The sequence below is a fragment of the Solanum lycopersicum genome, chromosome 8, assembly GCF_036512215.1.
Source record: "Solanum lycopersicum chromosome 8, SLM_r2.1".
NCBI lineage: Eukaryota > Viridiplantae > Streptophyta > Magnoliopsida > Solanales > Solanaceae > Solanum > Solanum lycopersicum.
The window spans coordinates 30,291,246-30,363,334 of record NC_090807.1 but is presented as its reverse complement, the minus strand read 5'-3'; the positions used below and the strand labels follow the sequence as shown (position 1 = coordinate 30,363,334).

Sequence of the window (72,089 nt, the reverse complement as noted above, 5' to 3'; positions counted from 1 at the left end):
AACAAGATCAAAAACACAATAAAAACATTTTATTTGACAGTCCATAAAGAAATAATACCATCAACACCAATATATCCACTCATATATTTATTATCTTTAAAAAAATTTATCAAATGAGATCCAAGATTTAGAGAAGAGCGTGAATTCTACGGAATTTGGATCAAACAACAACAATTAACCATTATTATACTCATAAACTATCCTTATTAATCGTAATTCGTCATAATTGATCACCAATTTCATGTTTAGAAAGAAACCCAAGTGTAGAGAAAACCCTTGATATTTATGAGATTTAGAAATCAACTTTGAATGGACCTCTTGGGGAAAGGAATCCCAAGAGTGAAAAACTAACACCATAATGAAGTCTTTATCCACGAATTCGAACAAGAAAATTTTTTCTTCGAACTTCAAACGCTATTCGATGGAGGTTGAGTAGAGAGAGAATTTAGAGAGAACTGAGAGTGATTTTGGGGAATTGATTTTGGTTGGTAATAATGACTTAAAACAAAGTCTAAATCAATATATAGTCATACCCTAAATTACCCAAAAAAAAATACCTCGCTTAATAAAGTCTTTTTGTGAAGTCAAATTGATATAAAAATAAGGCGATCAAATCAAGGACATCGTTGCGTTACAGAGGCACTTTCAAATCTTTTTTTTTCTGAAATACGATTTGAGGCAGTGATCCTCGTGAAGGAATCAACACATGAGGCATTTTCTTCCTATGAATTGTGGTGGACACAACGCATGGGTACCATCATCCCAGACTACTTTGGATGCCTACTTACAAACATTTGGGTCTTTCTCAAGGACCATTCTTGTGGTCCTTGAGGATTTGTAACTGAACATTTTGACCCTATAAACATTATTTTACCTATTTAAAGTCTTTTTACAAGTTTTATACTTAATAAGATACTACCAAACCTTCACAAAACATAAGGACATCTACTAGTTCAATTTTGCTAGTTTTCGAACGTCAAGGTCTTCCTTTGACATTTAGCCTGTAATCCTTATAAATCATGTTTATTATATTACTCTAGTTCTCAAAAAATAATTTTAATCATTATTTAATAGGTGAGGCTCTATCCTAGTTTATAGAACTTTCGGGGTGTTACAGTTAAATAACATATTCACAAACCTACATTAACCCCTAATTACTAACTAACCCAACCCCTAACTTCCAACATAAAACAAAAATGCTGAAAACTGGGAGCATTCACGTTTGTCCATATATGGATAGTAGATTGATCTATTGTTCGTAGTTTGTTCTTGTGGTTTTGATCAGCAACTCATATTTTTCATGTATGTGCAGGCATGACCTACGGGGCGTAGGTTGACCTACTGAGCGTAATTGGCAACCCTAGGTCACCAAAGATGAAACCTTTGTGGTCTATTTTTCGAGTCCCCTTCAAGGACTCCTTGGGTGGTTGTATCCGGACGCTTAACCCCTAATTATGTCCATATAAGTATAGGAACCATTTATCATGATTTTAAACTGCATAACAACACTCCAAAAGTCCACTACAAAATCCTACAACACAATAGTTCAATTCACTTGTTGAACTTACTAGTTTCTGAATGTTATAGTTGTTTCTAAACTTTTGACCTCCAAACTCCTCACCAGACTTAAATAACAATTTACATCATTTAAAACTTACCATAACTCAAAACAACCTCTTTATCTAGTCCCATCTACTAGATTCCATCAACCAATAAATACATCTTACTAGGTTCTATGCAGTGTCTCACTATCATAATTTGAACAATCTATCCCCACATAACAGTGCAAAAACTTCCACACATCTCTGTTTGTCACCCAAACCAAACTCAATCTACATAAATGTCTGATATAAAATGCCTAGTAAGTATGCACAAAACCAGTTCACATCCATAGTCATATTTGAACTTATATGTGAAAATACATACAACCTTCAACTTCAAACCGAGGCTACCCCTAAACGTGGACACAGGACCTAGGATCATGAATGACCCCAAGATAACCATACTGGCATATCATAAGCAAACTAAATTAAATTGAAGAATTAAATATTGTGCGGAAGCTAAGCCTAAGATAATCTGAAATGATGGGGAATGCCCATATACTAAATCTTAATATATGAAAATTGAGAGTTTGAAATATGATTAGAAAATTCAAACTCTAATACTAAAGCTGAAACTAACTATGGTTGAAATAAATCCTCTACTAATTAGAAATGTTGTGACATGCCCCAACTAGATCTAGCATAATTGAAATTATAGCTAAGAGAAAGAAATATAATCATGTCACTCATCCAAAAAGAATAAGGACTCACCACTGATGTTGTTAAACTGAAGATCACGAACCTATCTAAGCGTGATCTGGAATCTGAGAACCTGAACCTACATCACGAGAAGATGTAGCATTAGGTATATGTCAGTACTTGAAAGGTACTCAGTATACATGATAAAATAAAGTTGAATAATAACATAACTGAATAAAGCAATAAAGCAATGATATAATTTGAACATGGTAGAAATGCTAAGTATACTAAACTTGAGCTAACTGATGCAATGACCAAGTTTATATCATGCGATACCGAATACCAAACTGATAACATGGTCAATGCAATGGAATTTGGTTAATTTGTGGAGCTACTAATGACCGACATCAAACCACCAAGTTAAATATAGAGTTTGATGTATATTTGATACGCTCAAATACTTCTTAAATAAGAAGTAAAGCAGTCGTGTCAAGTAAATAACCCAACTAGTGAGGTTGGGATCGTTCCCACGAGGAAAATAGTCTAGACTTAACTTGAAGCTGTTATTACTATTGTTTGGTCAATGACTTCCTTAGAAAGTAAAAACAATAAAGGGGGGTTTCTATTTCTAAATGAGTAAAATTAATTAACAAACTTGACAGAGACACTTAACAACTTTGAATGTTGGATTTTAATCAATTAATCAAAGTAACTAGGGTTTACATGTTCCCCCCAGGTTCATAACTTGATAACTCTAACTATAACAATTCTTTCCTAGTATCTTGCATGCAAAGTGCTAAGTTATGTATTTCTAAATACTTGGTCCGGCATCTAGAAAATCTCACTCCGCACCTTGGTCCGGCTACGTGTGTTGCTATCCTAACCCTTATCCTTACCTCATATTAACCATCGTATTCGATATTTGACTAAGTTATTACCTCGTACCAAGTAATATTGGCCTATTAGATAGTATACACTAAATCTATGTTTATAATTCTTTTCCTATTATCTACCTCCTTGGTCCGGCAAGTAGCATTAAGGCGAGTTCTAACGTTGGCCATCCGTTAGAAAGATTTCTAAGCAAAATAATTATTAATACATGCAAGACACTATTCTAGAATTGTTATTTTAGTTAGGGTTTATCTCATTATTTGCCTATGGTTCCCACAACCGTAGTTATGGAGTTTAGTTACTCATGGCCATAAACACAATATTAAAATATATTAAATAAGAGTTCATGTACTTACTTCAATGAGAAAGAGTAAAATCCAAAAGTTTTCTTGATTAATCACCAATATTCACTTGCAAGAATCTCAAAGTAATCAATAATCTCACAAAAAGTCTAATGATTATCAAGAATCTCACATTACAATGTTTACCAATAAGGAATTTTACAATCTAAGAGTCTAACCTTACCGAGTCCAACCTCTAAAACGATGTTTTTTGAACTATTTATAAAAAATAAAAAACCATATTAAACAAGGACTCTGTTTGCTGGAAATCTGCCAAAACGCGGCTGGGTCGATGGACCACGCGACGGATTGTCGTAGTCACGACGGACCGTCATGGACTCCGTCCCATACTAATGCAATTTCTTCTGCTTCTCTCTTCACCACCCTCGACGGCAAGTATGACGGACCGTCATAGGCACAACGGTCCGTCAAGGGCCTTCGTTTCAAAACACTTCAACTCTTGGAATATGGCTACTTGGATCACTTCTTTGAACGTCATGACGAACCTGCAGGACGGACTGTCACAAGCTTCGTAACCTCATACTTGGTCAGACTTCCCCATCTTCCTTCAGCAGCTGCACTACGCTGCCACCTACGGACCGTCACGAGCGCGATGGATCGTCATAAGCTGCATAGGTGGTATCTACTGCATTTCTTTGCTCAAAATCTTTGCATTCACCTTTGGACAGATTTCCTACAAAACAAAGATAAACTTGTATAAAAATTAGCACAAAAAGACTTTCGGACACACTAAACTTAAGGAAAAAGTATTAATTATATCGTGAAACCACGGTATATCAATACGCCCCATTGAGAGGACCAAATATACAATACAAAATGTATAAAGGTATGACATGAGTGATCCCAAGAATGTTGCCAACATAGGGGACTCATAACCTATGGGACACGTAGTTTTGGGACTTGCTGGTTACTGAACCTAGTTCACTCAGTATTAAGTCTACTCCAAACATAATATATAATTTAGCAATTGATAACCGAAATGTTGTAAATTTTGGATAGCTCAAATACAGACATGCTAACTGAAAATGCAACATTAATGTATTGATAATGAAATATTTACAACTGGAGCATGTACAACTGAATGATCTAACCTAGAATATGAAGTTATTGAACTAAAAGAACTACCTATCTAGGGTTCTTGAATAATGAAATAGTTTATAATAAAACATGCTAAAGATCATGATAAACTGATTAGCAATAATATAGTAACTAATTCATGATAATCTACTTAAATCCTAGAAACTCTAGGTCTAGTTGATAATAAGGGAGTCAAGAATCTGGGACCACATGAGTGAAAGGAACCCACTACAGAATTCCCACATCCTTGGTGAAGAATTCCACAGAGAAATATTTCAATTAGGGTCGAGAATTAATGGAACCTTGTCGCGTACTTAAACTGTGTATCTTTAATTCATTCTCCTTTTACGTTTAATTTTTTCTAATATTTTTTGAATGATCTGACTTAGGTAAGTTCTAGTTTGTTTACTAGGATAAAAATAACAAAAACTATGTCGTTTTGGGGTTAAACGACGTAGTTTAAGTGTCCAACACATAGGGGAAAAGACCAAACGATCCATGACTTAAAATTATGCTGAAGCAACCTACAGAGCAATCGGCGATCGTTTGACTGATCAACAATCCGTCTTGTCAGATGATGGATTCTTGGAGGTCTTGTGGGTCTCGACCTATGGAATGATTGATGATTCATCAACTTATCCATGATTTGTCCTGTCAGTTCATCGATTGATTTTAAATGATGGATTCTTGGGGTCTTGAAGGTCTCAACCTACGGACTGATCGACGATCCATCAACTGATCAAAGATCCCTCCTGTCAGTCTGTCGATCCTATTTAGATACTAGGTTCTGAGGGTCTTGACCTATGGACGAAGAAATTTGTCGTCGACTGATCCACGATCCTTCATATGGGTCATTCTTTAGAATGGTTTTCTTTTTAGTTTCTAGGGAGGGTTGCAGATATGAACCACGGACCACTAGCATGGGTCGTGGGACACCCTACGGTCCATGGTTGGCAATCATTGGTTTCACCTACAACTTTTGGAAATTTGCATTAAGGATGTTTTCGGATATGGGGTGTTACAATATGACAGATCTTACTCTTTCACCTTTCTTAAATTCTTTCAATGACGTAAATTCAAATTACCTTGAACTCTTCTATACACCAAACATTTTTCCATTTTACTGACTTCCTTATCGGTATTATCCTTTCACCAACAACCCATAACATTTTGTCTTATAATCTAACGCAACATTTTTAAGTAAACCTTCCCTTAGGTCCTTTAAAAATAAAAAATAATATGTTTTTACAATCCAAACCATACATAAGTCCTTCTAAATTATCAATACTCAATATGACTGATCATATATTTTCTTACCAATTTATACCTTGACAAAATGCACTACCATGAACGTAGACTTTCAATGAAAGATTGAAAATCAAATTTTAACTATACCAATTAGCAAACTTGAAACCACAAGAAACAATAATTACCACACTCGAACCAAATGTCTATAGACTTCTATCTCAAATTTTATCCAACAATTTTTAACCAATATGAATAACATGTAACACTATCACCATAAGTAGACTAAAAGAGATGGAACGACGTGTCTCTAAACTCAATTTTCCACTCTCTATTATACATCTTTGACACTTGAGTATATATCTTTGTTATTGTCTCCTTCTAAAGGTTATTCTAAAGGTTAAACTGTATCCCACCAATTATTTGAATTTATGACTCTAGCTCCTTTCACTTCTATTTGAGCGGCTTCTCAACAAATCCTACAACTTTTCATATGAACACACTACTCACAATAGTAACAAATTACAACTTTATATACCTACAAGTTTTTATTACCATATCGATTCCATTTAATTGAAAAATCATTATCGTATGCCCCCATCTTTGTCATAATCTATGATGAACTTTTATTACTTATATACCCTGTAGCCATTAACATCATCTCTCAGTCAACCTTTTCATTTGACATGACACCTTAAACCAAGTTGTACCAAGAAAATCCAAATGACTCATGTCAATTTTTACATGCACATTCTAAGAAAAGTTCTAAACTACATTCACACAAGTATACCCATTGAAAGTTTTCTTTACACATAGGCTTTTCATTCTAATATTGATCCTCTCCCTTTGATCCTAGGAAGAAATAACTAGTCCTTATTTAGAATCCTCGAGATAAATTTTACAACCTAACACATTAATAGTGTTTTAACCCAAACATCCATAGTGATAACTAGTTTGTTCCTCAAATATAAATGTAACATTAAATATCATTATACGAGCATGTGATACAATTGATAACTTCTTAAGTAGTTAGTATTCTTACTTGAAAATCATTTATCCATTTTTATATACCACTAGTACCATGTCATGAAATTAAGTTAGGTCCATCAGTAGAACATATCATACTTACCCAGAATATTGTACTCAAACAGCTCACACATTGTTACCCGTCGAATAGCTGCAAAACACTATCAAATCTATTTGGTCTCTAAAAGCAATATGCACTCTAACCAATTCAGATTCAATATCATTATAGTAGTTTAATCATTACCTCTTTGATATACACTTAATTTATCAAAACGTAGTAGATATTCCAACCTCAATTGGGGAAACATCATCTCATCATTCGCTAAGCATTCCATATATGTTATGAGTACCTTGCTAACTATATTTTTAAAGTTACTTTGTTCATTATCTAGTCATCCATGTAATCATTTCGCTTTAAATATTCGAGCCACAATATATATCACATATACCATACACGTGTTATTCTTTCTAATGGATAACTAACAAGTTCATGAAGTCTGTCAAGTCATTATTCAACCACATCATTTCAATATACTCAAATTATATCATCGATCCATAACCTAACTCAACCCCTTCGAGTCAATGAACATTATGAATATGACCACACATCATTTTCATAAGTCTATCACTTCAAAAAAAATCTAACCTCGAATCCATACACATAAACCAACTTCTAACTAAAGGAACCACGCATGACTCATCATTATAAGAGACAAAGAATGGAATGAAGCAATAAGAATCAGTAGAGAAAAATGAGGCGTTATTGAGATTCAAGAATTGAAAAGAATTCCTAAAAGTCACTATAGCATGTCAAAGATAAGTACAGACGCCTACGTACTTATCCTCGAGAATCTACTTATACTTGACTTGTATACACATGAGACATATGAAACTAATGTGCGAATACAAAAAATATGAAAAGGAACAAGAAATAAAAAAAAGATATTAAAAAGCATGATAAAAAAAACTAAATAAATAAACCTAAATTGATTATTTTCAAAAAAACATCATTTGGGAACAAAGAAATAAACAATTACAATTAGAGATAAGAAAATAAGGAACAACAAAGGAGAAAAAGGAAAATAAACAAAATTAAGTGGGAGGTAGATTATGCTATAAAATAAATAAAGAACAACTTCATTTTTTATAAGGAATAAATGAACAAAGAAAGATAAAAAAAATAAAGATGAAAAGAGAAAGGAGAAATGAAAAAAAATAAAAAAGGGTCAGACATGTAATTTGTATTGAGAGTTGTAAAGGCACAAGAGTGTATAACCAGTTTTCTCGTTGTGAGCATCTGTAAGGGTCTTGACCAAGTTAATAGACATAGGCACGATTGCGACAAACGGTTGGCATGAATGACTTTGTCAAAGGCCAAAGTGCAGGTTGAATCATTCGTGTGTTGTGTGAGAAAAGTGTTGGCATGAATTAGTGGTGTCAGATAATGATAGAAAGATAGTGTCATAACATGAAATGGATGTTGTCAAGGAAACAAGCCATGAGATGTCATGGGCGCTGATTGGCATTGGTTGTGGGTGAAGTTTGTGTGCGAAAAACACATGATCTAGTCAATCATGGGAAAATCCACCTGAGTTAAATTAAAGAATAGTCAAATATAAAAGAAATTCAACAAGAAAACAATGATTGGTACAAGAGGATTAAAAGTTAGAATGGCCAAGACAAACGCAGGTAAGGCAGTAGCAAGGTGTTGTAGTGCGCATGCATGGAAAATGGGCAAATGGATTAGAGTGATCTTTGATGAGATAATGATTATAAAATGTTTAGACATTGTATTGGATATAAATTTATGGAGGGAAAATGCAACAAAGGTCCTAAATCCAGTCAGTTATGTCATATGTCAAACATATGGGGCAGTTACCTTTTTGTAACCACTTGTGTCTAAATTCATTTGTATCTTGTAATAGCATTTTGAATTTGAAATTTGAAATTTGAAATTCCTTATAATTTGGGGATGTAAATTTAAGTTTAATATAGTGAGATAAGTGCTAGACAAGTATTATACATGTGTAACAACACTATGCAATGTAAGACACAAGGATTCCGCTTGTTCTATAAATGGACAGCCTTCTATGTTGGACGTTTTGGGAATGATAGACTTGTTATACTAAGGGTGAAAGAGGTAAGATTAAATATTGAATTTTACCAAGACACTTAGCAAAACGTGAGGGTTTTCAAAAGTTTCTAAGACAGCAATCGACTTGTGATTGTGACTTAAGTCGAAGTCGAAGTCGAAGTTGGACAGAATTGTTGTTTCAACGAGTGATTGCTTTGTATTAGTTTTAGATTCTAAATATAAAGGTTGGATTTTACCGTATGTTTATGTGTTAATTTCCTTGTTGAATGCCTTAAAAATAATCTAAGGTAACAATAAAAAAACATCTTAGAACGTTAGGCAGAATAGGCTGCGAAAAGGGCTGAGTTAAGTGGAACTTGGCTACCTCACATTGGGCTAACCTCTTGCACAAAATTTAGGTGAAGTAATATGGTCGTGTGATAATTTAGTATAAGACTGTTTCTTACATTATTTGATGGTTGGTGGAAATGCTTAACTACGGGAGAGGGTGACATGATTGGAAGCGCTAATTGGTGGGACAAATGATGAGGAGGACTTGGTTGATCTAGTCACTCAAATTCAAAGAGTGAATGAAAAATTAACATTGGCCAAAGAGGTCTTGAACAAAAAAAAATTGTTGTTGGAGGCAGAATATGCATCCAAACATGAAACTGTCCAACAAGAAATGCTACTTGTTCGTAGAGAGAAGGCAGATTTATGTGGTGAAGTTCTTCTTCTACGTCGAGAATTACAAGGGAAAATTTACCCTTTAAAGATGCGGATTCCAGAAACTAAGTCTTATAATGGTGTGAGAAGTGCCAAGGAATTGCAGAACATTCTTTGGAATGTCGAAAACTACTTCAAGGCAGCAAGAATTCTGGATGGTGAATAGGTATCAGTAAAAATAATGTATTTAAGTGATAAGGCCAAGATTTTTTGGAGAACAAGGTTTGATGAAGTTGTAAGTTTGAATCTACCACAAATCGAAACGTGGGAAATGTTAAAAAAAGAATTGAAAACACAATTCCTTCTGAGCAATTCTTCTTGGTTGGCAAGGGATGAGCTGCGGCGATCGAAACAAAGTAGCACAGTGAGAGATTATATCACGGATTTTTCATCCTTGATGTTGAACATAGGGAACATGGTTGAGGAAGACAAGTTGCACTACTTCATAAACGGGTTGAAGGGATGAGCACAAAGAGAATTAAGCAAGCAAAATGTCCAAACTCTTAATTTTGCCATAGTGGTAGTAGATAAATTGGCTGACTTCAATGAGGGTGACGACTCAAGGGATTCTTCGCACTTTAAACAGAAATACAAGGGGAAGGAGTTGCAAAAAAAGGGGAAGGGACAAGCTGCCAAAAAGGAAGAGAAAGGTAGTAAAACTAGACAAGGGGAGTCTTCTTTTAAGAAATAGAATGGAAAGTTTGGTGGATGCATTACTTGTGGTGGTCGATATTTGAAAAGGGAATGTCCATTACATGTGAAAGTGAATGACATACTTGCTTCCGAATTGAAAGGGGATAGAACAATGACGTAGGAACGTCAAATGTAAACTCTTTGGTGTTGATTGAAGATGAAGATGATGGACAGGATATGATTCTTGTCCGGAATACAAATTGGATAAGATGAGGGATTTAATCGATGAGAACTTCGAGTTTCATTGGGTGGGAGAAGTCTGTAAGGGTCATGACCAAGTTAGTCGACGACATAGGCATGGTGGCGGCAAAGGGTTGGCATGAATGACATTGGCAAGGGCCAAAGTGCGGGTGGAATCAATCAAGTGTTGTGTGAGCAAAGTGTTGGCATGACTTAGTGGTGTCAAATAATAATGGAAATTCAGTGTTGTGACATGAATGGACATTGGCAAGGAAATAGGCCATGAGATGTCATAAGCGCTCACCGACATTGGTTGTGGGCAAAGTTGCATGCAAAAATACATAGTCTTGTCAAGTGCGGGAAAATAGACCTGAGGTAAATTCAAGCATAGTCAAATATGAATCAAATACAACAAGAAAACAATGAATTACATGAGTGTATTAAAATTTAGCATGGCCAAGACAAACACAAACGCAGGCAAGGCAGCGGCACACTGCGGCAAGGAATTGGTGGTGCGCAAGCATGAAAAATGGGCGGATGGATTCGGGTGGACTTTGATGATATAATGACTATACAGTGTTTAGACATTGTATTGGAGCCAAAATTATTTGAGGGAAATTCATCAAAGGTCCGAAATCCAGTCAGCAAAGTCACATGCAAGCACATGCGGCGGTTACCTTTTTGTAACCGCTTGTGTCCAAATTCAATTGTATCTTGTAATAGCTTTTTGAATTTGAAATTTAAAATTTCTTATCAGTTGGGATGTCAAATAAAGTTTAATTTAGTGGTATAATTTCTATACAAGTGTTAGACATGTGTCACAATACTATGCAATGTAAAACACAAGGCTGCCCATGTTCTTTAAATGGACAGCTTCTGTGTTGGACGTTTTGGGAAGGATAGAATTGTTATCCTAAGGGTGAAAGAGGAAAGATTATGTCTGGAATTTCACCAACACACTTAGAAAAAATGTGAGGGTTTTAAAAAGTGTCTAAGGCAACAATCAACTTGTGATTGTGCCTTAAGTCAAAGTCGAAGTTGAAGTTGGACAGAATTGTTGTTCCAACGAGAGAGTCATTTGTATTAGTTTTGGATTGTTAATATAAATGTTGGGTTTGCCCGTATGTTTATTTTTTTGACTTCCTTGTTGAATACCTGAAAAATAATCTAGGGTAAAAACAGAAAATGTCTTATAACGTTAGGTAGAATAGGCTGCGAAAAGGGTTGAGTTAGGTGGGACTTGACTGTCTCACATGAGACTAACCTCTTGCACAAAATTTAGGTGAAGTAATTTGATCGTGTGACAGCATCAATGTTATTTTCCCTCAATGAACGGACAAAAATTGATCCACTTAAAAGTTACTTGGACATAAATGGGTCAGACTAAAATGAAACTTTTGTTAAAAATAATAACCCAAGCTGCCCAATTCTTACTAAATTTTAATTGTTTTACTTGTTCTTTTATAATTTTATATTACAAAATAATATTTTTCATAATTACGAGTATAATAACATAACTTTAAAATATTTTTTTAATATATTTTAATAAGGCTTATTTTTTACTCTCTTCTCTCCATTTATAGAGAGGTGAATAGTAATTCTTCACTACTTTATTTTTTAACTGTTATCTAATTGTTTATATAATATAATATTTATAATTAATACATTATAAATCATGTTTGACTATTAATCCAATTTTTAATATTCGTGCTTATTTTTCAATGTACATTTCAAAAAGATATAATGCTCAAATCTATACTATTTTTATCCCGAATTAATAATATTTTAAACGTATTTTTCTTTCATTTTTTCACTTTTAATATATAACTTAAAATGATTACTATTATTATTATTACTATTATTATTATTATTATTATTATTATTATTATTATTCACTAGGAAAATACATAAATTTAAATGATAAAATGAAATTTTCATTTCACAATACAATACATAGTATAATAATTAAAATATAAGACAACAATACAATACATAAAATAATAATTTTAAAAATTATAACGAAAATTTACCAATCCAATAAGTAATTTTTTAAATTCATCAATATTCAACAAATAAACTAGAGCATGCAGTGACAGAAAATTGAAGATTCAAATAATACAATATTTCTAATATTCAGTTGCTTATCTCAAAATATCAAAACTTGAATAGTATTATGGTAACCATAAAAAAATAAATAGAAAGATCAAAGTAAAGTTATGTGGCAATGCTTAAACTATAGAAATCCCATAATTTATCCACGAAAATTTCTATATGCAATACAATAACTAAATATGGAGTTTATCCTACAAATTATCACCCTTCTCTGAAGAATGGCTCATCATTGCGTAATTATTGTCTCCAAAGTCATATTATAGCAACATCAATTTATAATAATTCATTAACTTCTAACTTATAAAAATCCAAAATCCTTCAAGGGATCATTCATCATTCTAATTATGACTTTCAATTACTATGTATTTAAGGTGCTTGAGAATTTGAAGTTGTACCTGAACGCACGGTCGTTCTAGGTTGAGGCCATGGGTAAACTTTCTCACCCAACGTTTTTGTTTTCTCAAATTGTGACCTAATAAAGTGGTACTTCCACTAATTTAAATTAATTATATGGGCTAAATGGTAAAGAGTATCAAATAAGTTTTAAACTCCTCTCATTAGCCATTAACTAATAAAAATTCAATTAATATCAGTTAATTAATCAACTATAGTTAAACGAATAGTTCAAAATAATGAACTTCACACACTGATCACAAATGACTAGGGTAGCTATCGAGTGGGATATAACGAAATTTTCCAAAAATGACAATACGGATTATTAAAGTGAGAAACTCATTAAACGTTAAAAAATTAAGGCAAAAAGTTAATTAAAAAGAGAAGAACATGTGATAGTTTATATCGGGAGGGGGGAAAAGAAAATTAATATATATATATATATATATATGTGTGTGTGTGTGTGTGTTGTAAAATAATGGTCATTGCCACATGTTGCAAGCCAAATGTACCATCGCCACATGTAGGTCACATGTAAGACAAATATGTATGACATGGGACACCATCCACACATGGCAAATTATAGTCAAGTTTCATCTTTCCATGTAATACAATAAATAGGTATTACATTTTCAAATATAAATAAGAAGAAAAATTTGGCAAACATTATTATACGCTCTATTATTTGTTCTTATTTTAGTTTATTGTTATAAATTAATTAGCTATTTATTTTATAATATGTTATCAGTACGAGACTCTGTCAACTTGTGCTACTTTCAATATGTAAAAAGGATAAGAATCTATTTCTAAAAAAATGTCTAATATTTCTAATCTTGAATTTGTTACCTTGTCTATATCAGTAAAGGATACTCATCTTAGATACTAGATGTGGAAATCCACTTGGATGCAATGGATTTGGTAGAAACCATCAAAGATAATAGTCAGGCGTCCAGTCAAGAACATGCAAAAGATATGATCTTTCTCTGTCACCATCTTGACGAGGGGTTGAAAATGCAATATCTCACTATAAAAGACCCCCTTGTACTGTGGAGAGTAATTTAAAAGATAGATATGACCACCTGAATTTGGTCATTCTTCCACAAACACGTCATGATTGGTTTAATATGAGATTATCTTATTTTAAAAGTATAAATCAATATTATTCTTCCATGTATAGAATTATATCACAGTTAAATTTATGCGGAGAAGATTTATGTGAACATGATAAACTTAAAAAAAATACTCCACATTTTCTGCCTCAAGTATGATCCTATAGCAGCAATATCGAGGAATGGATCTTAAAAAATATTCTGAATTAATTTAACATCTTGTTATTGTTGAACGATATAATGACCATTTGATAAAAAATTATGAAAGTTCACCTTTTGGTTCTATGTCACTTCCTGAAGTGAATCAGGAAAATTATCACCAACGAGAAAAAGGTTGTGGCTCATATTGTGGTCGTATCTCCGATCATGGTCGTGGTCGTGGTCGTAAAATAAATTACAATCATGATGGTCGTCTTGCAACAAAAAATGACCAACAATATAAAATGAAGGGTTAGAGACAAGAATTGATGCAAAAGAAAAAATTCGGAAAATGTTTGTTATAGATGTGGAGGAACGGGATACTAGTCGCGTACTTGCCGATCATCTAAACGTCTAGTTCAGCTTTATCAAGCATCCTTAAAAAAGGGTAATTATAATCCGAATCAAACTTTATCTCTGAAGATAATGTTGAGCCCGTGCTTAAGATTGATAATAATGCAGAAGAAAATGTTGAGCCTATGCATCTGGATGTAGTTGATTTCTTTGTATTCCCCGAAGGAAAAATAATCAGTTACGATCCCGCTATAAATAAGATAGTTTCATTTTCTGTTGTTTGTATTAATTGGTATGTTTGCGTTTTTCTAAATCATTTTAAATATAATAGCCATGTTTAATAAGTATTATTTTGCTATGTTTATATCTGCTTTTTGAAGAAAATATAGATATGCCACAAACTTTGTTTGGATCATTGATCAATCATGAAGATATTTGTGTTATTGATAGTGGAACAACGCACGCCATATTCAAAGATGAGAAATACTTCTCTTACTTGCTTAGAAGAAAAGGAAATGTTACTACAATTTCTGGTAATTCAAACTTAATAGAAGGCTCCGAAAGAGCTATTATATTCTTGCCTAAGGGGACAAAATTTGTTGTATAAGATGAATTGTTCTCTTTTAAATCCCCAAGAAAGTTGTTAAGTTTTAAAGAGATTCGCCGAAATGGATATCATATTGAAACAATAAATGAAATGAACGTCGAATACCTTGGCATTACCAAGATTATCTCAAATCATAAATATGTGTTAGAGAAATTATAAACTTTATCTTCTGCTAATATTATGCAAAAATAAGCACAGTTGAAGCACATTCTATTGTAAACTAGAAGTTTAGTGACTTTAAAACTTTTGTGCTTTGGCATGACCGAATGGGTCATCCTGGATCAGTAATGATGAGACGAATCACTAAAATCTCAAAAGGACATCTATTAAAGAACATGAAGATTCTTAGATGTGATGAATTTTCATGTGTTGCTTGTTATCAAGGAAAATTGATAACTACGCAATCACCAATAAAGGTTAACATTAAATCCTTTCAATTTTTAGAACGTATACATGGGGATATATATGGACCTATTAACTCATTTAGTGGGTTGTTTAGATATTTTATGGTCCTAATAGGTGCATCTTCAAGATGGTTTCATGTGTGCCTTTTATCATCTCGTAACCTAGTGTTTGCAAAATTATTTGCACAAATCATATGATTAACAGCGCAATTTTCAGATTATCTCATTAAGGAAATTCACCTTGATAATGTTGGAGAATTGACATTGTCACAATCGGGGTCTAGACCCTAGCCAAAAGCGGCGTCATTGACCTCTCAGAGGTCGCTGACAAGCCTACTTACATCGTCATTACATCATCTAGGTTAATTTTAGCAGAAAATTTAAAACTTTTGTCTAATTAGACTTTATAGTGAGAAACATTGAATTCGTATAAGACTATATACATAAACTCATAAGTGTTCACAACAACAATCTAATACCAAGATAATCAAATGAAAGACATAGTCAATATCTATGTAAAATATAGAGTTGCATAAATGGAACCAATTCAATATCTGAAAATAATTGGGAAAGAAACACTAGTTGAACATACTCCACTAGCTTATGTCTACGTCTAATGCTACAATAAAATAGTAAGCATCCTCGAAAGCATGAGGGCTTACCAAATGTGGATAAAAGTTCCACATTCGGATAATTTTAGCATCGATTCGTAAGTTCTAGCGTCCAACTGTACTTGCACCTAAAAGTAGAGAGTTGTATGGGATTAGTACAGACTTGGACTAAGTATGGGTATATGCAAGAACACACCAAGAACATGCATGATTAAGAAGAGCTCTCTCCTAACTATATGAATTATGCAAAGTCAAGTCAGTGGACTTGCCAAGATCGGATTAGGAAAGTCATGCTATGATGTAACATGCATCATCATACATAATATATTGCACACATCACATAACATATTACTTATTAGCACATAACATAATTCATATCATTCGTCCATATGTCGTGAGACTTTGGAATCATGGACTTGACCTTAAGACTTCCCAAAATAAGGGCTCAACATATCGGACCTCAACTAGGGAGCCTTTTTTTACAAACACAGATTCTAATTCATTCATTCATATGCACTTCATTTTCATTCGTTCGGTAAGCTGGTGTAAACACCAGCAATACCTAGGATGTAGCTTAAGACTTTCATCGGGTTTATCGTGCAATTACTAATAATGAACTAGTGTCATTACTTAAGTCTAAATCACCTCTTGATTATCCTATCCTAACAACATTAGTATCGTTCATTTCATTATGTGCATTACTTGAGGCTGGCCTCATTCTTTCTTTGGAAACTTTAACCTTAATCTATATAGATCATGTGACATGAAATCTAGTGTTTAACTCCACACCGAAAAGAGGTGGAATCACCGGTCAAAGTGAACCAAAATATGCTAGCCTATATAGGGAGTCAAACCCTGCTAGAACCCTATATTTGTAATATAGGTTCAAAGATTAGGATATATGAGGAGACTCATACCCGTGTGTACGAACAATATCATCACATGACAAGTACACGAACCTCTGCCTTCTCGAAAGAAGGAATCGCGACTCATAGCTAGCCTATCGGTGCTCAGTATAAAGTTCTATTACATTTATCACATACATCATAGAAGTTGGCTTCTAGCATGAGACATCATAGATCATTAGATGAATTCTCATCTCATCATTATGTATTAAGTGTGAATTGTCTTTACACATACATATAGAGTGTGATTGATACTTGTGTCTTAATATTCAACACTCTCTGAGGTGAGTACTTTTTGTGACCTTATATAGGCATAGGTACAGCTTGCCTCACTTGCACTAGCCTCATATTATGGTGCCGCCCTGTTCTCTCTTAACTTCTTTTCGTTTCATATTTACTCACCTTTCATTATTTGTTCATCGTATAACATACATATGCTCTCTTGGAGTGTATATTGATGGACATTGATTCTAGATGTAGATACAAATTGTCTCACTTATACTAGCCTGTCCTCATGTAGCCACTCTTTCTTTGCTTATTCATTGTTTAGTATATATATACTCTCTTAGAAATTTCATTTAGTGACACTGATTTTTAGGCGTAGATGCAGCTTATCTCACTTGCACTAGCCTATAGTCATGTAGTCACTCTTTTCTTTACATATTAACTATGAATTCATTATTAACACTTTCTTTTGGAGTATGCTTGAGATTTGACTTTACATCATTCTACAGTCCCCTTAGGAGAATATTCATTTTGTCATATGCCAACGCACTTGGCCTTTTAGTATGTTTCACACTCTTGCATAAACCTCCTAGGTTCACATCATTTCATTACATCCATCTAAGGTTCACTTACTTTGAAATGTTTGTTGGACTTATGGATCCATACGTACAAGCCATGAGGCTTCATTCATAATTCGTTTAAGTGACTCATACTTATCAAAGATTATATGGTACAAGACTTGTGCATCTTGTTGGTATGCCAAGGTCATGATTTCGACTCTTAGAGGCGGCATTCATTAAATATTTGTTCACGTACGACTTATGTATCAATGCGGAATTGGGGAAGAGAACCCTATTTTGAATCCCTTTAGAAATACTTAATATTATATTAAACTTGGTACTTGCATTTTTTCAGATTTGAGGGTCCCTAGGTCGATCCCCATCACCCCCATAATATTTTCTTTCTTTTTCCTCCTCCTTTTCTTATTTAAGGCAAAGATATTGTGGGATCAATCTCCCACAAACTTATTCTTTTTTCTCTTAATTTTTCTCTTAACTTTTTCCAAGAGGTTGTGGACTCAATCCCCACTCGCCTCATTTTATTTTTCTATTATATATTTCTCCTAACTCTCTCATCTATTCAAGAGGTTGTGGGTTCAATCCCCACTCACCACATTTAATTTTCTTTTCATTTTTCTCATTAACTTTTTATGTAATTTGCATTTGGTGAGGTCTTGGGTTCAATTCCCAATGACCTCACAATTTTTTTAAAAATTTAAAACGTAGATCGCTTTTCAAATTTTTGGCCAAGACCAACATTTCTAGCAAGCTGGAAATTTAGTCTCTTTCAATCCATCTTTCTCTCAAGTTTTTTATGTTGATTCTTGGAGTAATTCGGGTGACATTTTTCCAGCAACATTACCCTTCTACGAACATCACACTTTTAACATTTACATATACGAAAACACAACATTTACGACACACAAAATCTAGGCATCAACATAGTTAATTTACAGCACACCCATGCTCAAACAATTAACGTAAAACACTTTTCTGGAATACATCTTTCATTCCTTACATAATTTCCAAATACACATTCAATACATAATCACAACCAGACCTAAAATTATCTACAAGAAGACAAACCAACGCATGCTTTGAAACTCTCAAAGGATCTAATGACAGGGGCATGCATTGGGGACAACCTTAATTTCTCAGTTGGAATTTAGACTGAACTTTGGGGTCTCTTGGGAAAGGGACCAAGAGATAATAAAAATCATACCTTAACATCGTTCAACACTTGTTTCAATTCTGCCTATTCCCACGACACCACTGCCTCACCACCAAAATTCCAAATCCAATCCGTCGAGAAGAATGTTGTTGATTTTCCTTTATAGATTAGCTTTTCGTTTGAGTTTCTGTGTGTAAGTTCTTCAAGAGTGAAGAACTATTATTTTCAGTTCTTTTGCTGATCAAAAACATGAGAATGAGAGGGAGAGACGTGAGAATGAGAGGATTAGGATTAAGAGAGTTAGGTGGAGACTTAGTCAAACTAGGACTCCTCATTATTATTAATATTATTAATATCATTTTTTAATTAAAATTCTGATATTTTAATTAAATCATCAAATTAAATATTAATTAATTTAACTAATTTATTACATAAAATAAATCAATTAAATCATTGCTTCCACCTAGGTTCTAACCCGGGTGGAGCAAGATTTCACTCAAAGGGCCAATTTCAGCCCTTTTTACCCAAATTTCCCCTCCAGCATATTAATTAATTAATTAGGGTAATTAAAATACTACCCTTAGATTGAAAAAGACCATTTTACCCCTAGACCCTCCAAACTTAAGATTACCCCTTTTTAAGTCCGGTTAAAACTCATCCGGGTAAATCTTCATATTCAGGTGCCCTACATGGCTGGACCCAAGTTATTTGGATTGGACGTTGCAAGGGTTCAAAGGTCTTGTTATACGCACATCAATCCATGTGAACCCAATTTAATTGTAGGCATTCTAGATACATTAAGCATTACATAGCATAGTCATTTTAGGGTTATTACACACATCCCAAGCTTTTAATGATTATTTATTATCATTAGAGATAAAAGTTGAACATCCAGTAGCTCATGTTCATACTCAAAATAGCCTTGCTGAGTCATTTATTAAGCGCTTACAGTTGATAGCAAGACCTCTACTTATGAAAAATAAGTTACCCACTACTGTTTGGGGTCATGCTATCCTACATGCATCATCGCTTGTTCGTATTAGACTGACTAATTATAGTAAATATTCTCCATCACAATAAGTATTTGGTCATGAACAAAATATTGCCCATCTACAAATTTTTGGATGTGTTTTATATGTGCCATCATCACCACCGCATCGCGCTAAGATGAGCCCCCAAAAAAGGTTAGGTATATATGTTAGGTTTGATTCACCCTCTATAATTTGCTACTTTGAGCCAATGACGGGAGATTTATTTATTGCAAGATTTGCAGATTGTCAATTTAATGAAATAAATTTTGTACAATTAGGGGGAGAGAAAAAAGAACTTAAAAATAAAATTTCATGGAAAGTTTCATCATTATCTCATTTTGATCCATGTTTCCCCTATGTGTGAATAGGAGGTCCAGAAGATAATCCATTTGCGATACATAGCAAATCGAATGTCAGACGCATTTAGTAATTTGAAAAGGATAACAAAGTCACATACTCCCGCAATAAACGTGCCTATCTGGATTGACGTCCCAAAAGGACCATCTTACAAGTTTCATGGCTTCTGAATCACAAAAAGCTTGAAGTGTGAAAGGCCATTGGGTTCTTTTTTTTTTAATTATAAAAGTCCTAGAAAAAGAAGTACAAAAAATGACACCACAAAAGAATCTCACGAATATAAGATTCAAGATCTAATTAATCCTGAAATTTCTGAAGAGATCAGTGAACCCAAGACTCAAGTGAATGAAGAACTTTCAATAATATCTATGGGTGATGAGAAAAGTTTAGATCGATCGAAATGATTGTTAATAATATTTTGGCATATAAAGATGCACTTAACATTATGCAAGACAGTAATTATCTAAACCTTTATCTCTCAAAGAATGTCGACGAAAATGTGATTGGCCAAAACCGCAAGAGGCAATTCAATAAGAATTTGACTCACTTGCTAAACGTGAGGTTTTTGGACCTGTAATCCAAACCACAAATGGTGTAAAATCAGTTGTCTATAAATGGGTTTTTGTGAGAAAGCAAAATTAAAGAAATAAAATTGTAAGATACAAGGCACGCCTTGTTTCATAGGGATTTTCTCAACGACCTGGTGTCGACTATGAAGAAACATATTCACCCGTTATGGATACAATAACTTTTAGATATCTCATCTATTTAGTTGTTCTCGAAAATCTTGAAATACATCTGATGGATGTGGTTATATATTATCTTTACGGTTCACTTAATAATGAAATTTATATGAAAATTCCAAAAGGACTTAAAATGCCTAAAGCATATAGTTCAAAACCTCGGGAAATGAGTTTGATTAGATTACAAAATTCATTATATGGCTTAAGACAATCAGTATGATCTGGTATAATTGTCTCATTGAGTACTTGATAAAATAAGATTATATTAATGATGTCATTTGTCCTTGCATTTTTATTAAGAAAACAACGTCAGGACTTGTTATTCTTGCAGTTTATGTTGATGACATTAATCTCATAGGAACTCCAGAAGAGGTCCAAAAGTCAATTGAATATTTAAATAAAGAATTTGAGATAAGAGACCTTGGACGGGTTGACATATTTGTTGCAACATTTGTGTCACATGCGATAGACAAATCATCTGTAGCAACATACGCCACAAATGTTGCTACAGATGACTGAAATAGTTCAACATCTACTATATAAGATTAAAAAACAACATAATTTATAAAATAAAACATTGTCTTTAATTACAAACACATTCTCAAGGTTTTAAGATCCGAGATATTATCCCATAAGCCCAAACATATTGCATCCGTTCAATTAGATTGTCACCTAACAGGGTTTTAGGAAGTAGAATTTCTGTCCTGCAGACAAAATGCTCAATGAATGCAAGGAAATATGACTCGCATGCCGATTCAGTTGCATTTTTTACCATGGGTTCCATTCGACCTTTAAACTCCCATGGTTCAGTGAGCAACTTTTCTGGCAAATGTTTCATTTTTCCACTTTGCTTCAACAATTTAGGCATCAACTCGAAGACAGTTTGTATGTGTGTCAATAACTTGGCATGTTCCAGAACCACCAGGTTGCAGTGATAAACATTCATGCGAACCTCGTGCAACATAATCTCAAAAGTCACACAATACATATTATCCATGTTCATGACTGTCAAAATCTGTTTTGCGTCAATCCAATCCATGCTTCCAAGATATGGCCTAATATCCCTGACATAGTCAATCATATCTTAATCCCATTAAAATTTTTCTACTATCTGTTTAATGCTTCTACCACCAACCATTGTTGCCTCATCGCTCATTTCTTTATATCTTTTTTTGAAGTTAGTATAGAAGTTGAGACCAGGATTCTATCTCTGGGATCATAGTAGTCCGGTTATGTCACATGACTCTGCTGCATGAGGTTAAGGATTTCGTCAATATACTAAAATAAAAAATAATATTTAATAGTAAAGAAGAGTAGTCATTGAAAAGATAAAATAAACGTGCATTATAAAATGTAGGCTTACCCAGTCTTCCCACCAAGCTTTTGTGCTTGTCATGTTCCTGAAATCTTGTCCGGTAATAACATGCATGCCGTATTCAATTCAAATATCCTTTGAACTCGTCACACTCAACAGGTTGATTTTTTTCACTACAGTCATACGCTTGTAAATATTTTACTTTTTGTACTCCTTCACTTCCTCCATTATGGCCCTTGGAATTTCTCCAAACATCTTCTTCTTCAAATTTTGTATTGTCTTGGCAAATGATTCTTTCATCCTCTTGGCATGTGGAGTATATGGATGTTGAACATTCTTTGATAGAATGTCCTTCATCCCCCTCTTGTTTTTGAATTCATTGACAGTTTGACTCAAGGTTTGAAGATTCATGATAGAATCTTTATCATAATGTTTCTTGCACTTCTCACAGAGAAAGCCACAACATCTTCTACAAGAGGTAGCCCCTTCATGTTGTCCTACACCAGCACTAGCAACAACACCATTTCCAGCACCAACACAATCAAAAACAACTAATTTATTAATGACTTCATTAACAACTATGCCTCTTTTGATGGTTGTTGCTCTAGCCAACACCATTTTAATTCTATCCACAACTAGATCAGAAATGGTTTCAACCAAAACTAGAGTAATTAGATATGGCATTTACAATTCGTCTTCTGTTGGGGTAATCCATGGATGCACAACCTAAAATTATAAAAATAATTCGATAGTAAGAATATTTGGGTCATATGGTTCCACAGAAATGTCATTTGTTGATACATATAGGTGATATGTCGCCACATATGTGTCATATGTTGCTACAGATGTGTGATAGGTTAACACATATGGACATCTGTAGCAACATTTGCGTCACATGTTGCAAAAGACGAATCATTTGTAGGAACATTTGTGCCACATATTGCAATAGATGAATCATCTGTATGTGTTAGATGTGGCAACAGATGAATCATTTGTAGCAACATAAGATTCACCTATAGCAACATATGCATGTAATATACTAATAATAACTTACTGCATTAATAGGATGCAACAGGAGGGTTAAAAAGATTTGGAATATGCCCATCTTTGGTAGTTTTTGTTCTTGCTATCAACCATCTCAACATCTTGGAGATGATCTTTGTTCTTCTGCAATTACTTGATGGGTCAAATAAGGAATGGCTTCAAATGCTCAGGCCTGTAAAAAATGAAAACATCTCAATAATCAAATGTTGAATTATTACTTAGTATAATATAAAAATATTAAGAACACTCAGTTTTACCATGAAAGCCCATGGAAACCCAAACAAGTTACTGGTCTTTTCTCCTAAAGGCTTGAACAAGCAGTCGAGAGTTACATGAAAGCTCCCATGACCCCAAGGGTAGTTGTTAAAAGCCTCAATATCCTGATAGAAATAGACATATATAAACAATATGTTGTTGTTCGGATCCCTCGGCAAAAGTATATTATGTGTAAATAAAAGTAAGCACAATGACTCATTGTGCTTCCTTGGTGTATCCTCTCGTTCCAACAAATTTACTAAGTCAGAATTTTTAAAGCTTTTGCCAACAAGGGAAATCAAGTCCTACTCCTCAGTTGGCAATGACTGTTGTCCTACTTCTGCTACTTCTTTTGCTCCTTTTTGTCTTCTTCCTGGTTCTTTTTTAACAATGTATTCAGGGATGGGCTCAAGAGGAGGATGACATTTTAGCCCTGTAACTATGGCAAACTCTCTTATGCCAAAGAAAACTGGCATGCCACAATAATTAATTACAATTTCATCCTTCTTATTGCTATTTTCATCTCATCCTTCTTATTGGTATTTTCAAAAATGAATCTTCTTTTCAGAAGTTCATACACAATGGTCATTTGAAAATGTGGAATTGTATCAATGGGTAAATCAAGAAAATGACTGAAACAGCTATTTCTGAAAAAATCTTCCAATTGGTTTCTCTTGAGGATATCCCTGAATTTGACGAAAGGTTTTCCCAGGACTTACCTAATAATGTTGTCACCATTAGCATTAGGCTGCAGATACGCAGGGAAAGTGTCTGCATTGATGATTTTAATCCCATCATCGCCACAAGCATTGAACTCTTCATGAAGTTCTTGTTCTTCTTCATGAACTTCATATTTTTTTCTTCTTGTGCCACAACTAATATTTCTATATTTTCCCCTTGTGCTTCCTCAACTTCATTCATTTTCCCCTGTTCTTCCTCAACTCTTTCTTGTTTTTCATCTTCTTCCTCCACTAATTATCTTTCTTATCCTCTTTCTTCATATTATTTTTGACAAAATTCGACTTCTACTTGAGAATAAGAAACTTCTTTAGTTGCAAGATCTTTTAAAAGGTTAGTATTTTCATTCCTCTTCCTAGCAATTTTAGAACTAGCCTTCTTCTAGATCTTTGTTGCGTCAGATGTGTCAAGATTTCATTTGACAGGAGCCATTATATTTGTATCTGAAACCACAAAAATGAAATATTTGAATGTCACACATGAGCTACAACAATAAAAGTGATAAAACAAGTCAAAACATGGCATTAATTAAGAATTTCAAACTTTAATAAAATGTTGCCTCAGAAGATATATCAACGATAAACTATAAATTATGACCAAAACACCACCTTGTAGAAGATGATCACAACTTGCAATAACCACTTTTAGAAAATATCAACGGAACAATGATCTATGAAGGAAGGAATACTGGAGAGCAAAATATAAAAGAAAACTGAAATAAATTAGTAAAAATAAATGAATTTGGATTATGAGACGACTTTTGTAGAAGAGAGAAGAGAGGGGAGAGAGGAAAGGAGAGAGGGAAAATGAAAATGATAATTAAAGTTGTTTAATTTTTGTAAAAAATTATAACAATTCAAATTGTGACATATGTTGTCACATATATACTTTATGTTGGGGCACCTATGTTATATATGTAGTATAATGTTGCTACATATTTCATTTATGTGTTATATGTTGCCACATGATCCCTTTCTGTTGGTACACATGCAGACAAGTGATGATTAATATTATCAGCACACAAATCAAAATTAGTAAAAATAAATAGAATTTGAAATATGAAACTACGTTTATAGGAGCGAGAATGGAAGGAAAATGAAGGGAGGATTAAACTACATTTATATTAACACTTCACCAATTGTTTTATACAACTTATCATCAAAAAGGTAATTCACAATGATCTGATATACATAACCACCTATCTAATCGATGGTTGTGAACACAACATTTTCATCGATCTTAGATTTTTTAGGTCTAGGCATCTTTGGTTCTTCATTGTTACTAACATAGTCATTTCGAGCCTTTATAATCCCATAATTCCATAGAAGTGAAGCATATCTCAAGCGAAGGGTGTCAGCACTAATTCCACATCATGGTACTTCTAATCCATCACTCAAAAACTCAGCGTATGCAGCAACATAAAGTCCACAATATCTGCAGGGCATATCATCAATCAGAAAATATAATAACATCAAATTTCAATAGTTGCAAGATAAAAAATAATGTGATAGTCACAGACTATTGCTTTCTTGTTGGGCAATATCAGTAACATGTCTGACTTTGAACGCTGAGATTTGTTCTTTCCTTGGTAACATTTAAGAACGGACCAGTTGGTTCACTCTCTTTGCTCAAAAAATCCTCTTAACTCTATGTATTTTGGCAACATTGTAGACAACTTTTTAAGCTAGGAGGATAATTTTCTATTAGACCTAGTTGAGGACATAGAATCATACACTTTTATCCACCATTCCTTCAATGCAACGACTGCCAAGACCCAATGAAATTCCCCATTACTATTTACAGGGACGTAAACGTCATCTGCCAAATGTCAAGGTAGTCCACAAGGTTTAGCAAACCCTTTCATTATGCCAACGATTTTATCCTCATACTCACTAGCATTGTCAATGTATGTTTTGAAAAAACAACTAGTGGTGGTATATTGATATTTAGGTTAAATCTTTTGCTTCGACTTCTTAAACAAATAGTAAAATATTACATCCACATACTGCACACATGCATCAAACAAGTGTATCAATTAAATTGTATATATTCATGTACTAAACAATACATATAAAAGTGGTCATAGATTTACCTCATCATTCCAGCACTTATTGGGTTGAAACATTACGTAGAACCAGTCCTTATTCCTTGGAAATGCAACTACAAAATCAAGTTGATCAAAATCATGTTTTGAGAAATTGGCTATGTAGTGATCCTCCTTGTTTCCTCTGCAATTGTGTAATCATTATAAATCATTCTTTTAGTGGACAACAAGAAGAAATAATAATAATAGTTGAACGACCTTACTTTTCTTACTTTTTTGCATGATGCTTATAAAGACCCTCTTTATCCATTGCGAGAAGGATGACATTAGTTCAGTTGGACCCTCGCCTTCAATGTTAAAACCTTCAAATGGATATTATCGCTTCACATCACAACTGACGACTTCGACTTTCTTCTCTTTAATTTACTGCTTCTCTTTCTCCTTCTCTTTATCCTTCTCCATCTCCTTTGCCTTCTTCTTCTTCTTCTCCTTCTCCTTCTCCTGTTTTTCCTTCTTCTCCTTCTCCACCTCCTCCTTTGCCTTATTCTCCTTCTCCTTTTCCTTCTCCTTCTCCTCCTTTGCCTTCTTCTCCTTCTCCTTCTCCTCCTCCTCCTTTGTCTTATTCTCCTTCTCCTTTTCCTTCTCCTACTTTGACTTCTTCTCCTGTTTTGCCTTCTTCTTCTTCTCCTCCTCCTCCTTTGCCTTATTCTCCTTCTCCTTCTCCTCATTTGCCTTCTTATCCTTCTCCTCCTCCTCCTCCTCCTTTGCCTTATTCTCCTTCTCCTTATCTTCCTTTGTCTTCTTCTCCTTTTCTTTCTTCTCACTAATTATATAAAGTGTTTGGGAAATAGAATTTTTCAACATCCCACACTTTAAAGGCTGTAAAATCTTCTTGGATCATTGCACGTCAATATTATGAGACCTTTCCTTAAAACTATCAGTGAGTTTTTTAACACGACTAATAAAATAATCATGTTGCTGCTCAAATTCTTCGCGTAGACAAAAAGAGCATTTCATGTTAAAAGATGAAGCACCACAAATAAAAGATTGAGTTGTTTTCATGGATGAAGCCTCTTGTATCATTTCATCTACAAGGTAAATAAAAAATATTGAGATTTTACAATTCATTATAAAGTAATAATCGCACTATGTTGCAATCGATGGATAGTTTGTTGCCATAAATTAAAATTATGTTGCCACATATATACCTACTTTTGCAACACATAAAATTTCTGTTGCAACATATAGATCTTATGTTGCAACATATGAATCATATGTCGACACAAATGTACTAATTGTTGCAACATATGAATCATATGTGGCAATAGATGACCATTTTGTTGACCTAAAGTGAGATGTTACAACATATGATAACTGTTTCAATATGCACCAACCTATCACTAAAATGTGGCAACATACGCTACATATTTCAACAAATGAAATATATGTACACCTGAACAACACTATATTTCTAAAATCATATCATCAAAATAGCCACAAAAATAACAACAATAGCAACAAAAATCGATTTTCACTGAATGATAACAATACATATACATTTCCTCAAAATAAGGACTTTTTGGGTTGGTTGATTTTCTTTCAAAAATAATAAATAATACACACCATCAAGTCGATTATTCAATTTTTACATCTACTGAATGTTTTATTGTTTTAATTCAAGAAAAAAACTTCAAAATTGTAAAATATTTCAAAAAAGTAACTTACCCATTTCTAATTGAACACGATTACAGATGAGAGACTAACGACTGGAGAGGAAAATAATGGAGGACTGTAGAGGAAGAGTAACGAGAGACGGATTCCCGAATTTCTAAGAGAAAAGAACAAAAGAGACAAAGAAGATTAAAAGATTCTTTTTTTTTAAAATGATTTGGTTTGAATTATAGAAGTGTTTTTTTTTGTATTTTATAAAAGATTAGAAAGTTCTAGAAATGTTAATTAGGTTCCATATTTACTCAATTACATTTTAAAGAAGATTTGACTAGCTCTTGATCAATCTATCACCAAAAACAAAAACCAGACTTATTTGACACCTTTCCCTTAATTTTCTCATGATATATATTGCAGAGAAAGGAGAAGGTCCATTTTTAGTTTTATAGAACAAAATAGATTAGTGTAGTGAGTGAATAATATGCCCAGTTGAAACTTGGGCAAGTCATGCTTTCATCTATACTGTAGTTAGCTTAGTTTCTTGCATGCATTGCCTCTCTTTCCTCTTGTTACTATTTCATGAGTTTTGTATCAAAATCAGTTGGCTTAAATACTCGGTACAACCAAATTGACAACGTTTGTAGAAGTGTATATTATACAATACAGATGAATCATCAAACACCAAACACCAATGACATAAAATACGTATATACTACTGTTACTTTGGCCAGAAAGAACATTTTATTTCCAAATAAATTATTCACCTTCCTACACTGCTGTTCATGCAAAAGACTACCAAAATGAACGAACAAACGAACAAATCTACAAACGACCTTTCAATACAAATCTACAAACCTAAGATCTTCTAATATGATATCATGTTTCCTCCAAATGAAAACCTATACCGCATGCAAACTTAACTTATATAAACTTTGTAATTGACCTACTAGCCATAGAAACCTTCCATTTCTTCAATAGGGTTTGACAACTATTTTCCATCATTCAATGGGGAAATGGTAAAATTGGATTTTCATTAAGATTTTGCAAATGAATCCAACCATCTGGTTTTCGGATATACAACAACCAACAAATAACGCCAGCAGCAAGCACCATAGCAGATTGCGTACCCTCAGAAGTATTCTGTATGGACAGAGACCCATTATTTCAAGCCACTCCGAACCTGCAGGAAACAAGGAGGGAAGAATGAGCAGCTTCATAAGCACATGCCATCATATCCTAAAAAACAACTATCCATCTAATATTTTATGATTGCCCACTAGCCTTCAGAAAAATGATGTAATAAATATATCATGTAGTGGAAAAACATATGATGTTGCCTGCACTTCAAAACCTGTGTTAACATTTGCTGTTTGCTTAGATAACGGCTTCTCAAGAATCCAACATTTCCAACTGACAAAAAGCCACTAAATTATGGGAACCAAGGAACCAACAGAACTGATTTGCAAGAATCTAAGTGTTAACTTTCAGGCTAGGTTTCAGGTTTGGCCCAGAACCAAATAAAAAGAAATGAATACTAATGTCAGTTGAAGCAAGGGTTACCTAATAAAACTAATCTAATAGCCAATAAGCACAACACTAAGGGGCAAAGTGGATAGAATAAGACAGTAGATTCTATGCAAAGTCAAAAAAGACTGGATTTTAAAAAAAACAATTCTCTTTTCTTTTAATTTGAGCAGCAGCTGGAAGCATGTATTTTTTTTTAAGAAGGTAACATTGTGTATATTTATTGAAACCAGTGCTTGGGTTGCACTAAACCATATTTACAGCTTGTCAAAATGTAAGAAAACTGAATTTGAATCCTAACAGGGACCTAGGATATCTATAATGGATTCCGTGTCCTCGAAATAGATATGCTTGCACCAGAAACAAAAAAGTCTGATACAATTTAGTTTGATCTTTTGAAGATCAAAACTCTTGCTCTCAAAACATCTAGCATTTCTTTCTTTCCAAACAGACCACCAAATGCAGGCTGGGACAATCATCCATCTAGCTTTATCTGCAGCTCCCACTCCTACTTCTCCCCAACCATATAAAAGATGCGTGATTCTGTTAGGCATAGCCCAAGCAAAACCCCTCAGCCTAATGAAAATCCTCGATAGTGGAGATGTTATTCTGCACCAGAGAAATGCACCGGAGAAACAGATGATTGACTGTCTTAACCTCTTCCCCACATAAATAGCTTCTAGAACACATGGAGAACTTCCTTTTCTTGAGATAATCATCTGTTAAAATTGTTTCTCTTGCCAGAAGCCAAGTGAAACACGACACTTGAAAGGGATTTTAGGTTTCCAAATCTGCAGGTTGTTGTCCATCTTGATTTAGCAACTTATATGCAGAATTTACCTTGAATGTGCCTTTTTTATTTCAGCTCCACCATAATCTATCATGTTCATCCCTTGTTCCTGTAAAAGCTTCCAGCCTTCCAAACAAATGAGTCACAGTCTCAATTTCCCAGTCATTGAAATTCCTTCTAAACTGGAAATTCCATCCATGTTGTGTCCAAACCTCAGCTACACTCGCTTGTTTATTCACTGTCGAGTCATGCATCTCTAGAAAGATACTTTTCAAGCTAAAGTTGCCCAACTATTTATCCTCCCAAAATGAAGTCTTCATGTCATTCCTACCCTGATGGTCGTATTGATCGACAAGAGAGGCCACAACATTCTAATAGACTTACATAGGCTTACCCATATGGTGTAAGGACCTCCTTTGTCATCCACTTGTTCTCCTCTCCATATTTTGCTTGAATTACTTTTTCCCAGTATGGTTGAGGCTCTTGAGAATACCTCCATAACCACTTTAGTCTAAGGGTTTTGCTCTGCTTTTTCAAATTCCTTATTCCAAGACCCCCATGTTTCTTCCCCCGAGAGAACCTTGTTCCACTTGACTAAATGTTTGTAGTGGAATCATTTTCCTCTGTCACTTCCATAAGAAATCCCTCCTAATTTTATCAAGTCTTCATATCACCTCGTTAGGAATAGCCAATAGGAAAGATGGACAACAGGTAAGTAGGTAAGGCATCCAAAACTGAATTAACGAGAGCGACTCTGCCAATGAGATACATTGACATTTCCATCTAGTAAGCTTTTTCTCACACTTTTCAATTACTGGGTTACAGATGTTCACAGCCTTTGATTTGGCATCTAAGGGTATGCCCAAATAAATGGTAGGCAAATAACCTATTTTCCCTCCCAAAATCCAATACAGTTCTTCCATAATACAGACATTATTAATAGGACACATTTGACTCTTTTTCCAGCTGAGACTCCTTCAAACAACACCAAGATTGATCTTAAAACCAATAGTTGTCCCTTTTTAGCATCACAAAATATTAAGGTGTCATCTGTATACTGTAAATGAGTGACTTCCATGTTGCCATTTGATATTGAGGTTTGAGTTATGGTTACCTCAAAACCCCTGAGCCATTTGTTCTCTCTGGCCACCTTTATCATGTTATTTAGGCCCTCCATGACAATGATAAAAAGGAAAGGAGATCATCTCCCTTTGAGTATGGAAAAAACCTTCTGGTGCACCATTTATAAGGACAGAGAATCTGACAGTACAGATGCAATACTTGATCCATTGAATAAACCTCCTTCCAAAACCCATACATGCAAACATGTTTAACAAAAACTTCCAGTTCACATGGTCATATGCCTTTTCTGTTCCCAGTTTGCACAAAATTCCTGCCTTTCCTTGGGTGATTCTTGAATCTACTACTTTGTTTGCAATTAGAATGACATCCATTTTTTGTCGATTTTTAATAAATGTCGTCTGTTGAGCATCTACTAGCTTGTCAACCACTTTCTTCAACCTTTCAGTCAGCATTATGGATAGCAACTTATTACACTTTCGATGAGGCTGATGGGCCTAAAATCTCTCAGTACCTTGGCATCATTCTTCTTTTGGATCAAAGCAATGTCAGCGGCATTAAAGCTCTTCTGAAAGATATTGTGAGAATGGAAATTCTTAAAGGTATCCATGAGATCCTTCATCACTACATCCCATCACTTAATAAAAAACCCCATTGTGTAGCCATCTGAACCATGAGCTTTATTCATGGCACATATCTTCAGACATGCTAGTACTTCTTGCTCCTCAAACTCCCTTTGTAAGAGTTCATTTTAAGCTTCAGTGACCATTGGACAATTGATTAGGTTGCTGGAAGGTCTTCTATATAAGGCTCCTGAATAAAGCTTCAGATAAAAACCATTCTGGATCCGTCACTGTCAACTTGAATTATCAGTTGATCAAAGTTGTTGCATCTTTTGTGTGCATTGGCCGTTTTGTGAAAATACTTAGGTATTTTTGTCCCCCTCTTTCAGCCACAAAGCTCTTAATCTTTGTCTCCATGCTATCTCTTCATTTTAAAGATGCTCTTCATAGTTCATAATCAAAGATGCCTTTGTTGCTTATTCTTCTTTTGTTAGGACTCTATTTTCCATTACTGCATCCAACATAGCTAACTGACTTAGGATTTGGACCTTTTGTAACCCTAGGTTGCCCAAACTGGTTTTACTCGACTCCTTCAATTTGCCTTTTAGGGCCTTCAGCTTACACCCAAGGATATAATCAAGCTTACCAGTGAATACAAAAGACTCCCACCATACTCTAATTTTTTCCACAAAACCCTCCGGGTTGAGCCACCAATTATCAAACTTGAAATAGGATTTGTTTTGCCTCCAAGCTCCACATTGTCGAGCAATGGGACTGAGCACAATCTCTGTAGCACCACTTGTTGAATTCTGCTAAAGTTGGCATGCCACACCTTGGAAATTAAAATCCTATCAATTCTAGAAGCAACATTGTTATTGTCCCCTTTAAACAAAGTGTAGTTACCCCCTACCAATTGTAACTTCACAAAGTCCATATCTTCAATAAACTCAGAGAACTCTATCATACCTAGAGTTCTTATTTTGCAATTCTCTTTTCTGATGGATATCTTATGATATTGAAATCTCCATACACTGCCCCCAAGGTCCCTCAAAAAGACTTCTAACAGCTCCTATTTCCTCCCACACATGCTCTCTCTCATCTCTGCCATTAAGAGCATAGACTCGTGTTATGTGGCAATTGAAATCCTGAAGCACTGCCTCAAACTTGCAGGTGAGGGTGTAGGAACCTGTTTCCTGCACTTCCCATTCCGTGATGTACCGTCCCATAACATCAAAATGCCCCCCCCCCCCCCAGTGCCACTTGGTTCAAAACAAGCATACTTAACCCATCTACCACCGCAGATCTCTTTTATTATTTTATGGATCTCCCCCTCTAACTTTGACTCTTGTAAACATACAATATCAACCTTCCAGTTGAAGATTAAACTCTTCACAAATGTCTTCTTATCCCCACTATTTAATCCCCTAACATTCTAGGACACAAGTTTTTCTTTCATTGTAAAACTTTGTCCTCTTTCCCCTCTCTCTCTTCCCTCACATTTGAAATTAATATCAACAGAAGTCAGCCTTTTCAATTCTTGAACCCCTTGTACCTTAGGCCTTTTACTAATAGAATCACTTTCCAACTTCCTAGCTTGTCTGTAACTATCTATTTGCATAAGTAGCTCCAAAGATTCCTCGCCATGTCCTTGAAAATCCATACCAAAAAAAAATTTCCAGCTTCATAAGATTGTCTTACCCACATAGATGTCTCTTTCCCTTTTTGTACTGCGGAGGTCATGTCAATTGTATGGGATACACATCCTCCACCACCCACTCCTCAATTTGTTTGTCAGTCTGCATGCTTGATGTGGTATTTTGATCCTTATGAAATTCCAGAAATAAATATGCTTTATCAGTGCTAACCCCCATCGCCATCGTTTTGGGGGGGTTCGAAGTATCTCCTGAGTTTATAATTGAGTTCCCATGTTCTGCATGCCCTTCCTTTGATGTAGTATCATGTTGTAGATGAGTGTTCTTAAGACTAGAGCATGGTCCTCTATTTTAGCGCATAAAGGATCAATAAAGGCTGCCTCACTTGGGCCTAATAAGACATTTAAAATGATAATTGCACTATTAGGCCCAATCCTTATTTTACTATTTCCCCGACCCAAAATTTTCTAAAATAGACTTGGGTCTCCACTTCCTTAGCACATGAGCGTGGGGTCTCATTTGAAAAGACTCCACCTGTCTCTGGGAGCCCCATGTGCCTCATTTGCACACCATCTGAATTTTTCAATATGTTTTGTCCTTTCTCTATAGGAGACAACTCTATTACCTGTTGGTCCAAAGACAGTGGTAGACCTCCAATTTCTTTCTTGCACTCTCCCAACTCCGGTATGACAAGCTAGTGATTTTCTTCTACCGCCGGCGTCAAGATTTGAAATCGAGCACTCTTCTCAACCCAAATTGGGATAAAAAAATTTATCCTGTCTCGCTCAATCAATATCTTGCTCGGTTAGTTTTTTCCATCTGCACGGATTGTAATTCTTGCCCACTTCAAATGGTTCTTCGAACTCGTCTCCTCCTCAGTTTTGACCCATCCTCCACAAAGATTTGCAATTTCTGTGAAGATTCTTAGTGACCAGAGTATTAGAGGTACTCCTAAAGCTCTAATCCAAGTGGAATTGGCTTTTTGATTGGAATCTTCACATCCTACTACAGGGTTCCACCACTGAAGATAAAATTTGATCTTCCCCCACCTCCACTCCCTCTGTATGATTTTTTCTGCCATGTACCTGTTTGGAAATACGAAGAGGAACATGTTGTTGGCCATCTCATAAGTGTTGATACCAAACACTCCTTTCCAAGAGATTACAATCCATCTCCTGATGTCTGATAAAGAGGAAAGTTGTGTTTCTCCCTCATCAAAAGAGCCCACAATAGACCTCTTGAAAAGTCTAGTGTCTCTTGTCCCTGCTTTCTATGTAACTTGAAGGCTTCCTTCACTATACGAGATCATAATCTCACCTGAAGTGTTTGATCTTCATTTGCGTTCCCCAGCTCATGTGGCATAAGTGAGGTCCTTCTTAAATAGTTTGGGTCGTATTGCATTCTTCAGCTGGTGAGAGCATTGAATTGACCTCATCTTAGAGGCTATCTCATCCCACCAAACATTTATAGCTAACCCTGGGACTATTATAACTACTCTTTCCTGACCAGCAAGAGTTAGGGCCCGTTTGGGTGAGCTTAATAAAAGCAGCTTTAAAAAAATACTTTTGAAAGTGCTGAAACTTATTTTTAAAATAAGAAGTTATGTGTTTGAATAAAAGTGCTGAAGTTTAAAAAAAAAGTTGTTGATGTGTTTGGCAAATAAGTGCCGATAAACAGCTTTTTAAAGCAAAATGTCTGAAATACCCTTAAAAGTTGTTAACATAATAAAAGTTAATTAATTTATATTTTACAGCCATAAATAATTATATTTTGCTATCATTCACATATTTCTTTCTCATCACAAATTATTTATAAGAGGAATATAAACTTATTATAGATTTTAAAGATATATAATTTGAATAGATCAAAGAACGATTTAAGATTTTATTTTAGTTTCATCCATATGTAATAATAATTGTCTATCATTCACATATTTATTTATTATCACAAATTATTTATAAGAGGAATATAAATTTTTATTTAAGTTATATGTGCAACTTATTTTATATTTTTTAATACTATATAATTTGTATAGATCACTTGAAAGATTTAAAATTTATTTTATTTTTCATTCATTAGTAATAGTAATTGTCTATCATCCACACGTGAAAAGGGAAAAATTGAAGAAAGATGTGTTAGGTTATGTGGGTAATTTGGAGATTGTATAAAAATATTAAGGGCAAAAAGGTAAAAATGTGGTCAACTTAAAACAGCTTATAATCTAAAACAAAAAAAGCACCCATACCCCAGCTTTTAACTTTTGGCTTAAAATAAGGTTTTTTTTAACTTAAAATAAGTTATTTTGAGTATTACCAAACAGCTAAATAAGTCAAAAACCAGCTTTTAAGTCAGTTTGACCAGCTTTTAAGTTGAGCCAAACAGGCTCTTAAAATGCTCAAGAATCTACCGAACTCAATTCACTTACCTTGTGCAGAAAATCTTAGTGAATTTTTCTTTGTATTTCCATCTTTTAATTCCTTTTTCTCTATCCATGGATGCTTTCTTGAAGAGTGTGCAGAGACATTTCATGATTTTCGCACTCATGGAAGATCTTCTCATCAATTTGCAGCTTTACTCGACCCATTCAAACCAAATGTCTCTCCCCACTGTCCATCTTGTGATATCAAAAGACTTGAAGCCTGCGTTGAAATATACCATGTTTTCCTCCATCAAAGATCTAGAGAGGAAGAGCTCTGCTAGTGAAAGAAGAAAATAATGGGGAAAAAAAGGGTTGGTGAAAAAGCTACCACGGAATGTGGGAGTTGAGAGTAGAAAGGAAGGATGTTTCCTTCAAGGAGTTGCCGGAAAGAGAGTTTCCTCCCTACTATGAAGTAGGAGAAAAGGAGGATTGGGAGTTGTGCCTGGGAGCACTTATTCTTTTTTAGTGTGGGTTACTTCTCCTATGTCAGTAGCTGGAAGCATGTCGCAATCCATTTCTAAGGAAGGGAGAATTTCCAACTTCTACCTATATACAACACAACCTCACAAGCCAAAAAATGTCAAAGACAACTGCGAGTTGGTAAGCTGGAGGTCTGGCATCAAAGAAGTGGGTGAGAAGATTCCAGCAGAGCATGTCCATCACATGTAGAGGAATAATGGCACAACACTCCTTGGGAGCTAGGAGTTGGAGTAAATACCAACATTTGGTATTAGCTTTTGTTACGTACTAACACATAACTGACTGTACTCCTAACTTGTATAATCACATGTCCCGCAAAATTTTTTGGAGGGATGCAATTGCCACGTCATTTTATTTAACTAGCTTAGAGGCACGTGTGTTGCATGTAAATATCAAACTATGTACTACATTAAAAATAATGTCAATATTATTAACTCAAAACTTCAAGTAAACTATTATAAATATAATAATAAAGTATAAGTTCCTATGAATAATGGATGTAAGCTTTTTTATGATTCTAATTGAAATTATCACCGAAAACACCTATAACTATTTACAACATAAAGCTAGATGTAGATAAGGTAATGTGACAGCTCTCTATGACATCCAATTAGATTTATCTTTTTCTCTTCTTTTTTTTTTCTTTTTTTTTGACTTTTTTCTCATTTCAAAATTAATTGTAACATGTAAAAAGAAAAATGTCACTCTTAAAATATCTTAGTTAGACCTATTAAATGTAGTTTCTCCTACCTCCCCTACAGAGCAAAACTTAGTTATTGTTGTATTATTGGAGTTTTTGCTTTTAATATAATATAAATAAATAAATATTGATATAAAATATAGAAGATATACAAACTACATTGGATGCTTTTAGTTGGAGTATTATGTTGATTTAATATTTAAGTTTAGGAGTGTTCAAATTCCACTGAACTTTGAGATTCTCAACATCCGTAAATCACACTTGAGTTTTTAAGAAGACAAGAACAGAAAATTTAAACTCGTAGTTTAGAAATGTGAGGAAACATCTCCATTCATAATTAACAAAGGGTAGTATGAACATGTGTTGATTGTGTTTAATCATAAAAGTGACAATGATTAAGAAAAGTCACAACTTTTCGGATCGAAAAAATCACAACTCCTTGAAAAAGGTTGAAACTTATCAATGTGAAAAGGTGTGTGCTTTTAAAATAAAACAACACAAATAAAATATAGTATAAAATATAGAAGAAATACTAAATTGGGTGTTTTAAGAAGAACAATCGAAAACATGAAAGATTTGTTGTTTAAAAATATACGGGCACCCCCTTTTTAATAGATAACAAAGGGTAGAATGAAAAAATGTATATTGTGTCTTATCAAAAAAGTCACAACCCTTTAGACAAGCCATGATCCTTTAGAAAAGTCATGACCCTTCGAAAAATCATAACTGATAGAAAAAGTCATAGCTCATTGGAAAAGTCACAACCCTAGAAAAAGGCACATCCCTCTAGAAAAGTCACAACCCTTGGAAAAGGTTATAACTCATCGAAAAGTCGCGACTCTTTGGAAAAATCACGACCCTTCAATGTAAAAGGTGTCTACTTTTAATATAATATTACATAGTATAAATAAATAATTATAATATAATACAACATATAGAAGAATTACAAACTATCTTAACATTTAAGATAGTTCAGACTTTTAAGGTAGTATAGATAGAAAGATAGACATAGATTTGACTAATTTAAGGATATGTAGACTATAAAAAAAGGTATTTCAACTTTGTGATCTTAAACATGTAACATGAAGCGCTACAACTAAGGAATCCCCCCCCCCCCGCCCGAAAAAAAAATAATTCTATTATAAACACACAAAAAGAAGAGGAGTACTTATTTAGTCTGATTTGGACTTTTCAAACAAGTTTTTGATCAAATCATTTTTCTCCTAATAGTTTGAGAATTTTCACAACTTGAACAAGTTATAGTTTATGCAACTGAAAATCATTGAACTTCTTGTCAAGTAGAAGTTGTTGCAAAAGTATATATATGCCAATCAAAAGGAGTACACACTAATTATATAGATAGTCTTCTCGGTTGAAGTTGAGTTATTTCATTCTTCTTGTTGCATCATTTTTTGTTGATCTATCTTATTTACAGACCAAAAAAATATTGTAATTGCATAATTGAACAATTCTCACAATCTTCCTTCTTTTAAGAAGAATAAAAAACTAACAAATATGTAGTTTAAAAATGTGAAAAAAATTCTCTATTTGTAGACAAGGATAGTATGAAAAGTTGTGTATCGTACCTTATCAAATAGCCACAGTCCTTACAAAATTCACAACCATTCAAAAGTCACAACTCATCAAAAAAGTCGCAACTCTTTAAAAAAGTCACATCCTTTGGAGAAGTCACTACCCGTCATTGTGAAAAAGGTCTCATCTTTTAATATAATATAGAACAAATAAATAAATAAATATAAATTAGAGAAGATATACTAAATTGGGTGGTTGAAGTTGAGTATTATGGTAATTTAGTATTAAACTCGTAGAGTTCATACTTTTAAGGTACTATAGAAGATTTAGATGGATGAAGACATTTGATTTAAGGACAAACAAGCAACATGAAGTCCCCCCACCCCTAAAAGGTCATTATATTTTAAATAGAATAAAAACAAAAGTACAACAAATAAATCGGAAACAAAGGAGTACATATTAAATCTAGTTTGGACTCTTCAAACAAGTTTATGATCAAATTCTTTTTCTCCGACAGCTTGAGACTTTTCACAATTTGAACACCAAGTGGTAGTTTGTGCAACAGAAAATCATTGAACTTTTTGTCAAGTAGAAGTTGTTGCAAAAGTGTATTTATGCCAATGAAAGTGAGTACACATTAATAGTCTTTTCGTTTGACGTTGACTTATTTCATTCTCCTTGTTGCATCAATTTTTGTTGATCTATCTAATTTACCAATTAAAAAAGATTGTAATTGGATAATTAAACAATTTTCAAAATCATCCATGTTTTAAAAAGACAGAGAATAAAAACATACAAAATCTATAGTTTCAAAATTTGAGGGAACTCCTCTATTTATAGCCAAGAAAGAATAGTATGAAAAGTTGTTCATCGTGCCTTATTAGATAAGTCACAACCATTTGAAACTTCACAACCATTTGAATATATCACAAATCACCAAAAAAATTCAAATTCTTTTAAAAAGTCACAATCCTTCGGAGAAGTCACTACCTGTCAATGTGAAAAGGTGTCATATTTTAACATATAATATAAAAAAAATAAAAAAATAGAAGATATATTAAATTGTGTGTTTTATGTTGAGGGTATTGTATTAATTTAATACAAGTTAGAGAATTCATGTTTTTAAGATAGTATAGATAGATATATATTATTGAAAGTAATGAGAAAATTATTATCGATGTAAGTCAGCAAAAAGTTAATGTTAAACGAAGTATATCAAAAAGATTGGGAACATTGCATAGCATATTATTTGGTAAAGCATAGGCTTTCTTTTATGCAGGACTAGTTCCACTTCACTTTTATTCCCCCATTCACCTAAAAGTTTTGTCGTTCCTCGTGTCAAGATAAACTAAACAGTCAAGCTCTCAAGTGTGTTTTCTAATTATTCTTGAACTTAGAAGGGATATTGTTACCACTCACTTGATCTTCATCGATATCCTTAGTCAGCCAATGACACTTTTCAGAACTCAATCTTATCTTGCAACTTCCTGTGACCGTCTTGACTTCTATATTTTTTACTTGACCACCAGTAAAGCTATTAGTAGTACAAGTACCTCTCTTGCATTTCTGCCACTGTGCCACCGCTTGACTCACTTTGTTTTATGTCCATATTCACCTCTATACTCCCTTGGTCCATATATTATATTTTAGAAACACTTATTTTGTTATAACTTGAAACCTGAGAAAGACAACCTAGATCCTCATGATCGAAGTGTGTAGTTTATGATTATTCTAGAGTTTAAAAGGAATATTGTTATTACTCGCTCAATCTTTTGTCGATACCCTTGGTCAGTCAGTGCCATATTTCACATAACAGTCTTATCCTCAATCTATTTCAAACCATCTTGACATCTTAGTTATTTTATTTGTACCAGCAATGTAGTCCTTATAAGTACCTCATTACGTTTCCTCCCACAGCATCATCACTTTTGACTTATTACGCCACTGTTCACACCAGGGTTATATCATCCATACCCTGCAACAGATCCTTAGCAGGTTCCGAATTTGTCTCCCCAAACAGCCCTCTAGTGACCGTTCATAAAGGTATTTGTTCTTCTCATAATCATCACCATAAATATACCTGTTTGAGTGATCATTGTTTATCATAAGCATATTATGCTTTCGTGTCAATCTTGTCTTATTCATTTTCTTGAATCTACAGGAGTAGCTCTTTCCAATCAGGCTAATAACAAGCTACGATGACAAATGTCTGTTTTACATTCTATTGATACTTGGGCAATTAATCTTATGCCTCCACGGAAAATATGTTCTTGTTGGTCACAGTGAAAGTTGGAATAGAGATCAAATTGATCAGCTCGAGGCATGTTCCTTGTGATTTGTGAAGGCCATTAATAAGATCTTCTCACTTGATTATGTGATACATTCTATCCCATGGTAAAAATTGCTTCCTTAAAGCTTCTTTTTGTCCATGGATGCTGTTCATCATTGAATTCTTCACGAGTTGATATCAAGAACACATTTATTTGCAAGCATATTGATAATGAAACACATGAAGCAACACCATGTTCTTTAACTCAGGGATGTTTAGTAGTCTTGTATGTTGTTTAAGGTTGATTTCTATATGGTCTGAAGTAGTCTTCTAAGGCATGGTTTGGTAAGTTTAGCATGGTTATTTAAGAGTTTGAAATGATTGAAAGTTGATGACTGCCTGTTTGGACAATATCTGGTTGAAGTTGAATAATATCTCCTCAACAATTCTAAACCGAGGCAGAGTAATATTTTCCAGGCTTTAGGTCGCCAAGTCTCATTTAGATATTGTTATCTCACAATGTTAGTATGCTCTTGACATTCCTGGAGAGACATAAATGTGCACTTAGTGGACTCATTTACACACTTACAAATTTTAATGTTAAAGGTAATGGTTAGGGGGACACATTTAATGATGCTAGGTAATTAAAGAAGTTGGTTCAAAAGTTGAACTATCTCCCAGTTACTCCACATGATAGTCTATTCGGTGGTCTTTTGGACGTACCTCATATGGATTAAGCAACCACTCAAAGAATTCAGACTGAAATGATTAACCAAATGCATTTAAAACTAGTAATGATATTAACTTGAACTTCAAAGTGTATCTTATATAGTATTGAATGAGAAACAGACATAAAAATTTATTAACACTTTGATAGAGATAAATATATTTAAGATGACAATCTCATGAAGTGAAAAAAAGTCAAATGATTAGCTTACTGATATATTTATCAGATCTCTCACCAATTTAAGAATTATTTATGTACAACCACCTTCGTATATACAAGTACAACTAGAGGATTCGATAGAAGAAAATGGTTTATTGTAACAACTTATACTTGATGTAATATAGTATTAGGCCTTGTTTGTTTTCATTAAGACCAAAACACCTAAATCTGAATGCACATATAAATGAATAAGATGTCTCCCACACTAAATGATTAAGACAATTTGTTTTTCAACATCTCAATGTGCATAATTCATATATTAGCAACATGATAAATATACAATTCAAATAAAAAATCAATTAAAAATTAGAAAGAAAGTAATTTCTAAAATATAAAATCATTATTTGATTAAAAATGAAATATTTATGTTTGCTCGTGATGGTAGAGAGGGGTTGTAGTAGTGGTGATGGTAATGATTGGTGTTGGTAGCTAGTAATAGTGGTCATGGTGGAGTTGGTGTTGTAGTGACTGGCATGTTGGTGACATAACGGGTGATAGTGGTCATGGTCATGGTGGTTGTGATGATGAAGTTGGTTGGTGTAAGCAGTAGACAGTGTTGATGGTGGTGGACTGAAGAATGTGTGCATGTTTGGTGGTTGATGGCGATTCGAATTGTGATGATAGAAATAATTGGTAGTAGAAATTGACCGCAGTGTCCTTATAAGAAGATCAAGGACTAGGAGCATATTTTTTTTGCTCATCTGGATGTAAATATGGGGGACTGCACACCCATCGTGTAGGTTGTTATTAATACTCAAAAATGTTACCAGTTCAAAAAAAAAAGAAACGGGCCGTAGTGGTGAAGGCGGAGGTCGCGGTGGCGAAAATGGATAAAATTATTGATGGAGGTGTGGTAGCGATTATCAATTGTCATTGGCAGCAGTGGTGGCAGTTGGTGGTTAGTGACGGTATAGTGATTAACAATGGTGGTGGTAGTTGTGATGACAAAGGTGGTTAGTTGCGGTGGCTGATGATTGTGGAAAGAGTGGTGGCGAAAAATTATCTACACAAAAATACCTCTTAATGATATTAAGACTTGTTCAAGATCTTAATAATAAAGACCTATTCTGACCAAATTAGTGCTTAAATCTTAATGTAAACAAATTCACTTAATAATCTAACGTTTAAAACATTCGGATTCAGACCTCCATTAAGTAAAAGCAAAAGATACGTGTCTCACATTGGATAGAGGTATCATGTATACTGTGAAGTGTGTGTAAAATGGATATGTGCACTCTCTCAATATTCTCCCGTCTCTAATTTTCTTATAAGAAAAGGACCAACTGAAAATGGATGAAATAGTTAACAAAAGGGAAAGATGCAAAATACAGAAGACATCAAAACAAACGAAAATCATACCTTATAACTTTCAGGCCTGTCACTTGCTTGGCAACAGACGGTAATTAAGTACAAGATCTTCAGGTTTCTTCCATATATAGGCCCGTACAGTTGCTAAGCTCATTTCAGGGGATAAAACCTGGTAAAGAAATAAAATTTCATTTAACCAGAAAGCACTGTGGGCATAACCTGGAACATATCCCCACTTGGGCAATTGTATTTGAAGGCAGCATATACAAAGATTGATGTGGCAAAGCCAATAATTTTTATTATTTTTTTGGAGAATCCGTAATGATGTACCATGATATATTGCTAAAAGTTCAAATATAAGAAGCTACGATCTAGAGTATAAAAATGAAGAAGCAAACTACAACAGTGCATGATATTAAAATCTTAATATGTGAAGCATCTCAAACCTAGAAACAGAAACCTGAACTTGCCTGGTTATTGCACAGGATCTCTATAGATGGCTTATGCTTTTGCGAAGGCTTCGGCCCAATCCGGGATGAGTCATCCACTCCAGTAGTTCCATGTAAACCAGGAGCAAAAGTCCCATCCGAGTTTACGCTATCCAAAGGCTTGTCAAGAACCAACTTTTCCACGACATAATTGATAACCTGGAGAACAAAATCAATACCACTTGGAAACATTCATTGTTTATCCTCGGTAAGTGTTAATTAATTACCAGAAAGAACTTCTGGGTGATTATAGTATCAAAGAAAGCTGAACCTATGAAACTTTTGGAGCTCTTTCGACTTGAGCAAACATAACTCGCTTTCTTTCCTTTTGAGCCCAAAATTTGGAAGTAGTATCTGCATCTCACCAAATGGTCAATGAATACTAACTTGATTCAAGGATTGCACCTCTCTCTATCTCTCTTTGTCCAATTGTGTGAGCATTTTATATAGTGGAGGTATAATGTCAATAATGGGTGGTCATCTTCCGTCACTTTTACAATTTTGAATTGGCAATGAACGTTACTTGAATATAGTTCTATTTTCATTTTTCCAATAATGGTGGTGTTCATACCAACAAGGGTTAAACAGAGATGAATAAATGACACAGTGTTTTTGTCAATAATGGGATTTGAACTTTGGTCTCCCAGATTTGCACAAACTTCTATTTTATCATTTCTTTGTTCTGAATCAAAAATAGAACAGTTGAGTAAATCTAAACCACTTCATTGACCACTGGGTCACATCCTTGTATGCTATTATAATCCATTCTTTAATATCATTTTCTGTCCTCATGGTATGAACCTAGACGAGATGTTAGATTTGTTATCCATTTGAAAACTATAAATGGAGATATGGCTAGTGACTGTAAAATGACTTTTGTTTGGGTAATGTGAATTTTTTAATGAAATAATAACATTAAAGAAAGGATCCCTTGGACAAATTATTTATGTGGTGCATAAAATAAATCAAACTTACAAAGTTACAACAACAACATACCAAGTATTTTTTGGAGAAGGTAGAATGTATGAAAACCTTAGTAATACCTCGGGGAGGTAGAGAGGTTGTTTCCAAAGACCCTAGGCTCAAGTGCAACAAATCCGGGTACATAGAAGACAGAGACAAAGACGAAAATAAGCTGAACCAAAAAAAATACTAATAATATTTCCAACTCCTAAAGTTCTTTATCACTCTCCTTATCTTATTAACACTATGCTCCTTCCCCTGGGAACCAACAATCTTCTTCTTCATTGCAATTTTTTTCTTTTCCTGCATAGTTTGGGAGTCACATGGGTGATGCCTCAAGATGTGAGAAGTTACTAATTTGCTGGCAAGGACAGAGGATCCGGAAAAGGAAGAAGCAACTCTGGTAAAGTATCCCATTGATTATTATGCATGATGTAGTTATAGTTTGAATGAAAGAATAGGTGTGTTGAAGGAAAGATACAACCTCCACCTTTTGTAAAGTCTAGAGGCCTTCAATTTGTTTATACATGGTATAGGAGGAATACGCTGGACTATCCAACTTCTCTTTGGACTTTTGGAAGCTTTTGATGTTACAAGTTTTGAGATGATCCGAACTTCTCTTTTATACCACTGTAATACGTTTTTGGTGTTGTAATTAAAATACCTTGGTTATCACTCCTTAGTTATCTAATAGTTAATTGCAGTAATTTCTCATCAGTGGTAGAAGTTATTTTCTTGTAATAATGCAGTTATTTTCCTGTAATAGTGCAGTCTTGTAATTACATTTAAGTTAGGAAGTCATGTCCTAGTTTCTAGGGATAGTTATTTTATAAGTATTGTATTTAAACTATCTCGTGACTGAGAAAATATAAGCAGAAAATTATTCAAGTTTTTGAGTACTTCAAACTCAAGAGATCGCAGTTTCTCTTTTAACGAACCAGCACCATAAGTCGTAGGAAGAAAACATCATATTTAATATTACAGCGCCCCATAACAAGATTTATAACTGGGGACCATAACAACTTGGTTCAGAGCCGGATGTTATGGGAGATCAAATTCAACATCAACTGCTCAATTGGTGAACTTATTAGAACAAGAACATGCAACCAACATAGCGAGACACGAAGCAATAAATGCTCTCTTAGATACACTCAGAAAAGATCTAGCGAATTCGAAGGTTGATTCTGAATCAACAAATCACACCAATCAGAATCGGAGCTTGAAGGATAAAAGTGGAGTGGCAGAAGGGTCAAAACCAAATGCACGAGGAAGTTCTTTTATTCCTAGGTATACAACGTTGAATTTTCCAAGGTTTAATGGCCAAGGGGACCCTTTGTGATGGCTGAACAGATGTGATCACTTTTTTCTACACCAACAGACTCCAGATGAAGAAAAAGTTAGTCTTGCTTCTTTTCATTTGGAGGGGAATGCACAACTTTGGTTTCTTCAACTAGAGACTACCTGAACTGTCTTGGGATGAATTCAAACGTTATTGAAACCTTCGTTTTGGGCCACCAGTCAGAAGTCAGAAGTAAGGAGAATTGGCTAAGTTGTGCCAGATTGGGTCCGTCATCCGTGGAAAATTAGCAAGAAAAGCAATTAATTCCGTGGGCTAGTATAGTCACACAGTCACAAAGAATTGAACTTTATATCAGTGGTCTTGTTGTTATAACAGAAATAAGTATTTCCTACTTAAAATAGGAATAGGAATAAGAATAGGATTCCTAGTTGGAAAAGGATTCTAATGTAGTGTCTATAAATAGAGTCTCAATGTAACAATTTCGATACACAATTCAATAATATTTTCTCCAATATTTCTCACATGGTATCAGAGCATTGTAAGAAAAATAAAATAAAATAAATTTTTTAAAAAAATACAATGTGCAGTTTTTCCGGTAACCTAGTTGTTGTCCGGATAATTAATATTTTCTGTCAATGTTTTCAAAAAATATTTTCCGTCACTGGTAATTAATCACTTTTGTCTGATAGTTTTTATTCACAATCTCTTCCAGCTATTACTTTAGCTAATGGGATCCAAACAAAATTAAAAGGGGTTGGAAAAGTTAAACCCGTATCTTCTGTCACCCTAAACTCTGTTTTATGTCCCTGCATTTCCTTTTAATCTAGCATTGATTAATCGTTTGACGAAAGCCATACGTTGTAGCATAACCTCTTTTGATGATTATTTCTCATGCAGGACCGCAGTACGGGACAGACGATTGGAACAGGATATGAATCACAAGGCCTTTACTATCTTACATCTTCTAATTCCTTAACAACATGCTCCATTACAGATTCCTCATATCTAATTCACAAACTTTTGGGACATCCAAGTCTATCCAAACTGCAAGAGATGGTACCTAGTTTGTCTAGTTTATCCACATTAGATTGTGCGTCGTTTTAACTTGGGAAACACACTCGTGCTACATTTTCATGTAGTACTAGTTCATTTAGAGTCTATTTTTTCATTAATTCTTTCTAATATTTGGGGTCGTAGTATAGTCAGTTCCACCTTAGAATTTCATAATTTTGTTAGTTTCATTGATAATTATTCGAGATGCACTTGGGTTTTCTTAATAAAAGATCGTTCTGAGTTATTTTCTATATTCAAAGGTTTTTTTTGCTAAAATACAAAATCAGTTTGGTGTTTCTATTCGTACTTCCATAGTGATAATGCCTTGGAATACTTTTTTTAGAAGGTAACAGTCTTGTATTATAATCCAAAAAATCAAACCTGCCACAACTTGTTACAGGTTTATTAATTATAAATGAGTATTAGGAAGATCTTCAATCCTAAATAAACAAAAATTACAAGGTGGTGCCCAAAGCATTCATTACTGATTGTAGATTGTCCATATACTCCTGTTTACACCATAAATGAAATAAAACCAAGCAATTCATCTTCATGTTCTTGATGTTGTTACTTTTGTTTTGGAAGCATTTGAGGTTCCTCTCTTTCCATATAGACCACCAGATACAAGGGGGCTGATTTCCATCTTTCTTTGTGACCAGAAATATAGACGAAGCTACTCCATATCTTCAGGGCCTGAACAATATTTTTTGGCATCACCCAAAGTAGGTCCTTCAAATTGATGAAAATGCTCCACAAAATATTAGTGGTCCTATAGTGAAGAAAGAGCTGGTTGACTATTTCAGCCTCTTCTCCACACAGGAAACACCTAGGACTCAGTTGGATACCCCTTTTCATGAGGTTCTCCTGAGTCAAGTAGGCAATTGGAGGGAGTCTTGGTGTGTCTTAATATGAAATGTATGAATGGATCATTATGTGAAGTAAATGAAATTGTGACTTAATGTCTGAAGTTAAATAAGCATTTTAAAGTTATGCCTTGTATGATAAAGTTTATGAATGATGAATGTGGTCTGCTTAATCTAAGGGAACCCTCAAAGAGCACTTGGTGGAGGTAGTAGTATGGGATACTACTTTCACATTGAACTTGTGTAATTTGGGAGTTGCCTTGGAGAAGGGCAGTTATGTGAAGTCCTTAAATGTAAGCATGTTTCTCTAGTGTCTTTGTTATAGAATGTGGACTTGTTACCCGTGCGAAGTAAGCTTATGATCGGTAGTCTTGAGGATCACTTAGGTGTGCATTGAAGGGATTGTATAGGCAATTCCTTCATGTCTTACCTTAGTGAGCCTTAGGATATCTTGGTTAGGGAAACTTCTAGGGAAATGAGTTTACTATGAGTTGATATGAAATGGGTTCTATTCTAAATTTATGGAAGTTTTACTTTCTATGTCAAATGATGATTCATCTGTTTTACTACTATATTCATGAACTTTTTACCAAATTCGCATGAGAGCTTTATTTCTACTAAAATGTCCTCTTTTACATGTGTTTTTGCATAATGTCATACTTAGTACAATGTTTGTACTAACCCCATACTTTTCTATACTCTATAAGTATAGGTTGGAAGCAAGTGGAAGTTTAGAAGGCAAAGCTTCTCAAGACTCGTTATGTCCTCATATATTTGAGGGCATAGTCTATATTTCTTTAGTTTCTTTTACTAAGACTTGTATAAGACTTATTGTGTATTTTCTTTCAATGTAAAAGGTCGTGTCCCTAAGATATTTAAGATGTGCGTTTAAGTTGGCTTGTGACAACGAAACGTACTCCTTAGTATTTTATAAAAGATATTTCCTTACTATTATAATTGTTGTGAAAGTTTTAAATCTGCACTACTTTTCATATCTTATGTAATGAACGATAGTTATGAGGCTTGTACAAGACCCCGAAGGATCAAGTACGCCTTGTGACGACTCAAGAATCTCCCTTCTTCTAAGGTGTACTTGCGGGTCGTGACAAGAAGAATGTCCGTTCTTATGGGAATAGACAAGATTAGAAATAATCACATCAAACAGATGGTATCTCATAGAGGATAATTGAAAGAACCTAGTATGGATTAATCTTTCCTACATAGACATCATACGCAAAGCTCCATAGTTGCAAGATTACGACAACTGAAGGTGCTAAAATAGGATGAGGTACACTTATAATCACTTGGAGAGAAATTGCCACAAAAAAATTTATCTAAATTGGAACAAACGTACACTTAGCAAAAAAAGAACATAACTAAAGCAAAGAATCTATATGAGCAAATATCAACTAACAAGAGTTAAAGCTTATGTGATTTTCACTTACACTGGTGTTTACCAAGATTCTATTATTTCTGCTTAAATACTTGTACATTAGTCTAGGAACAAGAGTACCATTTCGGGTACCTCTAGACTTAGAGGACTCCAAGTTATCTTAAAAACATATATCATCAAGTACTGGAAAGAAAAGTCACAGTAAAGCAGAATAGATGCAAAGGATTCATATAGCTTGGGCATGAGATATAAGTGACACTCCCTCCATCCTAATTTATGTGGGGCAAAATGTTTGACGGGGTATGGATTTTAAGAAGAAAAAGATTTTTGAAACTCGTTCTAAAACAAGCCATAAACATTTGACTGACTTCAGAATACGTAACTATCCAAGCAGAAATAAAAAACCACTTCATGTATCCATTTGATGACACTCCCCCAGTTTGGACATATTAACCATGTTCCTGAAGATTAGCTATATCTTGGCAGCCGCCTGATAGTATCAGGATAATTTACACATCATACTTTAAGTTTTAGCAAGTTATGGTACCATAAGAACAACACATTCACATAGATAGGCAATCCTTAGTTAACTGACCGAAGAATCATGGCCTTTGCAGCAGTCTTTTTCAGCTTTTCATTTCGCTATCTGATGCATCGTCAATATTAAATCTCCGAAGACTACTGAGACTATTAGGGTTTTACTTGACATAAAACTAGAGCAACATGGAATCTACATCTCGAGGGATAACCATGGTACAGGTCTAGTACCCAATTAAAATTGAAAAATCCGATTAGGTAACTAGGAGCATAATTTATAGTGATTTCCTTATGATATTTATATTTTGAGTTTTTTCTCGCAAATTATATGTGGTGTTCCAATAGGAGGTGTCCAGGAAAAGGAGAAGTGTAAGTCTCCCACTAGTATGGACTATTAAACAAAGAGTAATTATTAGCCACAAGGACCCTTTATCATCAGGACAATTAAATTGATTCTGCATTACTATCAAACTAAAGATACTTACTTTGTGAATTCTTAATATGCGAGGTGCACTCAGTTTGCCTTGGGTAAGGATCTGGACAGTAGAACCCTCACATGGATGAAAATAAAAGCTACATCTGCAAACCATATTATAAGAAAGGGGTTATATCAAAAAGTAATTTATCACAGCCAGAGGGAACACATAAATAGTTATGCTTTTTAAGCATACTTGGCCCAAAAAAATGGAAGAAAATACCGAAATTAGCAACAGATTGCTTCTTCAAAAGTGAGATTGCAACTGCCTAGACTTTATTTAAAACTTAACAACTATATAATTAAAATATGCAATTCAACGATTGTCAAGAAAACAAATATGCAGCTTTGAAGATTTACTTGGTATTTTCCCTGGGAGGCAGACGATTGTTCATCACACAGTCTATAACCCACCAAGGCATGTCCTTCTCATCTTCAGTTCCATCTAAGTCAGTGATCTTTTTCCTCCAAGAGCCACTTTGAGAGCCCTCAGTCATGATGGATGGAGGAGATGCTGAAGAAAATTCAAAGGGATGGAACACCGCAGAATCATTATCAGTGTTGCCGTCTACTTCCACTCTTGAAGTAGTCAAAATCCTTGTAGATACATCTTTTCCAGATGGAACTTCTCCAATGATTGATGATTGAGATCCAAATTTCTGCCTTCTTTCGATTAACCAATGGACCAACAGCCCTTTAAGTGTTTCTCGTGCCAAATTGACCTATAATTTGAACGCACCAGCGAACAAAAAAATCCATCCTCTGTTAAGGTGAATAAATTAAACTTTATTGATATAACTGATAAATCTTAACATTGGTTCAAACACTTATCCATTCCACTTGTAATACAACATGTAAAGCACAGGAAGTGTAGGGGCTCGCACTCACCAGTTCAGTTTTTCGATTTTTCAGTTTGGATAAGTACAAACCAAAACTGTCTTTTCAAGTTTCAGATCAGTTAAAATTTGTTTGGTTGTTCAATTTAAGGTTTCAGTTGGGCTTTTCCAGGTTGTACTTTTCTACAAAAAGAAAGGGCTGAAAGCATATTCTTTTCAGTTTTTACTTGCGACTAAAGGCCTAAACTTGGCTTTCTGACCTTTTTATCAGAAAACGGGCTTAAAATGATACCTCAACTAGTAAAAAAGAAGTTACTATATAGCTTTTTCTTCATTTACTTATTTTTATTTGGTCTACATACGATGAAAGTAGCACTTCATTAAGGAGGACGAAACTAAACTTTAGCAAAAATTGATAAACGCAGAGTCCCTCATTTTGCGATTGTTAGCTACTTGGTTCAAGCCTCACAGAACCCTTTGACCCATTATTCTACTTCTCCTAACAGAGCTATGGCTTTGCAGCAGAAATGACGACTCAGTTTCTCATGCTTTCTTTACTCAGTGTCCTAAATTGCTCCTACTTCTACATTTGGAAACAATTCAATTTAAAGTTCCCGTTTTACTCTTAATAAGAAGCGTTTAACACCACACAAATGTAATGGAATAATACCACATGTTACTTAAGTTTTACAGTCACACAAATATTATAGTATCTTTAAGACTAAGATCTCAACTTTCAAAAATCTACTTTTCTTTTTTAGAATTTATGTCCAGTCAAATAGGTTCACATAAATTGGAACAAAGGCATAAACGCCGACTATCCTTTTGTCAAACGACATGAAATTAGACCAAGAAGAATCTTTAATTTGATGCGGACTAATTGATCAAGAGGAGTGAAATGATGTATCCGTCCCTATTGGACCTTCATCTTTCCCAGTCCTTAATAAACAAATTTAATGAAAAAAGAGCTAGATGAGCCTAAATCAGGTAATAAAATGGAGCAAGGTTATCGAATGAAATGTGGAGATGGGACCTGGAACCATACGGTGAACTGTAAGCAAAAGGTTCATAGCAGGAAATACCTTGTCATCTTCAGTTTTCCCAGGGATATTGAGATCGGCAGAGTACATCTCAGCAGAAAAGCATTGTGGATTATTCAAATGTACAGACAAGCATCCGAGCCTAGTGTCCACAGTAAACCATGCAGGGATGCTTACCTGAACAAGCAAAAGGTATCAGAAAAAACTCATTGAAAAGAAGGAGAATTGCTACAATGGTTCTACTTCCTTACCATCTCAAATAATTCTTCTTTTTTCTTGTCAAATGAAACCTACACCAAAAATAATCAGGTAAAAAAAACATGGTAAAAATACACATTATAAAGTAGGCCACAAAAGAAAATAAAATTTTAAAAGAAGAAGAGGAATATCATCATCATTTCAGAAAAATAAGAATGTATCCTCCACACATGCCATTGTTGCTAAAATGATCTCAAAACATTTCATTCTAACCTCTCCGTAATTTTGAGTTACAGTCCCTCTTGTGACCTCCTACAACTCAACTGTATCAGCAGTATCCTTTCAAAGGAACAATCCAATATCAGTTTATAAAATCATACTTCTCTGAATATAATAGAACCTCATTAAGAATAGTACGCCATTAGCCACACAATTTAATGCAAAAGTATCATTTTACCTTGGTTAGGACATGTCTTCTGTTGTTTAAAATTTCACGCTGCACAATTCCTGGAGTTCCGTAAATGCTAAAGGAAGGTTCTTTAAAGATAGGTACCTGCAAAAATATCCAATTCTCAACTTTCTAAAGATTAATTTATTATCTTTAGAAAGGAAGAATGGCTAATAATGATGGAGCACACATTGAAAATGAATAGTCAACTTCTAATCTGACTACAAACTTCTGATCTGCATAAGAAAAGAGCAATTGCATGTATTATGCACCATGTATCTATCAATAATCATAATCATAATAATCTAATACAAAGCAAAAGCTGTGGACGCAAAAAATGGACACGTGGCCACAAATCTGCCCCTTTATGTTGATGAAAATCAGCCAAAGTTTCACCGTCTCCTTACAGTGTAAGAATAAATTATTTATTGTCTCTGCCTCACATTCACAAAAAAAGCATCTGGAGCACAACTGGAGGCCCCTCTTCATACGGTTATCCTGAATGAGAACAGATTGTTTTGCTAAAAGCCAAGTAAAATTGGCCACATTGAAGAGCACCTTAACTTTCCAGATCATTTTCCTTGGACCAGTAGCTTGGTTGAGTGTGTCCCCGCAGTGAATTTTTGCAAGCTGGTCAAAGAAGGGGAGCCAAGGAGTGAATCAAAAAGTAGGGGGAGGAAACTAATCACCCACTTATAAGGAAGATCAATATCCTATCATGGAATGTGATGGGGCTTAACATGGAGGACAATAGAAATTGGTGAGAAGCAGATTACAACAAGGGGGAGCAGAAATTATTGTTTTGGTGGTGACAAAATTAAAGGGCAGTAGAAGATCATATTCAACAGTTAGGGGGTAATAGATGGATGGGAGAAATTTCGATGGAGGAATTAGGTGGTAAAGGGGGCATAATTATTATGTGGGATAAAAGGTCTTGGAAGGGGGAGATGGTGGAGAGTGGAAATCAGATGATCACTTGAAAGTTGAGTGGCATTAATGTAGATCTCACTTGGATTCTTACATTAGTATATGCTTCAAGTTATAGAATGAAAGGTATGAGTTATAGGAAGAGTTAGGTGCATTGCAGAGCTTTCGTGAAGGCTTTATTAAAAAAAAAAAAAAAAAAGAGTTTTGTGAAGGACCATTCCCTTCAGAAAAGACAAATTGTACTAGACTTTTAGGAGCAACGACAGACTTCTCTAGCTGTATCAATGAACTAGAGCTAGTAGGCCCCCCTTTATTTAGGCGATCTTACACTTGAAGAGAAGAGTCAAATCATAGAAATGCATCAAGGATTGAAAGATTCATGCATTCATTTCCTCGGGATGAATTGTTTAATCAAATAAGATAGAGTTCCTTGACTAGTTTGGGTTCTGACCAGAATCCGATTTTGTTGTCATGTGGGGATGAGGTCTTCAAGAGATCATATTTCAAGTTTGAAAAATGGTGACAGAATGTTGAGAGGTTCAAATCCAAAGTACCAAGACTGGTGGAATTTTTTAATGTGACAGGAAGAGCAGACTTTAAGTTAGCAACAAAATTGGAGGCTTTTGAAAGCAAACGCAAAGATTGGAGCAAGGAGAATAAAGATAACTAGAGGGCTAGAAATGATCAACTTCTGGAGCAAATTGGAACTTCGGAAATCATACAAGAGGCCAGATCTCTTGTTATGGTCCCCGATTATGGATCTGGTTATGGGGTGCTGCAATATTAAATATAATGTTTTCTTCCTACGACCTACGGTGTTGGTTCATTAAGAGAGAACCTGCGATCTCTTGAATTTGAAGTACTCAAAAACTTGAATAATTTTAGATACAATACTTATAAAATAACTACCCCTAAAAACTAGGACATGACTTCCTAACTTAACTGTAATTACAAGACTGCACTATTACAGGAAAATAACTGCATTATTTAAGGAAAATAACTAAAGAGAAAACAATGCAGTAAACTATTGGATAACTAAGGAGTGATAACACCTCTTACTGATGATGAGTTAATGATGAAAGCACAATGTGCCATGGAGTGTGAAGAAACAGCTAGAAATGAAGAAATCCATTGGATACAGAGACCTAGATTTCAGTGGATCAAAGAGGGTGACAAGAACACAAAGTAACAGAATGGCCGCTGCGTGTATGTAATGACCCTTCATGTAATTTTTGCCTTAATGCTTTCTTTATGTCGTTTAGAGCTTTTCTATAGACACCCCCAAGTCATTTATGACTTGTTGGCACTGACAGTTCGGTCGCCTAGTTGTTTGTTTGAATTTTGTGCAACTTTCCATGTTTTAGATGCCTTGAAGCTTGAAAAGTGAGTTTTAGTCAGTTCGTCAAGCAAATGACCTCAAAATGGAATTCTGAGAGTTTCATCAGCTCCGAAATCGCCAAATTAGGCTAGTATCCCGGTTTTCAAAAGTATCGAGGTACGAGTCAGGACAATCAGGCATTTTAGCCATTGAAATTTGGCATAAGGTTGACTTTGGTCAACAATCTTGGAAAATGCGCTCGGATAAAAATTTCGTCAGCACGATTAGCTTCGGAATGTTGAGTTTGGTCTAGAACGACCTTTTGTTCGACTCCCGAGGCCTCCGGACTCATTCGAGCCCCCCGGTGGATTTTGGTTAAAAATGGCCTTTGGAAGTGAGACCCATTTTTTATTGAGATGACCTCTAATGGAAATTTCAACTGCGTCTTTGAGTCTGGAATGTCGATTTTAGTAGGGTACAATATCTATTTTGTTTTTATCGGGTTCCGAACAAATTTGGAGCACCCCGTCGGAGACTTTGAAGAAATTAGCCAAAGCTGAAATCTTGTGCAGCTCTACAGCGACCAGGTTTTGGCTTTAACAACCAGTTTTTTGGTGCTTTTTAGTGACCAGGTTCGCCTTTTTAAAACCCCAAAATTCAGCCTTTATCCCTCATATTAAAGGCGTGATATCTTGAGCTATAGAGCTTCAATTTGGGGGATTCAAAGGCTAAGTTGTGAGATTTTTCAAGGATAAACACATTTGTGAGCTCGGAAGCTGCTTTGGGACCTTCAAATTAAATTTTCATTTTCACCAGCTGGTCATGGCTACTTTGTGAACTCAAATTGTGGGATATTTTGGGACTTGATTTCTCCCTCATTCTAAGTCCGAATTTGATTATTCTAGTGGGTATTTTGAGTGGTTTTTCGAGGAGAACGTTGTGGTGTTGTCGGAACTCACTGTAGACCACCTTTTCTGGTAAATTGACTGATTCAGCCTCTGTCCAATTTCTACTTCATGAGAAAATTCGGGTTTTGGTTGCATGTTGACATTGTGTTATTTCAAGGCCCCGAATTGTGTCCCATTTTGGAACACAAGTTCGGGGAAGTGTTTAAGAACCTATTTTGGGGGTTGATTCCGAAACATTCAAAGCGAGTCCTACTTTTCCCGTTTGACCCCAAAATTGGTCCATCCCTGTTTCTTGCGATATTAGTGTCTACGCGACGATAATAATGTTGTGACTCTATTTTTTATAGTGTTACAGCATTTCGAGGCCGTTCGAAACGGAAAAGCACCGGGGGAGTGATTTTTGGAGCGCGCGTGATGTGCCTACAGGCAGGCTACGTTTTCTATTAAATTGAACTTGAACATGTGAATGCATGTTGACTATTTGGGATTTGGGTTGGGTAGTTATTGAATCATGCACAGGTGTTTAGAAATCATGTTTTCGGCCTATTTCGGGAATTATCGGGTAGCTGTGAGCATGTTTTGTGTTATTAATTGACTCTCTTTGCTTTGTGGAGTACTTGTATGCTTGATTACTGTTTATTTGAAGTATGTTGGGCCTTAGTTTAGGTTTGACTAGGGCTTGCTTTAGAAATACATGATCCGGAATCGGTAGGACTTAGTTTTGCCCCGACGACGCTAGACCGGCTTAAATCCTTGTAGACTGGTGTAGATGACCTGAGTCTGTTAGTTTGGGCCTTAGCTATGCGATGAGCTTGCTCCGGCGATAGTTATCCTTCTTCAATGTTACGGCTTCACGAGTTACGTCGGTGACGAGTTCCGCTCCACAATTCGAAGTTGATTTTTGATCGGTTCCAAGGACTTACATTGATATGCTAAGTGTGGATGGCGTTCCACGGGTATTTATGATTATGGATAGATAGACTCTTTCAATAGCTATATTGGCACCTTTGTCGGGAATCCGGATGCAAGGCCCAGCCTCGACTACATTGATAATTTTCGAGGAGCATCCAATTCAAGGTCCAGCCTTGATCATCTGCATACTTATGTAGAGAATCTGGTTCAAGGTCCGAGCACCAGTAGTCAGCGTTTATCGAGTTTGGAGCAGTCTGATCTAGAGACGGGGGGTGAGCACACAACGTTTTGTACTATTTCAGTCTCCATTTGTATATATATAGACTTCTCTTTTACCTTTCAGGATAATTCAATTTTTGTGGTCCACTTTTGGGAATCGTACTCGCTTTATTGGAGCTCTGTACTAGTGACTTCTAGGTTCTGGAAGGGATCTTTATTTGTATATATGTTTTAGTTTGCTTTCGCATATTTATATCGTTAAATTAAATTTTGTCTACACTTGTTTAGTTTCTACCCTAAGACCCATTAGATGTTCCGTGTTATGGGTTGGCTTACCTACTGGTGGAACATCATGACTCGAGAAGTTGGGTCGTGGCAATGTAAGAGAATCAACACTATAGATTCTTTGATGATCGATGGGATTATGCCTTCTGATTCTATGGAGTTAAGAGGTCCATTGTAGATTTCTATCAAAATCTTTACAAAGAATCTGAAAGTTGGCTCCAAATTTGAATGTTTTTTATGTCCAAACTATTACTATGGAGGAGCAACAATGGCTTACAAGAAGGTCTGAAGAGGAAGAGGAGTTAGAAGGGATCAAAATGTGTACAGCAGACAAGGCACCTGGCCCGAATGGTTACACAATGATTTATTTTTCGAACTTCTGGGAAACAATAAAGGGGGACATACTGCTGACCTTCCACAATTTCCACACTCATCAGAAATTTGAAAAATGTTTTTATGCTACATTTGTAGCTTTGATTACAAAAAAGGTGGGGGCAAACGATCTAATTATGGCATTATGCTACAGAAACCATATATAAGAAAGTAGTCACCGAAAAGATACACGGTGACCCAACTTTTGCTAACATAATTGTTGGCCAAACGGATTGTATATATGGGTAATAGTCATCCGCCAACAGCGGAAGCTCTTTGATTTTCTATGAAGATCGTAGAGGCTTTGATACTATGTGAAAAATATTAAAAAAGAATTTTATTCAATTGTGTTGTGTATCTACATTACTACTGATAGACCCTATTTTTAGACACTGCAATATAATCCTTTATCAAATAGCAACCTACAAACTATTTTTGTTCGTGTTACTATTCATATTCCTATTCTTATTACTTTTACTATTCATGTTCCTATTCTTATTCCAATTTCTATTCTAAGTAGGACTATATACCTATTCCAATTCTAAGTGTTATCACGCATAATGATGATGAGGAAATCACCAAATTAAAACATCACCTTTTCCGGCACTTTCAGACTAAGGATCTTGGTCGATTGAGGTAGTTCTTGGGCATCGAGGTTGCTCCACCCAAATAAGGATTTGTCATTTCAGAAAGGAAGTATGCACTTAATATTCTTGAATAGACAGGAATGACAAATGTAGGCCTATAGATTCTCTAATGGATTCAAATGTTAAGTGCCTACCAGGTTAGGGGGAGCCTCTTACCGATCCTAGAAGATGGAGGAGGTTGGTAGGAAAGTTGAATTTTCTCACACTGAATCAAACCGAAATTACTTTTCTAGTTAGTGTTGTAAGTCAGTTCTTCAATTCTCCTAGTGACAGTCATTCCAATGTCGTTATTCGCATTCATTGTACATAAAATTTGCTCTAGAGAAAAGACTACTCTATGAAAACGGAGAACTGAGAACATGAGAAGATCATTGGATATTCAGATGCAAACTTGGCACGGTCACACACTGACAGAAGATCCACTTCTGGATATTATTCTCTAGTTGGGGAAAATTTGGTGTTTTGGAAAGTAAGAAACAAAATGTGGTTGCTAGATCTAGTGCAGAAGCTGACTATTGAGCTATGGCAATGGCAACATGTGAACTCATATGGATCAAACAACTATTAAAGGAGTTGAAAGTTGGAGATACTGAAGGAATGGAACCTGCATGTGATAATGAATTTGCACTTCACATTGCATTTGATCAGATGTTTCATGAGATAACCAAACACATACAGATTGATTATCATTTTGTTAGAGAAAGAGTACTATGGGGAGACACCGTCAAAAGGTTCGTGGGGTCATGTGATAAGTTCGCAGACATATTTACGGAGTCCCTAACCGGTCCAAGAACAAGTTATATATGTAACAAGATTGGCACATATAATATGTATGCACCAGCTTGAGTGGGAGTATTAGAATCCTGGGAATATTCTATAGCATGTGTAACGATAGTAGGTAGCTTGATTTACTCTAGATTTAAGTAGGTATTCGTTTCCTTTCCTCTTTTTTCGGACAAGTAAATCTAGTTATTTAAACCCCAATAGCTTGTGGGAACAATCAAGCTTAATTTTCTCTAAAACTCTTTTTTTCTCACATAAACAATCGACAATAAAATATTTTAAGGTGTCCTTATTTAACAGGCTCCAGTTTCCAAGTCTCATAAGCTCAATTTATCATAATGTCCATGCAGAAAACAGAAACTATTTTGAACCCATGACTGCAATTGCACATGTATTCAGGCATGTCTGTTGTAACCTCAAGAAAGATATTATATAAAGATATGTTGGAGTTAGCTCACAGGTGTAGATCCCTCTATTGAAACCCTTGCCCTGGAAAACGACAAGTTTCCAGCTAAGAACGAACCCCCTCTTTCGAAAACTTTATGGAGATTATGCACTTCTGCTGGCCACTTATGTAATGAAGAATCTGTTGTGGCCACCCACATGCTATCACCATGTAATGCTAACTGCAAAATAGGGTGATCCTTTGTACAAAGCAAGACACTTTCCCTTGTTGCCAAATCTGTTAAGTACAACTGCAAGTACAAGCATTTTTTCGTCAAGAGGATGATTCAGTAAGCATAGAAGTCTAAGAAGTTGGGAAAAGAAATCAGCAAGAGAAAGCATGTTCGATAAGTTGTAAGAGTCCACTTACAGAGAGATCTCTTCCTCCACTATAAACATGACTAAATGTTGGAGTGCTAGCAAGTGCCCATACAGAGTCAGTATGCACAGCATACGAATGCACACACCTCTGCTGACCCAGATCCCATAATCTAATCATTAGAGGCAAAGTAAAGTTCAACGCTGATATAAAAAAAAATGTGCCAATAACACTTGCAAGATTTGGACAGCAATGAGTGACTGACTACTCCTAATAAATATGATTGAATATAATGAAGCCAGGCATTTTTTATTGCATGTTTCTCTTCAACTTGGCAATACTTAAAGATTCAACTACCCTCCACCCACCCCTAGTATGATACAAGCACTCCTTACCTAATCATGGAATCAGAGGAGCCAGACAAGCAGAACCTACAAAAATACAGGATAAGGACATCATTTAAAAGAACCCAAAAAATCACATTTACAAAATACAGCAAGAGTTAAAGCTCAATCTTCATAAGCAATAGTGAACTGTCAAAAACCAACAAGTGTGGGAACTCAAAACCAAGAAGAAACATCTAATAACCCACATGAGACAAATGACAATATTACTTTCTCGGGGCTTAGGTGAAAACAAAAAAACATTTGCTCTCTATCAAAAGACAATGATTAAAAAATGAGAACTATGCTTCTACTTTTGTTGGACAAACAGAAAACAGAAAACAGAAAAACAATTTGGCACATGCATCAAAATAAATCTCTCACTAGGCAACATAGTACATATACAATGTTTCCCAACTAAAACAAGAATAAAATACATCCAGAGCCAAACTGATTAATTGCTTGTCTTAATTGAACATAAAAAGGGCAAAAGAAACATATATTCTCTCCGTTTTAATGTAAGTGTCTTAGTTTGATTAGGAACGGAGTTTAAGGAAAAAAAGGAGAACTTTTTAATCTTGTTGTTTTGAATTAAAAATAAGTGTATTTGCCATAGTGCCTTTGAATCTTGTGGTCTTAACAAAACATGTAGAATTTACCCTCTGGGGTGGCCCAGTGGTTTGAGCTTGGGACTTCCATGTTGGAGATCTCAAGTTCGAAACCCCTTGCCAGCGAAAGCAAGGGGTTTGCCTTCTGGGTCGAGCTCGTCGCACCAGGCTTGCCTGGTGCGGGTTACCTCTCCTATGTGGTTTGCGAGCTATTGTCATAGGAGCGGGGTTTTACCCTGTGTGCACCCAAAAGGGTAGCGGCTGCGGGTTTCCCTTGTCGTAAAAAAAACATGTAGAATTTTGGAATTAGGGCCATAAAATATAGAAAGAGACAATATTTTTAAAGAGATTAAAAAGAAAAGTAAGACACTTCAATTGAAACACATGTGGTAGTAGTTACATAAATGTGGACTACAAGTGTAACGTCAAATTTTCTTTTTGCTCCACAACATCAAATTTTCTTTCTCATATAAAATGACCTAAATGGTCCTTAACATATAGGTATTCGTCCTTTATTTTGGTGCTTAATGTATTTCACTTGATCGAAATGGTCCATAATGTACAAGAAGGTGTTCATTTTAGTCCTTAATGTAATTCACTTGATTGAAATGGTCCTTAATGTAACAAAAGATGTTCAATTTGGTCCTTTACCCTAAATCTAACAAACTTATTTTTAAAAAAAGTATTAAATTTAACTAAGGACCCTATGTGGCTAACAAAAATCAACATTGTTGCCTTCTTTGTTATTTCTAAAGAAAAAGCTCCAAAAAACTAAACAACATTTTCTCTGTTTCTCCCACAAAATTTACTATTCTCCATTTTCTAAAATATTATTTCACTGAGCACCGATTCTATTTTTAGCAAGAGAATATATTATTTTTTTGTTGGAGAAATTAGAGATAATAGTGTTAGATTTCACGAAGTTCTCTTTGGAGCTAACAAAGAAGACAGCAATGATGGATTTTATCAGACACATAAGGTCCATACTAAACTCTATTTTTATTATTTTTTGATAAATATGTTAGATTTATAGGGTAAAAGACCAAAATGAACACATTTTGTTATACATTAAGGATCATTTCAATTAAGTGAAATACATTAAGGATAAAAATGAACACCTTTCTCATACATTAAGGACCATATCAATCAAGTGACATTCATTGAGGACCAAAATAAAGCATTACCCAAACATTAAAGACCATTTTGGTCATTTTGTCCCATGCATTTCCTAATGTCAGCACCGAGACATACTTCATCCATCCCCACCATAAACATCTAGCAATCATATTTGTCAATGTTTCCATTTCGCACAAGGGTCGCCTCGCTTTGAAGCGTGCTTTTCACAACACTGGACGCAAAAGATCCGGCTCCCATCCCTATCTATATATGTGTGTGTGCGCGCGCGCGAGAGTGTGTGTGTTGTGTTCTTTAAGACAAAAGCTATGGGTGAAGGCGCACATGCCTTAGCACATTGACGCCTACACTAAAGAGCCAACTGAGCATAAAATCAAGACACACGCTATCTGAGCTTCAGCGACCTTCAAGGCTTAAGTGTGCTTTAAGCATGCCCTAAAAACACTATCTGCCACCCCCGTAAGCTAGAGGAAATGAACAAACATTTGTTCCTCTTTATATTGCTGGAGTGTCAAGTAACATGCATCAACGATACTTGGCTAAACCTATGTATCCAAATCCGTCTTCCACCATTCTTATCGGAGTATATATCAACTATGCATCATAGTTGAAGCCAAATGCTTCTAGCTGAATAACAATTGCAATCCGAGCCAAAAATATCTTTAAGGCATCATTTTTCCCAGCATACCTGCCAGTAGAATCAAGAAGTAGCGCCCTAATATTATCTGTATGACCTTTTAGCTTCATGGTCTTCGAACCAGTTCTTGGATCCCACACTCGCACAACCTTAAAGAAACTCAGAAAGTAGTTATTGCTACAACTCCTTTGGTAATATAAGAACAGTACATTTTGAAAGATAAAAAACTAACCTAATACCTTCTCAGTTCCACCAGAAACAAGAAGGGATCCACTGTCATTCATTGCCAATGCATATACTGACTCCTTATGGCCTTTCGCAGACACAGGAATATATCCTTGGGACTTGGTGTGCAAGGAAATGGTGTTGCTCGAACTATTAGGGTGGACGCTTGTAATGGATACTGAACTTCCTGCACCACTGACACCATTTGAACAGTTTTCCGCAGTTGCATCACTTGACTTAGATGTTGGGGAAAGTGCACCTTCAAGGTCCCATATGTAAACCTCACCACCAAGGCCAGCAGATGCAACAACATTGCTCTGTCATTAATGATAATGAAATGGATCAGAAAGTAGACTTAATTAAATCCACATTCAGCCTGAATATTCAAGTACCAGCTTCAATTGAAGTTAATGATTCACTACAGTATTTATGATGCCAACAAAGTCTTGCAGAAGAATTTTACATTTTTTTCTGCTGAAGCAAGGCAAGTGACATAATCAGAGTGTTGACCAAGAGTCCTGGTACAAGATCCCTCAGATAAGCCATTCCATACCTGATAATCCAACAGAAATTTCCCAACATCAAAAGGAAAAAATTTCAGAAAACAAGTTGCGTAATGAGAAGTAATAGAAATGTGTGTAAGAAATTGTGAGCAGATAGGAATACCAAATTTAGAGGCGAACATAAATACCTTGACAGTGGTGTCTGAGGAGCAGGAAACCAATGTGTTATTGCCTGTAAGAACAGTGTCATTTACCTGCACAACACGAATCACAACACAACTTCTAAGTTATACATTAGAAACATAACAAACAAAATATGAAAACAGCCAGTTACACAACAAAAGATATAGCACATGGATGACAGGTCAAAAGCACATCCAGGCATATCCTAGAGAGCAAGAAGTTTTCATCAAACAAACTAAATTTCATTCTAAGAAGGGCCACTTCATGAAGTATCTGAAAATAGAATTTGGTGGCCTTCATTTGAGAAATAGGACAAACAAAAAGAAAAAAGAAACCATCTGGTACAGCCGGATCAAAGTCAACTGATTCTTATGTACCATATGGTGGATATGACTTTATCTAGTAGATGCCCTTAAACTGATGCTAGTGCAGTGGGATTCAAAAGGCTACGACAATACAAGACCTAGCGAGGAAAAAGAGAATTTGAACAGTACCCAATCAATATGGGATTCAAATGTAGCACAGCAGGTGGCACCATCTTCAGCCAATGCCCATCTCTTTAAAGTCCCATCTCTACTCCCGGTAAATAGGTACTCAGACCCACCAGGTGAGGACGACTTCAACAAAGCCAAGCAATTTACACCAGCACAATGCTGAGACAGAAATAAAAAGAAAGAACAGTAAGCAATCACTCAAAAGAGTATTAAAAATGAACGACCTAAAAGAACTTGTTCATGATTCACAATTACCAGAGATAACAGCTAGAAAGACGCAAAATTCATATAGTTTGCCAGATATGCTAGAAAAACGCAAAATTCATCTAATTTGCCAGATATAACCATAAAGGATGAACTAGCCAGAATTTCTCAAGGAAATGTGAACAATCTTCAAGAAAACAGGTTGACAAAACAGCATATATTTCAGAGACGCTACATCTTTGGTAAAGTTCAAAGTACCTCTTCATAAACAGAAACTTCAAATGTGAAATATCACTAAATAATATTTGGTTCATTTTGTTCAAGAATCTTCATCCCCTCACGCAATGATATTTTAGTACAACAAAAGACGAGATAGACCGAAGAGACAAGGGAGATAAAACAAATGACTACAGTAATTTTCAAGTAGATGCAAGAATAAAAAGGGGAAAGTAAGTCTTTATCCAAGTCACCATAATGATACAAGTTCTATGGAGAAAGCTAAAACTTCACAAATTTGAAGAAAAAAAAAGAGTATTTCTAAGGAGTCCACTCCTTGAATTGTTTCAAGTTTCAACAAGGGCTGCCATTACTCTACCAATATGACTCCTTATCAGGTTGTGCATGGAAGGGAACCGTCATCATTGCATCCACTTATAACTTGCTGATCTTGAAGGCAAATCATGGATGTGGTTTTGGTAGCTAATGAAGCAGACAGAAGCAACGAAAAATGGGAATTTCTTCGCAAACTTGACATAGAGAAGCCTGTGACCATGTCAATTGGTCCTACCTATTGGGAGTGCTAAATAGGATGGGGTTTGGACAAAGGTGGATAAAGTGGGTAAACTTTTGCATATCTACTGTGAGTTTTGGAATTATCATCAATGGCTCACCCACAAGTTCTTCAAGGCACAAAAGGGTCTAAACAAGTCAAGATGACCCTTTGTCATCATTCTTGTTTTTATTAGCGATGGAAGGTCTCAACAGCATGGTAAAAACAGCAAATATGAATGGGTGGTTGGGTGGTTTCAATGTAACAAAAGAAGGAAGGGATAATCCGGAGGAGATTTATTTGCAGTATGCAGATGATAGCCTCATTTTTTGTGATGTAGATGAAGAACAAACAAAATTTCGAGGATGATATTGGCTCTGATTGAAGGGATGTCAGGATTGCACATCAATTGAGGAAAGCGGTTTCATTATTCGATCAATGAGGTCACAACCATGCATTCCCTAAATGCATTTCTTGGAGGAGAGGATTGGTAGTCTGTCAACAAGGTACTTGGGTCTGCCTTTAGGAGCAAACTCAAAGTCTAACGATATCTCGAACAATGTGGTTGAAAAATGTGAGAAGAAATTGGCAAGGTGGAAAAGACAGTACTTATCAGTAGGAGGTAGATAAACCCTCATCACCTACGTGTTAGATTCCTTGCCAACTTATATGATGTCCTTGTTCCCTATACCAACAAAAATCATTAGTAGGCTAGACAGAATCAGGAAGAAGTTTTTTTGGCAAAGAAATAAAGACAGGAAAAGCTACCACTTGGTCAAATGGGAATCTCTTATAATTGATAATTTTGGAGGTTTGAGGATAAAGAATCTGGATACTCATCGTAAGGCGCTCAGAATGAAATGGCTATGGAAGTATGCGATGATAAAGAGACACTATAGGGAAGAGTCATAGAAGCTAAGTATGAGGAAGAAGACATATGGATGACTAAGGAAATTACAACTCCTTATGGAGATAACTTATGGAGATCCATGCTTCTTCAAGATCAAGGTATACAATGGGGCTAAAACTAGGTTCTGGAAAAATGAATGACATGAAGAAGGCAATTTAGAAAGGTTATTTCCAAATATCTACTCAATAGTACTACACCAACAGAATACCATGGCAGAATTATAGACAACAAAGGGATGGAGATTCAACTTCAGAAGGCAATTCAATGATTGGGAAATATCAAGAATGGCAGATTTCATCAACAAGATTGAGCAATTCAGTGGGTTGGGAACAGATGAAGATGAACTATGGTAGAAGGGAGATCAGAAAGGCACATACAAAGTGCGCAAAGCGTACAGGAAAATGAACCACAATCAACAACCAAACAGTTGGCATGGAAGAACATTTGGAAACCAAATACCATAGAAAGTGGCATGTTTATTGTGGCCTTTGGCAAAGGAGGCAATGCTTACCCAAGAGAACCTAATGAAAACACGGATGATTTTAAGCCCCAGGTGCTTCTTGTGTGGGGAGTAGGCAAAATCTGTGAATCATGTATTCCTACATTGTAGAATCACAGGAAAACTATGAAGATTGTTTTTGAACCTCAGAGGAATAGCATGGAGGATGCCTGGGACAATTACAAAGGCCTTAACAAGTTGGGAACAAGCTGGGTTGTTGGCCAAGAATATAGGCAGGTGGAGGATAGTCCCAACAAGCATTTGATGTACAATATGGAAGGAGAGGAATTCTAGGTGTTTCGAGAGCATAGAGAACAGTATGCAACAGATTAAGCTTAATTGCATCTTGCTACTGTTGTTTTTGGTGTAATCAGTTACTTTTAAATGATCCGGTCTCTACCATTGATTTTTTAGACTCATTATAGACATAGGATCATAGAATCATAGATGTAGGTAGTACTTTGTAAATATGGGGCTGCTACAACTCTTGTAAGATTCGGATTCTAACATATATAGAAAAAGTTACCAGTCTCAAAAAAGCAACTCTTGGCCAGTGACCAAATGTTAAAGTTATTGCATTCCAACCTTCTGAAGGCTCAATCCCGCATGAAATCTCAAGCTTTCCAAGTGTCTTGACTTGCCTTTTAGTGTGGGTGATGTTGTTCTACTTTGTATACAACCTGAAATTAGAAGAATCAAGCCTAACAGCCGAATGAGAAGCTTTCTCCTTGATATATTGGTCCGTCTGAATTGTTTGCAAAGTAGGTCATCCAGCCTATGGACTGCAGCTACCTCCATCAGTAAAGTACATCCAATTTTCCAAGTCTCATTGCTTCGCCATGCTCATGGTCATTTGATATTCCATTCCTCAACCTTTACTTCTTTCTGCTGATTTGAAATTTACAGTGGAGACTAAAAAAATTGTTGCACCTTTGGATGAAAGAATCTGGGATTCCAACTCTAGAATTACTCTTTCAATGGCATCATCATACTGCTGAAGAAGCTAGAGGGTGAAGACTGTGAAATACTTGCTGAACAGTTTCTTCCTTCCACTTTGAGGACAAGGCATCTTTTTAGGAAGAGTGATATACTTTAGAAGGAAGCATGAGAGCGGAGATTAAAAATTGGGCAGCTTGACTAAGTCAACTTCTTCATGTGAGATGGAACTTTATTATATGATCTTTTATTGACTACAAAAAGTTAATTTTTCCTTTTTCTCAACCAAGCAGCCAAATCAAGAAGGATCACTTAGTCACATAAAGGCACTGAGTGCTGATCACAACTCAATCCCAAAACAGGTCATGAGACTTGTCCTCTAATGACAGACTCACTTTCAACTAGTTAATATCATCCAACTCTACCACAATGCCAAATACGCATGAACTAAAGATTCATCCTTATACTTTCTACAATAAGCCATATATAAAGTTCAGGGGGGAAAACCTCTTTAGATGACCTAAATAGCAAACCAGTAACTAAGACATAAAGACTTGAACCCAAAGGATGCATATAACCTAAGGCAAACTTGAACATTTTTCAAAAAGTTAAGCCATTATTTTACATTGATTCTATTTTGCTCTTCTTTTTCTTCCTCGAGAGATTGTCCGTCATTCCAACTGAACATAGATAAAACACACAAAGAGATAGAGAAGAAAGAAAAAGTGTGTGTATGTTTGTTTTGTGTTCTGGCAATGAAGTTCCATACCTATAGGTTCCTAGAGGCATGATGCACATTTAATTTTTTTTCACATGAACGATGTTAGACGCTATAAGTAGCACAAGAAAGTTTCTCCAAAGGTTTTGATTCTAGGACAAAGATAGCAAAACGCAGAATGTGTGCGCATATTATGAGTTCAAATCCTAGCTAGGGAACCAAGACTAGTATTCAAATAGAAGAGTAGAGGAGCAAACCCAAACCCCCAAGTGCAAGAAGGAGAAAACAATGAAGAGAGCATAGTAGTTAATAAGAAAGTTGTGTCAAGTCTTCAAGAAAGAAGCAGTAACCGCAACAAAACAATGTGATAATTGAAACACAACAAACAACATATGGTTAGAACTACAAGGATATGACTAGTGAGATTTCACTGGGTATGTTGTTGTTTTAGAGGAGCAACCCACAACTCTATTCCACACTAAGCGCACGTCCTGATATATGAAAGTTGTTAAGAATGTAAAACCTCAAATAAGATACTTCGCCTCGTAGTATCACAACTCATTTAGTGTTTTCAAATGCGTGCTTTAAGCGCACTTAAGCCCTGAAGCGAGGCTCAAAATGTGTTGAGCGCTTCACCTCGCTTTATGTGCATTTTACTGTCATCATTAAGGTTTAAAGCAAACTTTTCCTTGCCAATGAGCCTCTTCTGAAGAAATGACACTAAAAATTGATATTTTTACTTCAATTTTTATTTCTTTTGATAACCGAAAAATTCGTCCAATCAAAGCCTTCTAAACTCGATGGATAATGGGCCCGCCCCTCTACCCTTCTCCACTTAAATACCGGATTACACTTTGCATGGTGTGGGGCTTGAACCTGCGACCTAAGCCACAAATCCTCACCTCTTGCCACTCAAGCTAGGCTTTGGGGGCAATTTGATATTTCACTTTATCCTAATGTTTTTTCAACTTTTTGGTCATGTATTTGCCATACAATGTTTATAATTGTCTTGGACTAAACATATATATTTGTATTTTTTGTCCCTTTGTGCTTTTTACAATTAAAGTCTCCACTTTATTTGTACTTAAAGCCCCAACAGACCTTAGAGATTTTTGTGCTTTTCGCCTTTGATAATATTGGGTCCATCAAATTGAAACAATAAATATCCACAAATTCCAAAAAGAAACTTAAAAGAGATCATCTGGATAACTTTTTGCAAAAAAAAAAGGCACCCAACTTAAATGAGAAAGACAATTGATGATCACATGGGTGATGCTCCAAAAGGCAAAAACAAAAGGCAAGCAAATTAAGGGAAGTATTGACTATTCTACTAACTTCCACTCTGATGAGTTCAGCTACTACTGCAGAGGCATGCTGCTTGAATCTCCAAGAAATGTTGTGATGACAGTATTTTTGAAGAGTAAGAGCACCCAGCAACCAAGAAAGAGAAAACAGATAATAACACAACAGAAGGTGATATAGTAAGACAAGAATGACCTTAGTGTCATGAGCGTCATTTAAGACATAGGTCAACCTCTTCTCTTTCCGAGCCCGCACAGAAGTGGATGTGTTGCCTGCACTAGCTACACGGTGCATTGCAGATATCCCTAAAGAACAAAAGAAGAGAAAAAATGGACAACATCAATAATTTTAATTAAGTTTGTAGCTGAATATATTTCTTAATCAATTAACGTCATAGGATCATCTCAAAGAATTGTGTTCATAATTTGGCCAACATCAATAGATAATAGGATCAATAAGGAGAACGTCTCTATTTAGGTACAAAAAAATAATGGATTGTTGATAAAAGAAGAAGTGAATTGAAGAGCCGGCGATCAACCTACGTCATCAAAAGTACACAGAGCACCGGATTTCAGTCAGCGGAAATCCTCCACTTTCTAAAATTCCATTTATCTTCACCGTTGAGACAGTTGGAAATGAAAGCAGATTAAAGTATTCTGTGTGTGAGAGAGGGGAGGGGTGGTCTTCTTCTTTAGGGCTTCATAGTTTTGGCATTGAAATGATTATCTTTTGGATTTTATTTTATTTTTAAACCATACTTATTTATTTTTTCCATCATTTCAAAAAAGGCAAAATGGTCTGGTATACTTGTTTCAATTTGTATTGTGAACATTTCTACTTAACTATTTGTCATTTGATTCCTTAAGCTTATTTAAAAGGGAAAAGTGTCTCATATACTCCTTAACTTTATCATTTGGAGCTGATATATCTTCGTTATAAAAGTGGCTCATATATATCCATACTTGTAAACAAATGGCTCAAATATACCCTTTTCCTCTAACGGAAATGAAAAAATAATAATTTTAATCTAAATTTTTATTATTTTTTTCTAAAAAATATAATACCATATGAGTAAATTTAATCCTCGTCAAACATATTTTTTTTACTTTTTTTTGCAATGACTAATTTATAATTATCATTTTGATAATCAAATTTATTTATGATTTACTAATATTCTTGTAAAACTTATTGTAGACGATCAAATTTTTTCTTCGAATACAAAATTAAATTACAATACACACAAAAAAATAGTTTAAATTTTTTTTTTCTTTAAACTAATGAATGAAAGAAAAAAACAAAATAAGAATAAGAAACTCAAATAATTATAATAAAAGAAGTCAAAAAATAATTTATGTATGAAAAAAATTAAAATATACCTTGAACTTTGATAGAAGAATCATATATACCCCTAAATAATTTTTAAAAAAATATTAGAAGTAACAAATATAAATTTAAAACTAATTTTTTAACTTCCGTTAAATGAAGGGTATATATGAGTCATTTTGTAACGGCAGGGGTATATGTGAGCCGTTTGTATAACGGTAAGGGCATATATGAGCCACTTTTATAACGAGAGGTATATCAGCTCCAAATGACAAAGTTGAGGGGTATATCAGACCCTTTTCCCTATTTAAAATAAGATTTTTAAACTCCCTGACCATTGACAGAACTTATGTGACATATCTTTTGCTGAGTAGGTTATGGTGCGTGTTGTCACACTTGTAAAAGCAAGTGGAAGCAATAAAAAAATTTTAAAAAAATATTAAATAATAAAAAAACACGTTTCCAACCCCACCCTTTTCTTGAAGGAAAAAAAATGTCCCCAGCACCCACCCTTTTCTTGAAGGCAAAAAATTAGATGCAAATTTTTAGATGTATCGTCATAAACCTTATCTTCTTGCAAAAAGATCAAATTTAGGAATCTTGACTCTTGAGGATTTTGATTTTTCAAATATAATCATTTGTTAGGGGATGGGTATTGAAGTTGTTTTTTAATTTCCCTGCAAATTGATTTATGGATGAATTTTACAATCATTTTTTGCGGATCTTACTGTGGTTGTTAGATTTTGCTTAGTTTCGCTTCAAGTTACATAAACTTGCTTGATTTCTCATGATCGCAATCATCTTTTACAGATTTGACAATGTGTTGAGATTTGTTTTTCATTATGTGTTCTTTTCTTTTTCTTCTATGAAGACAACAAAAAATGCTCTAAATCATTTCATAAAGTTGTTATATTTCTGTTTAATTTCATTGAATAAAGTGATGCTCCTTTTTCTGTGAAAAAAATGAAGAA

The 72,089-nt window shown here is 35.0% G+C and overlaps 1 protein-coding gene across 6 annotated transcripts; it reads right to left on the bottom strand.

The window, feature by feature from the left end:
- Positions 1-29,020: 29,020 nt before the first annotated feature.
- Positions 29,021-70,581, bottom strand: LOC101244688 (uncharacterized). 6 transcript variants are annotated; one of them, XR_003247755.2, is made up of 19 exons: positions 67,425-67,765; positions 64,458-64,616; positions 63,969-64,034; positions 63,741-63,830; positions 63,292-63,594; positions 63,104-63,201; positions 60,686-60,721; positions 60,342-60,462; positions 59,986-60,222; positions 53,166-53,261; positions 52,982-53,020; positions 52,762-52,800; positions 52,553-52,687; positions 50,995-51,356; positions 50,645-50,738; positions 44,033-44,209; positions 43,614-43,731; positions 36,333-36,546; positions 29,021-29,478 (listed from the first exon to the last, which is right to left on the bottom strand). XR_003247755.2 is itself a non-coding variant. In XM_069288130.1 (19 exons), the coding sequence occupies exons 2-18, from the start codon at positions 70,087-70,089 to the stop codon at positions 43,633-43,635; spliced, it is 2,250 nt and encodes a 749-aa protein (XP_069144231.1). In that variant the 5' UTR covers positions 70,090-70,100; positions 70,338-70,581; the 3' UTR covers positions 29,021-29,478; positions 43,614-43,632. The 6 variants fall into 6 exon arrangements, 5 of the variants coding, with proteins under 5 accessions (XP_069144231.1, XP_019070827.1, XP_069144232.1 ...); XM_069288130.1 differs by lacking the exons at positions 36,333-36,546; positions 67,425-67,765 and adding exons at positions 69,991-70,100; positions 70,338-70,581; XM_019215282.3 differs by lacking the exons at positions 36,333-36,546; positions 64,458-64,616; positions 67,425-67,765 and adding exons at positions 69,991-70,100; positions 70,338-70,515.
- Positions 70,582-72,089: the final 1,508 nt, after the last annotated feature.

Coding starts and splice junctions, on each gene's coding strand:
- LOC101244688 (XM_019215281.3), bottom strand. CDS start 67,637: ATGGAGGTAGCTGCAGTCCATAGGCTGGATGACCTACTTTGCAAACAA. Junction 52,688..52,761: donor AAGAAGAATTATTTGAGATG/GTAAGGAAGTAG, acceptor TTGCTTGTTCAG/GTAAGCATCCCTGCATGGTT. Junction 44,210..50,644: donor GCATATTAAGAATTCACAAA/GTAAGTATCTTT, acceptor TTTGTTCTCCAG/GTTATCAATTATGTCGTGGA.